The following is a 72,089-nucleotide window of genomic DNA, read 5'->3' on the forward strand; positions in this document are numbered from 1 at the left end:
AGTTTTCAATTAAAAACTTAATTAAGTATTACTAAAGTTTGAGTCTTTGAATTTAATCGTCACCATCATTGACAACCATACAATATCTAAATTCATAATTCAAGTCATAAGAATAAGACCTATCAACTTCAATATAGATAATCTACAATCTCATTAAAAGAATTATATCAAATAAATCTCTATTACATAACTTAATTATTAATTAAATCTAATTAACTCTCATTAATTGATTTAATTAATAATTGTATAACCATAGGAATGTTCTAATTAACATCAGTTGACTAATAACTAACTAGAATTCTGTAAGTTAAAAGTCAACTATAATTCAATACTCAAATGATCATATTAATAATTCAATAATAATAACTTGTTAATATTTAATGACAAGCTATATTGGGAATCTTATTATTAAATCTTTAATGATCACATACATCACTCTGCAACAATGTTCTCATTTATATTTTAATAATAACAAGTTATAATAAATCCTCAATACCAGGTATTATTATCTCAAACAAGTTTTCCCTATGTACGTTGATTCGGTCAACTAATAATCCTCCAAATTATTAACCAATTCAATTTGATTAATATCCTTTACAGTACTTTGATCATTAACTAATCTCCTTTAGGGTAACTCTGTTCATATTAGTTGATAACTATTTAAACTATTTATTCTATTATTTATTAATAGTTTGTTAGACTCAACAAACATTAATAAATAATAAACTTATCACAACTATAAATAATCAATCTAGAGAACTTTTACATAGAACTTCATTAGCTAACTTTTAATACCATTAAGGTATTCAAACGTATTAACCAATAACATAATAACTCAATCTTAATCCAATATCATTTAGAATTTCTAAATTTAAATCAACATAATATAACTTATCATCATACAATTATTTAATCAAAATTAAAATCAACCATTAGACTCCATTTTCTAATTGTTCTAATAATATTTTGTCTATACAAAAGTTGTTTGAAAAGGATCCCTATCACAAACCAATAAAACTCATTGTAGATTTTAACATGAATAATTTTCAAATTCTTAGCATTATCATCTTCATTAAACAACTCTAAAATTGTTTAATAGTATTCAATATACATTATAAAAAGTCCACTATATAAACTATATTAAAATCTTTTTTCTTTTAATCCATTTACTTAGATTGACTAATAATTAACTACACTTCTTCTACTATTAACTAATCTTAATTAAATTTTATTTAATTAGATTAGATAATAAACCATATAAAACTAATGCATATTAATAAGATTCTAATAAGGGATAATTAAATAATCTCCAATAGATTATCTCTAATCAAATTTGTTGATAACTATTTAAACCATTATTTATTAATAGTTTGTTAGACTTAACAAACATTAATAAATAATAAACTTATCAAACTTTATTTCCATAAGCCCCATTAGTTATTATTTAACTAACCTTTAAGACATATCAATAATTCAAATCGTAGCTATGTTATAACAATGTTATAATGCAACTATGACTCCTTGTAAATATAATAATTCTTATTTAAATCTAAATCCAATATCATTAAAATTTGAGTCTCTTAATAATCATCATTAAACACTTTTACCGCCCCTTAACTATATATTAAATAGTATTTAATATACATTAAATAATTAATAATATAAGTCATCCATTCTCTATTGAATTCAATATCTCTATCGATCAACTCCATCCACAAACTTTCTATTAAAAATCTTCATTAATTAATTTAGAACATTCTTATTAGTCTTTAGACCAATTAAATAATTATTAAATTCTAATTATATTACTTTGATATATTATTTTTGTAAAGTTTAAGCATAAAGAACTCTTGGTTATGGGAAATGAAGAGACATCCGTTCTTGAATAAAACAGTCTCAATACGACGGCCATATCTCCCTAATGAACTATTGGATCGAGCTGAAATTTAAATATGTTGGAGAGGGCCAAGTTGCATCAATTCTAACCAAAGAGATCGAATAAATTCAATCCCAATAAAAAGTTATGAATGACTGAATTTGGGTCTATCCAAGAGGCAGCAATAGGACAATTTGTGATGAATTAAGAATTTCCTCTTAAAATAATTTTTCTCTATATTTAACCATAAAAGGGTTTGTTCATATGCATATAAAAATATAATTGATAGAAATATTACATCTAATCATTCGAATTTTCATCATAAAATTTCTATTTTAATTCCAAATCTTGTCTATCTAATTTCACAATATAAATTCGAACCAAAACCCAATTAAGATCTAATTATTTCTCCTTAATTGGATCTAAGATTTTTCTATTGTTTTCTTCTCAACCAAATAAAATATCTTGATTCCAATTTCAAATAGTAGATCCAATCATAGAGAGCATTCAGACACATAAAACAGATATGATGAAGACAGGAAGAGAAAGAGTGCAAAGGAAATATGAGAATATCATGAGTGCACCTAGACACTGATGCTAATTTGCCATGCCTCAGAAGTCCATATAAAATCTCTTCCTTCTCCATCATTCACAATTCTTCCAAGAATCCAAGCCGATCGAATCTTCCAAGTGATTAGAAGTGCTAGAAAGAGCATAGAAGCAAGTAGAAAATATATGAGCATATGAATCTTTACCCCTGCATGTAAGCTTTGAAGCTTATATTTTTGCTTGTAGCCTGTGGCTTCCATTCAGCTTGTAGCTTCCATTAAACTTTTTTTTTAAGCTTCTATGAATGCCTGAATATCAAGAGCTCTCAAGAAACCTTTGGAATGCTTCTTGAAACCGCTGAAAGGTGTCACCAACTAAGCATGGGTCTTTTTCAATTCTTTTTTGATGAGTCATAGAATTGTAGACACCTTGTGCTTAATTGATGCATTAACCCCAATGTTGTTGACACATGTTAATTCTCATGCAAGCTTATAACTCCAATTTACTTTACTCTTTCCAATTTTATTTATTAAGTCTCATGCACTAACTTTAATATTTCCACTTTTCAATCTTAATATATTTATATTTTAATCATATGAGATCTAGAATCTTTTAATAATTTAAAATATATTTTTCACTTTTAAATTTCATTTTCCAAAACTTTATTGCTAAAATATTTATTAGCTTTAATAATAATATTATTTAGTCATCTATTTAAAAATGAGCTCCAAATAAATTATTATTAAAATAAATATTGTCATATTCTAAATTTAATATTATAACTTTTATCTTCCAATTTCATTATTTTATTTAATTAATTTCTCAATTAATTAAATAAAATAAATATCAAAGTAAAATATTAATTTTTTGTTAAATTAAATCATTAACTAAATCTTTTAATTAGGCTTAATTAATAGAAAATACTTCAAAGACTCACAAAGGTAAAAATACGAAAAACCCATCATAGCCAATATACATACAAATCAAACCAAGGAGTTTATATCATGAATTACATCATCTGACACATTCAGAGGGTACTCAACTCAGATACTTGTCTTAATTTTTCAATTAGAACAAATGGCTTAAAGGGTTGGAATTTGGACTTGAGAATTTATCTCCTCACTCTTATCATTGAGATAATGTGATAGGGTACGCTCATCCTGGCAATTCAGGGAAGTCGATACCCGGTACCTACAACCTGCATAAAAATCATGCATGTACAAGCACAATATATACTAAATTAAACAGGCAATGGGAGGAAGTGGTGTATTGTGTAGATCCCGACTAGTAGGTGACTACGACTCCCTTCCTTAACCACATCAGACACACCATACTAAAGAAAACACACAAAGCAAACACGCACACCATACACATGCAAGTATGGGATAAGTATCCATAAGAAAACACATATGATAATAAATCATCTTACTAATCATCATTAATAATTGCAAACACTGAAAATAATCATCATACATACATGAAATGTAGAGTCTAAGTAATCTCATCACATATCAACTGAATCCATAGCACAATATCTGATAATCTCATAATAATGTTACTAACCATCAACATGGAACTAGCTCTAAAAGAGTTCAGCAATGATAACAAAATGCAAACCAGGGGCAGGCACTACACCCTCCTTGAAATTGATTGTCCTCAAGCAACTTCAATTCCAAATGCTACAAAATCTCCTCATTCTCACATGTCACATTCTCTACTAGTAGGTCCTTCCATTTCACCAAATACTCCCTTATAGTGTGTTGCCTCAAGTTCCTTTCCTTGAAATCAATGATAGCCTCTGGCACCAATATCAATTTTTTCTCATCATCCAATGGGGGGAGCACTATAGAAGGAACAATATGATGTCCTAGTGCCTTTATAAGGTGTGACACATGAAAAGCATTGTGCACCTTACTCTTTGCTGGAAAATATAACTCATACGCCACCTCACCCATTTTTCTAATAATCCTAAATGGACCATAGTATTGTGGCTTAAGTTTCTCGGCACCACTCTTCTTGAGAGTGGATTGACAATAAGGCTGCAACATAAGGTACACCATATCTCCAACCTCAAAAGTCTACTCTATCCTCTACTAGTCTCTATACTGCTTTTCCTAATTCTATGCCTTGATTATATTATCCTTGAGAGTCTTAACAATTTCTTGACTCTCTTGTAACAAATCACCTACACTAGGCACTCTATTGTCAATCAAAAGTAGATCTGTACAATTGGGTGCCTCATACGCATATAGGGCCATAAAGGGTGACATATGGATAGACATGTGATAAGTGGTATTGTTGCAATACTCAGAGAGATAAATTCACTTTACCAATGCCTTCTATTGTCCTGCTATATGATTTATGAGATATCCCTCTACCCATTTATTCACTATCTCTGTCTGACCATTTGTCTGAGGGTGGTAGCTAGTACTTGGAGTAAGCTATGTCATACACAACCTGAATAGCTCCTACCAAAAATGACTCATAAACCTGCTATCTCTATCACTCACAATGCTTTGAGGTAAGCCATATAGTCTGAATATCTCCTTAAAGGACAACTCTGCCACCTGTGTAGCAGTGTATGTAGCAGTAATTGGAAAGAAGTGTGCAAACTTCATAAGGCAATCCACAACCACATATATGTAGTCCCTACCATATGTTCTAGGAATCCTTGTGATGAAGTCCATAGATAAACACTCCCACTTCCTATCAAGAATCCTAAGTGTCTAAAGAAAACCACCTAGATAGGAGTGTTTCTTCTTATTCTATTGGCAAGTGGGACACTCCCTAAAACATTGAAGTAATTCTACTTTGAGCCCTTTCCATGTGAAGCACTCTCTAATATGATGGTATGTCTTGTAGAAACCAAGATGTCCTACCATACATGAATCATGAAAGGATTTTAGAACCATCCTCCTCACTATTGAACCAAGGACCAAAAATATTTTCCCTTTGTAAATGATGAGCTCATTCACAAGGATGTATCTACTGTCCTGAATAGTTCCATCTATGAACCCAACTGTCCACACATTCTTTGCACACTCTACAAGGATCAAGTGTCTCCAATCCTCCAATATATCTATCAATAAGCTCAAATGAGGCCTACATTATAAAGCATCAACAACTACATTATGTCTCCCCTTAAAATATGTAATATCAAAGTCATAGGACTGTAACTTGCTCACCCACTTCTATTGCCTATCATTGAGATCTTGCTGCCCCAAAAAGTGTTTTAGGCTATTATGGTCAGTTTTGATACAAAATTTACTACCTACCAAATATTGCTTGAATTTAGCTAAAGCGTGCATAATGGCTAACATCTCATGCCTCTTAATTTCCTACTTTCATATGTAATATGGTGCTTCTCCTACATAAGCATTGCTCCAATGCCCTCTCTAGAAGCATCACAATGTAGCTCAAAAGGTTTGTTGAATTCTGGTAATGTAACACTAGACAAGAAGTCATCAACTCCTTAAATTTCTTAAAACACTCTTGTACCTCAAGAGTCCACAAGAAATCTCCCTTTCTCATCAAATCTATCAAGGGTGTTGTAGGCCTGGAATATCCATTCAGAAACCTCTTGCAGAAACTACATAATCCAAGAAATCCCCTCAATTGTGTAACATTCAACAGTGAATGCCACTCAGCAATGACACAAATCTATTTAGGCTCCATGTATATGTCTTCTACACTAATGATATGACACAAACACAATAATTTGGTCATACCCAAATCACATTTTGACTCGTTTGCATACAAGGACTCTCTGCCCAATATATCCAACACCATGTCAAGGTGAACCAAGTGCTCCTCCCAAGATCTACTATACACCAAGATATCATCGAAGAAGACAAGTAAAATTTTTTGCAACTGGGGATGGAAAACCATATTCATTGTTGCCTAAAAAGTAGTAGGTGTGTTAGTTAGCCCAAATGGCATAACTACGAACTCAAAATAGTCACAATGACATCTAAAGATTGTCTTCATGATGTCCTACTCTCTAACTCTGATATGGTGATAAATTGACCTCAAATCTATTTTTGAGAAGAAGCAAGCTCCATGAAGCTCATCTATATACTCATTGATCCTTGGAATGGGTACTTATTTTTAATTATCTTCCTATTAAGCACCCTATAATCAATAGACATCCTTAATGTCTTATATTTCTTCTTCACAAAAACCACTAAAGAAGTGAAAGGAGACTTACATGGTCTAATGTGGCCCATAGCAAGTAACTCCTTTATGGTTTTGTCAATTTCATCCTTCAACCTCTTTGGATGCTTGTAAGGTGTAATCATGATGAGCTTAGCCTACTCCTCTAACTCAATGATGTGCTCAATACCCCTATTTGGTGGTCTACCTAGTGGAATGTCACTCAACACCTTAGAGTGCTTAACTCTAAGCTTCTAAATAATAGGAGGATATTCAAGCTTCTGCTAGCCCTCCTATGATGGTATTAACATGCACTATACTGCCACCTCTACTTGATCATGTTGAATCAATATAGCCATCCTCTAGAAAGAGATCATTCTGAAATCATTGTTCCTGATTCCCTTAAGAATTTGTGTCTTCCCATTTACTGTAAACCTCATTTCCATGTCCTTGAGATTAAGAGTAAACTCACCAATATTGTGCAACCAACTCATCCCAAAGACTATATCTATATCTCCCATAGGTACAACATAGAAATCTGCCTTAGAGGCATAATGGTTAACTTCCAATGGGAGTCCAGTGATCATCACAATTGAGGACATAGCAATTAGCTACCCTCACTCTAATTCCCCCAAACACCTTTGTTTGTATGCCACGCCTCTCTACAAACCTAGCATCAATGAAAGTATGAGTAGTATAGGTATCAACCAAAGTTATAACTCACTTTCGAGCAAGTACTCCTCTCATTTGAAATGATCCTTCTTGCTTAATATTACTGAGACAAGATTCCCTAAGTTTCCCATCTCCTTCCCCATACTTGAACTCCATTTTAGACAAGTTTTCAGCCTTGTCTTCCTTTTTTTCACCATCTATTTCCTCTATATTAGATTGCTGGTCTGAATTATCTGATTTTGATTCCTCATAGTATGCCCACATAACTCTATTAGCTTGGCCCTTTGGTCTAAGAGGATATTCATGGTTTGCATCATAGGGTCCATTACAATAGAAACATAATTTTTTCTTTTTCAAATAATTTAATCTTTCCCTATCCAAAAGTCCTGGAGTTTTATCTTTAGGATCATTTTAAAAATCAATCCTCTCTAGTTTTTTATAAAATGGTTTGTTATCCTTACTAGAAGATGTTCCTTTGGACTGAAATTTGTTTGTTGGGATTGCATGTTCCATAATTCTTTCCTTTTTCATAGGTTCTTGTAAAGAAATGGAATCAAATTCTTTTATCCAGCCTCTTAGTAGTTTGGATAGGCCTTCAATGAAAATAACTATCAATCTATGCTCTAAAATGTTTGGTACCATGACTGTCAACTATTAAAATTCACCAATAAAATACTCCAAGTTTCCTATTTGTTTCAACTATGCTAATTCCTAGAAGTAAATCTCTAGATATTTCTAATGAAATCTTTCAACCAACCTATCCACAATGTCCAAGTACTTTTTCACCTAATTATGTTGAAGTGTTACCAAAGCATGGTACCACTAATCTTGCGCTACTCCCTCCAAATGCAATGTGATGTATTTGATAGCTTCAATCTCTATCATTGGCCTTAGTGTGAAGAATGTGTCAATCGTATGAATCCAAGCTTGAGTTGTTATCTTACCACTTCCATCAAATGTAGGCATAGTAAGCTTGCTTGTAGCATCTTCAACTCACTATTTTGACCCCTGGGCCTCCTATCATGTTTGAGAGACCTATAATGTTCCCTTCTCTAATTTACAAAGTGTTCAAAGGTCATCCTCTCCCAAACCTATGGTGCCAATAATTCTCACTCATCATTTGCAGCCATAAGGATATCTACAAATGTCTCATTCTCAACTTCCTCTGTTGGTTCATGTATTGGTTCTTCTCTAACAAATGTAGGATGTTTGGGCTTTTTTTCTATTCTTGAAAGAGTTCTATGAGCTCTAGGTAATCCCACTAAACTCTTGTTGTCTCCTTGTTCCTAATTTTGTTTGTCATATGGGTTCATGTGCTCAACCATGGCAGTGAGTGTCTATAAAGCCTGAGCCATTTGCTCTTGTCTTGTAACCATTTCTCTAAAAAATTCTCTTATTTCTAGATCCTCATTCCTATTGTCTCTTGGTGGGCTATGCTTTTGCCTATCATCCATGGTGTCTAGCTACCTGATAAAACCTTATTCCTGGTCAACAAAGCTCACCTAGTAGCGAAAAATCTGTGAGAGCCTAACTCAAGTGGCTTGTGATTGCTAAACCCTCAGGACAATAGGATTTCACTCTGATACCAATGTAATAACCCCAACCAGTTATCACTTCTTCAAACACCAAAATCTTTTATATTTCAATTGTTTGACATTTTGTGAAACACTTTGCAAACATGCTCTGATACCAATGTAATATCCTCTTACAATGAATTAATATCCAAGTGCAATTCCTTTTGTACTTTCAATGCATATGCATGAGAAATAGATATAAAATGCATACCTACTGCTAACTAACATTTTAACAAATAATTGATATACAATAATGACTACAGTAATGCCAAAATCTGATTCTAAATTATCACAATAAAATCATATGCTTATAAAGTACAATGATAACTACTCATAGTTGCAAGAGAAATCTAATAATAGTGATGCCCAAGAATGGAAATGAATCAAACATAAATATTGTAGCATGAGATCATGGATGCATAATGTAGCAGCCAAAATCTATTGTCCAATTTAAGCACAAATAGAACTCCTAAATTGAAGCTCTCATGAATATCAAATTTAGTAGATATTTCACTACCTCAAATGGCTGCAACACTAAAGAGTTGAAATTCTCCAATGGCTGACTAAAATTAGAAACCTTAGTTTATTCTCCCAACTTAATATCAAATATAATTCACAATAATCAAATACAATAATCATATGATAAACAATGAAGCTCTCACCTCTATTTATACTTTTCCTTCACCCTTCTAGAAGGAAATAAAATATTTAATAATTGCATTCTCTAGAAGTTTCTCCCTTTCCAATAATTAATGTACTTTTAGGAAATTAAATTACTAGAAGTTTCCCCCTTCCAATAATTAATGGAGGGTGAACCCACAATACTGGGTACCACTTTTGGGGGACGAAAGAAATCATGAAATGATGAAAAATTTGCATATTGAATTTTATGTATGTTCGCCTGAACGTGTTAACCATGTTCATGCAAACATATAATTATTTTATGCTCATACAAACTTATTGAGTCTAAATAAGGTATGTTCACATGAACATACCTTGTTAATATGTTCGTGCAAAAATATTTGTAACAACAATTTTGCGATTAAAATTCCATTTTTTTGTTTGAGATCTTGATAAATTTGCCTTTTCTCTATGTTCATGTGAACACAAATTATTTTACATGTTCGCGCGAACATGTTAAATTAAATTTTTGGCTGCCAGATTATTTTTCTCATATGTTCGTGTGAACATTTGTTCACACGAACATATTAGACATGTTCAAGCGAACATGGCGTTCATGCGAACATCTCAAATTAAAAATTTTTGGGTGTTGTTTTCTGGAGAAAAAATGAAATTGGCCCTTTTGACCCCTAAAATTAAGATTGAATGATCTCCTACTGTAAAATAAAAAATTCCAATTTGTGCTACTCGCAGCAAGCTTTCCAATGACTATAATTATAATATATATTATATTCATTAAGACTTTCAAATATGAATTTAATTCGTTATAGGTTCATTACCAATTGAGCATCAACCGACTTCGACACCTCGAGAAAATTAGTAAACTAGGTCAAATTTTTTTAGAAAAATATGTAGGAACTAGCTTATTGAGATACCTTTCTGTTAAAATAAAAAAAAAAGGTTTCTGATAAATTGACTTCAAATTATCTGTGTCAAATGGAAGGTATGTCTAAATTATGATTTGTGAAACTTAAAAACTTCATGAACTATACAATATTCAACCAAAATGAATCAAACCAAATGTATCCTCTAGATATTGATGATATAAATCTAACACCAAAAGAATTATGACATTATCATTTGTAGAAAGAAAGTTATGTTTGTCAAACAGGCTGTCACGTTTTAAAAATATTGAATTTTATTATGTACCACTTTTCGAAGGAGATGAAAAAATTGACCTAAATTTTTTTGTTTTTCAGATTAAGAAATATGGTTACAAAGTAGGAATAGAGTACTCAAATTCATTAGCTTATGCCATTTTGAAATTATTTATAGTTTTTGAGATATAGTTAGTTGAACGTGACATGTGTTGCAAAAATATTGATTTCAATGTCAAGATTGGTCAAAAAGTGGAACCCATTATTGTGGGATCACCCTGGACTCTCAATTAATTAAATTAATTAAATTTAAAGTCACCTTTTTATTTTAATTTATTTAATGAATTTATAAGAAATTTATTTAATCAATTTCTCCTTATTTCTCCACTTAACCTTCAGAGAATGTCAAGGCTAAGAACTCCACTAAGATGCTAAAAAGATGGGGGCATTGCATGACACTTTTTGGTTTTTTGGGAGGAACTGATGCATTCTCTTTTCTAGTTATATTTATGCTTCTACACAAATTAGAAAAGTGCAACAAAAATTTGCATGGAAAATATTCAAAATTGAAGATGATAGAGATAACTTTTGTTTACAAGTTTCCTTCTCTCCTTCGATTGATGGGAAGAATGGTTAAATCCCAAAACCACTTAAAACCCATCTTGTAATGAAAAAGGTTTTCATATTCAAAGGTAGATGTAAAATTGCAATAGCTTCAAGAACAATAATTGGATAGATAATGGTTGCATCAACCACCTTGACTAAAAACCAGATCACATTTTGCTTGTGAAAGATTTGGTGGTTATGGTAAGATCATGATTGAATTTTGTGACCTCTATTGTTCTCATCTATGCATTTTTCGACTCAACATTATCTAAGTTTTTTTATGTCAAATATGATCGATGAATATGTGTTCTTGTTAAAGCACTTTAGCATCTACAACTTATTAACTTATTCTTGAATCTTTGTTTGTACCAATTACTAAATCTTGAGTTTTTGTTGTGCAAGAAGATTCTTCTTCATTGGCATGCTAAGAACAGACAGCTAAAACATCAAAAAGTAGGACTATAGACTCTATCTTGCATATCAATAGTCCATGTGTTATTATTTATTTTATTTACTGTTGGGCAAGGTCCAATCTTCTATAACTTAAGTTTTTCAGATTACCCCTTTTGTAGATATGCCAATAATTCTTATTTTTTAAAAATTATTTGTTACCCTAAAACAATTTCACTTTCTTTCCTATGGTTTTTATGCCATTAATTATTTGAGATTCTACCTCTTTCACATTCTTTCCATATTCATCCTCATCCAATATGATAAGCGATCTATTCAGGACCTCTACTATACACAATAATGGATGGTGACATGTTCAGACTATAACTCTATACCTGCTCAAACTTAAGCAAGTGTGTGGTGGGACCAAATCCCATTGTTTAGGATATCTTTAACCTTTTCTTCATATAAAATTACCATTCATTGCCCTTATGCACATTATAAATGATGACGAATTTCACTTGTTTGTTAATCTTCTTTTGCAATGTTATCCAAAAATTACCATGAAGCTCATTGCCCCTATTGTTAATTAATCTTTGGGACCCAAGGAAATTAATAATTTGATAAAAAACTAAATTAGCCACACCATAAATTAGCCTTTTTAAATGATCCAACAATCACTATACAAACATACTTTTTATCATCCCAAGATTCTTGCATAATTGGATGTGGCATATGTGGCATATGAAAGCTGGTGTTTTTTGAGCTCCTCTGTGGCATGAAAATAGAATCTCTTGACATCCCAAATATACTTTATAAATAATGAATTGTGAAGTCAACCACACCCACTTGAACTTTATGTAAATGCAACCTTCAGTAGGGTTGTATCCCATTGTAAATGATAGTAAATTAATATTCTAATATTTAGCTTATAATGGGCATTTAAGTCATTTAGTTAGTTTTTAAAAGTACTCCCCTTTATTATTTAAATCTTCATTTATGCTTTCACATAAAAATCTATTGGTGTACCCTTTGAACCTATTAAATTGTTAAAATATCATTAAATTATGCTACTATTATTCTACTTTAATTGAGTAATTAACGATCATGTTATTCACAATATTTGTAATAAATAGTGTTTAGGTTCTAGTATTAATGATCAACCAATTCCTATTAAAAATGTTAAACCTATCAATATAAATGATATCTTTATTCATTGTGTTATCCACTTCAACTATTCTTTCAATCATGTGAATGATCTAATTTAATTGATGCCTCCAAAAAAGGTGCAAGGGGTACATCGTTAGGTTTGATCTATAACTATGGAGATGACTTCATTGAATTTTACATGTACTAGCTACAAAAAGTAAGTGCTCCATGTCTAGATCATTATCCTCATTTTGTTTTTTTCTCTAGTTTCAATCTTTACAATTGTAGCTTTTTTAGTAATCTACTACTAGATTAATAGACACATTTTATCAATGATCAAAATGTGGTTAGTCATATTTGACTTGAAATACATACCAAACATATGTTCCTACAAGTGAAACTTTTAATTTATGATGTCTCAATTCTAATCAAATCCATGGACAGGTCCTACATCTTAAACACTAACTCTGCTCATTGACTAACATGAATCAAAACTTAATTGGTATTTAAGTGTATTCATCATACCCCACTCAATACAACTAAACTTTTTAATTTAAGTTCAAAAGAGAGTAGAGTATATTCTTTCTAGACCACTATGACATATTTTGAAAGAGTCTACATAAGAAATGCGTTCACATTAAGAATGAATGATTACATAATATGAGACTTAAAATGCTTTTGTTAAATTTTTTGGAGTCTATAATATTAAGTTCTTAATAAAAAAAAAAGATTTGAAGTATGCTTGATAGGCACTACATGAAAGACCAACTCTTCTCTTATTCTATTGATGTTAGAAATATGTATATTCAATGAGAATGATTATTAGTGATACTTGTTTTTATTATGTATTAGTGTATCCATTGCACCTCCTTTGGATGCAAGTGTTAGTATAGCACAATTATGAATGATGATCCCAAATATGAGCATCATCAGTCTTAAAATATAGTGTATTACTTTAAGACCCCATGTATCATGCATCTTGAAGAAGGAAAAGGAACTAAGGTGATTTGTTAACATGGTTATGAGATAACTTATCAGTTAGTAATGTAATTACTAAATGAATGAAAAAGCACATCTTTTACTGACTCAAAACATATGTTATAAAAGGTGATGAGAAATAGAGAGTAAAGGACATAAAAAGGAGGAATAACCATAGATAAGAAGAAGTAAGCAGCCAATAATGATGAAAGGATTAAATAAAACAAAGGGTAGCTGCCCAAGCTTATAATATATTGTACATGAGACCAAAGAAGTATGCAGTATGAAGGCAATGAAAAATTTATAAAATTAGGTGGATAAGGGTGGAAAATAAGAGGTAGCAACAAAATAGATAGAGGGTAGATTAATTTTAATATAAGGGCAGCCAGTAACTATTTAAGATTAATGATTTGATCATCTTTTTTTTTGTTATCCTTGGCTCTTGTTTCTCTCCTCCCTTATTGTAATCAAATGCCTTGGAAAAAATATATTGTTAGCATACATAATTGTAGGTGAGGTAATGATGGAATATTTTCATATTGTCATTTTATTTTTAAACTTGATTAATTAAAAAAAAAAAGATATCCATACAAAATATTAGGTCTTTTCACATAAGAGAGTAGGAATAGAACTAAAACCATCAAACTATGGTCAACACTTTATGTGTAGGAACATCCAAAGCACATATAAAATATATGAAACTTTTCTAGCGCTAGAAATGGCACTACCACAACATGATGCTTTTCCAACTCACTCATCTTCGCATTCCAAAAGAAATTGCAAAAATGAAATTATAGTTGTAAAAGAAAATTATGCTGTAAAATTATTGATATTTTGCTATGGAAGATGATATGATTTCATCATGCATGATGAATTTGACATTAGTAATGAGAGCATAATTTAAAAATTTGGACTAATGATGACTCCCAACATGCAAGTAGTGATGGTTGAGGAAGTCATGATATTCCAAGACCACATTGGATCTAGTTAGAACTTTTCAAATGTTGTTTCAAGAGTTGCAACTTTGAAGTAGCAAATGAAAACAAATTGAATCTTAAGTCAAAACTTTTAAATCTTTTGATACTTATTTTCCCTATATGAATATTATGTTAAATACCTTTTCCTATGAATTTAATTTTATGGTTTGTTTCATAAATTGACTTTTTCTGGTGGGTTTACATTTACTACTAGTTGTCCCAAGCTCTTGTTGACTGGGCTTGTTCTAGGCCATGAGAGGCTAGAAGAAAATCAATACAAGAGAGGGTCTGACTATATATGCCACACATTTTTTTGGTGTGGATTTGCATTCATAAGTAAATGAACCATGTTCCTTAGATTTCTCAGCTTGTTCCAAACTTTGAAAGACTACCAAAGGAGTGTTTATCTTTTAAAAAGAAAATGCTTCAAAAAATGCCTAAGCAAAGACCTCAGATTGGTCTTTTGAGGAAAATCATAATTTAATGTAACCCAAGCTGATTTCATTCTAGACCTCCATTAGAAGAAAATTGTAATTGATCCAAGTTAAAGACTATTCAATTTTGTATTGCACTTCAATGTACTTCATTTCAGTCTAGGTTCAGTCTTATTCCGTTTTGTAATTCAATATAATTCATTTTATTTTGTTCAATTCGATTTCAAGAAAATCATTTTTCCATGTATGTCACCTAAGTCTATTTGAACAAAAATGTAATTCAATGTTTTATTCTTTTTATGGAAAGTTGCAATTACATATATGTGATTCATGTTCATGTTCATTTCATTCATATGTATCATTTTATTTTATTTTAGACCTATTCTATTCCATTTAAGGAAAATTATAATCTAATGAAAATTGTTATTTAATATATGTGATCTAAATCCATTTCATTCTAGGCCTCTTCTATTCATTTGAAGAATAATCTATTTTTAGTTATTTATGTTCAAATTTCAAATTTCGCAAGAGAAACTACAAGTTTGATAATTCATCATCATTTGGCATGCAAAATCCAAACACAAAGCAAGGAAATATAAAATTTAAATGTTACAGTGATAGTGCTTTAGAGTTTTCTTGTTGAGATCCCTTTTTAGACTAAAGTTCTAAAAGGAGCCACTCCTTGTTTAATTTTCACATTAGAAATGAAGATAAGAAACAAAATAAAAATGAAAAATAAGACACCAATATTTATCCAACAAAAACCATCAAACTTGAGAGAGATAAACCCAACACCCTAAGAAGGATTTGTAAACACTAAATTTTTATGGAGCATCTAGAGCAAGCTCAGGGGTCTCTAGTATTGGAGATATTATTCATTATTGGGAAGGAAGAATTGTAGCTAAATTTGCAAAATTATTGAATGAATCTAATAACAATAAAACTGAAATCACAACATTAATAGAAAACTTGAAAATCCCGCAAAGACCTTGATATTAAATGCCTAGAAATAAGATATTCTCATATTCTCATAAATATTTTGCAAGAACTAGTAGAAATCCCTAATAGAAACTTTCATCTACCATAGAATGTAGCATCAATCTTCTTCATTCCTTCTTATATCTAGAATATAGACATATATATAGAGAAGGAAACAGAATTGCGAGCAAACTAGCCAATAAAGGAGAAGATGGTCTAAACTTTATAATTAACGTAATACATATAATAATATTAATTCAACTAAAATTAATCAAATAAGATTGGACATTAAGTTTCCTCAACCAAATATAAAATAAACATATAAATAAAACATATATATCTAATCATCTATGAATACATAATTACGCAAAACAATCACAAAATGCTTATACACGCACCTCTTGGGACCCAAAATGAATTGATTCTTCCTTAAAGCACAAATTTTAAAGTAGTACTACTTATAAACATATGATCTTCTTAAATAGTTGTCATGCATTATGAAAACAACAAAATTCTAAAATTATATGAATAAGGGCAAGAACAAACAATATAGTTCTAACATACAATCTCAACCAAAAACTTTAACTATACATATATACAATTAATTATTTTTTATTTATCACTTCATAATTACTAACAATCTTAATAATCATCTACTAAATAATCAATATATCAATTAACATTGGCATAGAAATATATATTTAGATGTTACTTTAAGCAGTGACTTCAAGAGCTACCACCTTTCCATCTAATTATAATTAATTTCCTAAACCCAATACTTTCAATCCAACCAATTATTTCATGGTTGTATGTCTCCATGCCATGCCATCATATGTTATGCGCATCCTGTACATTCTTTGTGTTAATGTCAAATCACAACCTGCATCAAATTAAATAGTCAATAAAATAAGAAAAATATAAAATGATTGTTTAAACTTTAAAGTAATTTGAATATATTTAGTAGTAAATAGTCATATGATATATATATATATAATAAAATATACTTATGATTATAAATTTAAAAAATAATTTATATTATAATATTTTTTATTTTATCTAATAAAATTTTAAATCAAATGGTGGATTATATAATATAGTTAAATATTTAATTGAAATTTTAAATTAAATTACTGTAATATTTTTAAATCTTAAATTAAAATTTATTTATTTTAGAATATGAACAAAATAAATTTGAATGTTTAGTTTAAATTTTTTTTGCCAAAATTAATAGGTTAAACTAGAAGTTATTGACTATTAGATGAGAATATATGTTAGTTTTGGTATTCATCTTAATCAAAGAATAAAAATACAAAATGGAAATAAGAAAAATTATAAAATGAAATTAGTGATTTTCTATATTTAATTTTGCAAATAATTTTATATTTAACTCAATATATTTGTTGATATGTTCAAATAGAAGGATGGGTTTTTTTTCTCTGCTGAGGTTTCATGTGATCTTTGAGTTTCCTTACATATGATCTTTGTTTGAGCTTTCCTTCTATATCCTCCACTTGTCGAATTACATTTATTACAGGATTTTTTAGGCTATTTTATAATGGCTCTAGTTGGTGGTGAACAAGTTGTTGATACTAGTGTTCATGTTGCTGCTTCAGAAACCCATGGCACCTCCATTGAACAAATGTCCTTGAAAGTTTGTCCTAAAGGTTTTTCAGAAGGTAATCATGGTATTATCCTTTGCAAGAATTTGATGCTGCTTGTGATTGGTTAGAATAGCATACCTTAATAGGATATTTTTGTGGGTAGGACACCTCCTTAAGATATGAGCTGAGAATGGGTTAACAAGAGTTGGACTCCTCATGAAGTTCGCTTTGATGTTATGCAAAACCTTACCAAAGATTTTTTTTTTAAATTTCAGTTTCCTAACTTGTTGTAGGAAGATGTGGTTTTTAATAATGGCCCTTGGTCTATGTGTTCTTCCCTACTTATTTTTTCAAAGATGGTTGAGAGATTCACTATCTCTGATGATGAAAAAGCTTAGGGTTCTTGTGTGGGTAGAGCTCTCGAGTTTAACCTTGCCATGACAGCCTCTTATTGAGTCCATTGTCAATACTCTTGGCAAAGTTATTACAAAGGAACGTGAAAAAAATTTCAATGCTCATGCTCAAAAATATGTTTGTGTTGAGGTTGATCTTTCCAAGGATCTTAAGGATTCTATGGAAATATACATTATTTCCCAAACCTTCTCTCAGAAGGTGCTTTATTTGAACCTTCCTAACACCTACAATAGGTGCTAGTCAACAAACACAAGATTAGGGACTACCCTTTGCCTATGCCTAGGATTAAATCCCCTCCTGAAAAGGCTCTTGAGAAACCAATAGAAGGGAAAAAGGAAGAATGGAATAGTATTGGGCATAAGGACAAGGTTCCCTTGGCTCCTATATAGTTATATGTGGCTGTGGTTTTGGTTCCTCCTATCTCAATTGGAGCACAAACCCCAGCCACTGTAGGGATGCAAGAAATTTTTTTAGTACCAAACCCTGGTGTTTCTTATGTTTCAAACCCTTGTTTATAGGGGATTAAGGTGGTCACCAGGGCCAACACCTCAGTTGTGATTCACACCCCTCTTATTGCTTCTTCTATAGAAACTCAGAATGTGCAATGTTCTCGTAGTCCTCCTAGTCATGCTAAGAAACTAGAGGAGAAACATTGGGCCATCAGTCTAGAGGATCTTTCTTTTGGAAGAATTTTTATGAATATTTTTATCATGGAATGTGTGAGGTCTTACAAACCTCTCTAGAAAGTACTATATCAAGGATACTTGTCATAGAATTGGAAATTTAGATTTTCTCTGTATGCAAGAAGTTAAGATATTTGGTTTCATACTTTCATTTTCATGTCGTGTCATTTGGATAGATGGCATTATGTTTTCCTCTCAACATGATTCTAGGAGGGGTGGTGTAATTACTCTCTTGTCACCTCATCTTCATTCTAGTATTATTTTGCATGGTTCTGACCCCATGCATAGAATCATTTTTGTTTTTCTTTCCATTAACAATCATTCTCTCAGAGTCGTTAATGTTTATGCTCCCAATGATGTTGTGGAAAGATCTCAATTGTGGGGCTGAATGGCTAACAACTTGCCTCCAACTACTTGGGTTATGTGTGGTGACTTCAATATGGTTAAGTTGGCCTCTAACAAAGATGGCATTTTTAATTTTTGCTAGATAGTTGGGGAAAGGGAAGCCAGGTAGTACATGCACAATAATTTGGGCCTTTTTCCTCCCAATAGTAACTGCTGCCAACATAATGGGGTTTGGCACAGTTGGTCCAACTTTTGAGCTAGCTCAGACCGCATATTAAAGCATCTCGATCATGCTATGATTACTGCACAATATTTTTTCTCCTTTTTTAAGAATCAAGATTTACCTATCATTCCCTTCCCAGATGTGACATTATCTAACCGCTATCACATTTATTTTGCTATTTTGTGGCACACAAAGATCTAGAGAGTTATTAGATCTCAAGTTTTCCTCAACATGTTAGTGTTGATGCATGCCTCCGCTATTGTTCATATCCTATCTATATGGAATTTGGAGCCATGTCTACATTCCTAGATAGGGTGGATTCAGTGTTGGAATGATGCCATTACTAGAACCACTTGCTTTCTACGCATCTATGGGCAGCAGTTGGCAATTTTTATAAGGTGATCTTATGAATCCACTACTACTACTCTCAAAAGCTTCTGAGGTTTTCACCCTTAACCCTTTTGATGTTGATTTACATATTCAACTTGTCAAATTTTTCCATGAAAAAAAGGCTGTAGATAATTATGGTTCTCAAGGGACCCAAATCAAAGCTCACCTCCATTGGTTGGAGGTTGGTGATAAAGCTTTGAAAGAGTTTTTTTAGGCTCTTCAAGCTTGTCATACCAATTTTGGGATTAAAACAATCAAAAAAGGCACTTTTGTTCTCTCTATTCTCCCTAACATCCTACAAGAATTTGTTCATCACTATGACAATGTGTTTGCTTCACAGGGAAATTTAGTTGCTCAGGACAAAGCTCTCACAAAAGTGTATATTTGTTACTCCAAACTACCTAGTAGTTGAGCAATGTGCTTTCTATGAGAAACTTCTTACCCTCTAAGACCTTAAAGAGAAGGTTTTTTCCATGGAAAATGGTAAATCATCTAGGTGTGATGGGTTTCCTTATGAATTTCCCAAACACCTCTGGGAGTATAATTGTCCTAATCTAGACAAAGTTTATCTTGAAGCATATCATTCTAAGAGCCTAGGAGCTATCATCAACAAAGGAAACATTAAATTCATATCTAAAGTAGGATATCCTAAGAATATTTACAATTGGCAGCCCATTACCCTTCTTAATGTGTCATATAAGATTATTTCTAAGGAAATTTCTCTCAAAATTTTCCATCTCCTTCGTTTAATTATGCAGCCCAATCAGACTAGCTTTATCAAGTCCCGATATATTCTTGACAACATCATTGCTATCTAGGAAGGTATGAAGTGGGCTCGCAAGTCCAAGAAACTGACTATCTATTTTCAAATTGATTTTGCTAAAGATTAAGACCAGATTGAATGGCCTTTCATTTTGGCCATGCTCTAGGCTCTTGGTTTTGGGCTTAATTTCTTGCAGTCTATGGAGATGCTCATTGGAGATGCTAATTCTTGCATTACCATCAAAAGCTCCCAATCTGATTCCTTTGGGATTTTCCATTCCATTAAGAGAGGTTTCCCTCTAGTTTCAACACTTTATGTTCTTGCTACTAAAGGGTTTGGTTACTTGCTAGCCCACTTTGTGACCTCTAGTTTGGTTTGAGGCATCTCTTTACCAGAATCCTCTTCCTAGTTGGTCAATGGTCATTTTGCTGATGATTCTTTTCTCACTCTTTTGAAGGATGAAGAAAACATCAACAATGCCTTGAATTTCCTTGATACTTTTTGTTAAGCCTTTGGCTTTGCTATTCAATGGCATAAAAAAGCTCTGTTATCAACAATCTTTTTTTCTAGCCCATCCTTGGCTTAACCAGTTTGAATAGAAATGGGTAACTCACAGGGATATTTTTTTCTTTTTAGGCATTCCTTTTTCCTATCAAGCATCACCAGTGGATTAGTGGAAAACTATGCTTGAGAAGATTACTAAGAAGCTAGATTATTGGCTTACGAAATCACTTTCTCTTATGGGAAAATTCCAGATTCTCTCTAAAGTTCTTGCTGCTATGCATGCTCTATTATTCTTCTTGTTGGGCTCCTTCAAAAGCCTCTTATCAAGAATTATAGTGATTTCTCCATAATTTTCTTTGGGCTTCTAGTTCCAATCATCATGGCTTTCATAGAGTTTCTTGGTACATTTACTATCTCCCTAAAGAATCTAGAGGCCTTGGCCTTGCTCTATGTGCCAAATGGATTATTCATGCCATCACTGGAGATGAAACTTGAAGGATTCTGGTTTGGCATTGCATTTCCTCTAGGTTTCCTATTAACATGCCTACATGGGAGGGCATTAGCTTTCAAAATCTTCTCATCATGCGAGAACTTGTGCACATACAGGGCTCTTTTATTATAAAGAGCATATGGAAAGCTTGGGAAGTTGTTAAGTCTTGGCTTCACTAGTCTGGTGATGAGTTCTATGATGGGCTCTCTTTGAACCAACAGAACATTTGGTGATCTCCTCTATTTTCTATCCAGGGTATTCTCTAGCCAAAACTCAAGGTGTTAATGCTCTGTGTTTTTTCAAATGAGGCATCAAGACTCGTAGAGATATTTTCTATAGGGTTTCTATGAGTCTTAGATATTGGGAAGATATGCAAGTCTAGTATCTTCTTACTCATTCAAATTGACAAATTTTTGACTTATTTCTTTCTACAATTCTAGGTCACTTAATTCATAAAGTGGGTATCCAATCTATTCAACCTTGGTGGATTGATTAGAAGTGGTATCCTCCCACTCCTTTCACTAGCTACAAACCAAGATTAGGTTATAGATGGATTTCTCCCTATTTTCCGATGGTGGATATGCTCAATCAAAGATGGAATTTACAATATTCCCTTTCTCAATGGAGAAAATGCTTTGACACTATTTGGAGTGCCATTACAGAGCCCAAGATTGCCCATTTTTCTTGGTGCTTGGCTTTTCAAGGTCTTCCCCATGGGCTTTGAATCAAGTATATTTGGGGTTCTAGATCCTAGGTGTTCTTTTTGTGGCCAAATAGATTCTTTCCTACATATTTTCTAATTTTGTAGACATGCTCAAACTTATTTGCATTGGATTCATGATTTTTTTAATCCATTTCAACCTGAACACTTTTATTGGAACATGTTTGTTTTAGGGGATTCTTCTAGGATCCCTAGAAAATTTACCTAGATCTGGCATACCTTCAGGATGGAGATTTTGTTCACTCTGTGGAAAGATAGAAATGTTTTTCTTTTCACTCTCAATTTTCTTGATATTAGTATTGCTATATACACTAAGGTGTGCATTTGTAATAATGTAATGATGCAGATTCAAGTACAAGCAAACAAGGTGGCCCTAGAGGTGGCCCACTTTCAAGAGCTTCTTAATCACTAGGGCAATGCCCCTTGTACTATTTCCAGGGTACCTCTAAATGCCTCAACTGATACCCTAATGCCTAGAGGCTACCAATAGAGGTGCACTTCTTTAGACCATCGCTTGTACATGTTGCATTCCCAAAATTCCTGCCACCTCTCTCCTAGTGGTGGCAATGGTGAGTAGAGGCTAGCTAGTCCCTTGCTCCTCCACCTAGTCCTCAACAGGTGGTTTCTAGCAAGTGGCCTTTTCGATTGGAATTGGCCATCTCTCCTTTGTAGCCTGATACCAAGGATGCTAACCATGCCCCTTATGATGCTACTGACAGCTAGACTATTCCTAGCCTACTTGCCAACCCAAAGGATGACTAATGATTTCATGATCGAGATGAACTACCCTCCTCAACTGGCACTACTTTGGCTACCTGAGGGATTGGTTCTTATATTTTTTCTTGAAGAATAGTTTCTGATTTTGGCTTTGGTAGTGTGAACTCTTGTAGGGTGATCTTGTATCCTGTGACCCCTTTTTTGTGAATTGTAATCCTAGTATATTTTTATTAATAGGAAAGGAATATTCAACAAAAAAATCTATTTTTTGATATAATCATTATAGTTTATTAAATTTATAATAATATTTTACAGTTAGAAGTAAATTTCTTACAATTATTTTGAAAGTTAAACATAAATTTATTTTATTACTAATCTATAACATATTATTTTATATAAATATTTTGTGGTCTACATTCCTTAAATTTTATATTTACACCCCTTTTCTAATTGACATGTTTATGATTGAATTAATTATTAGTATATAACATATTATTTTTAGACAAATATCAAATCAATTTTATTTCCTCGATTCTCATTTTGAGGATATATGTGATCTAAAATTTTGATCCTAAAAATACTACAGAAGGAAAATGCATTGATATGGTTTGTGGAAATGAAATCAATTTTCATTATTTTATAAAATAATAAAAACTTAGAAAGATTAACACTTTCAAAATTTAATAATATTTAAATTTAATAAAAATATTTATATTTATGTAATATTTTATAAGAAATGAAAATCCTTAACAACAAGTAATTTTGATCGTATGAATATACAAAAAAAATATTTTAAATAAAATTTACATTGAAAAAGTTATATTTAATTATAACACTAAATAGTTAACATTATAAAATTTTCATAATCTATTTGTAAAATTAATTGTTTTTTGCATTCAATTTTGTAGATTATCAAATTTACACAATCAAATCTAGAAAATAATTTATTTTACTAAATAGTTGTTAACATCAATCACTTACAAAAATTATAATTTAAATTATTAGCTAAAATTAGAATGATTATATATATATATATATATAATGAATTGCTTTTTGATTTTCACAATCTATTTGTAAAATGAATTATTTTCCACATTCGATTTTGTACATTATCAAATTTACACAATCGAATCGAGAAAATAATTTATTTTACTAAATAGTTGTTAACATCAATCACTTACAAAAATTATAATTCAAATTATTAGTTAAAAATAGAATGATTATATATACATACATATACATGTATATATATATATATATATATGTATGTATGTATGTATATATGTATGTATGTATATGTATGTATATATACATATGTATATGTATGTATATATACATATGTATATGTATGTATATATACATATGTATATATATGTATATATATATATGTATGTATACATATATATATGTGTGTGTGTGTATATATATAACATACATATATACATATGTATCTATACATCTGTATAAATATATATATACATATATATCTATATATATATATGTATACATATGTATATATATGTATATATATGTATATGTATATAGATATATATATATGTATATATATATATATATGTATATATATGTATACATATACATACATACATACATACATACATGCATACATACATACATACATACATACATACATACATACATACATACATACATACATACATACATACATACATACATACATACATACATACATACATACATACATACATACATACATACATACATACATACATACATACATACATACATACATACATATATATATATATATATATATATATATATATATATATATATATATATATATATATATATATATATATATATATATAAGACAATTTAAGTGCGTACTCATTGTAAAATAAATTTTACACAATCTATTTATATTGCATTATAAAGTAAATTAAATTGATTGCAATCTTTTTAACTTCATAATAGTAAACAAAATTTTAATGGTTTTGTTTCTTTATGTGATTTGACATTAACATAATGACAAAGAAGGTATAGAATATGCATGCCATATGATTTCACACGGACGACTCAAACAACACACATTAAGGCTTGAATCCAAAGATAAAAGTGTTAAATAGTCAAAGTTGACTTATTTTTCAAGCTTAATTTTTACCTTAGTGTGCGATGTTTAAGGCGATGAAGACATCCAGCCATGAAATTTGTGACTAGATAGCCCCTGCCTCTAGGTGATGTGAGTGCCATAAATTTAAATTTTTCAATTTCATTTTGCCACCCACTAACACATAGTTCAAGGTTATCATGCTGCACACATAAACTTCTGTGGCCAAAAATTACATGGGTATTCTCATAATATTTTCTAATAGCAAAAGAAATATGTCTCAAACCAGAGTAGTCCTATTCTATGTAAGGAGAAGCACAAAAAATGTAATAATTTTATTACATTTTAAAGTTTGAAATAAATAATATATTAATTTTATTAGATTTAATAGTTTCAAATAGTCTAATAAACATATGTGCAAACTATAGATGCAAAGACAAGGTGTGTGAAGTATTTCATCAAATACCCTGAAGAAATCAAGAAAGCAACCACCCTGGTAGAATGTTTGCATAACATGGAAGCCAATACAAGGACATGAACTATTTGCCAAAATTCCTCCATTATAACTGTACTCATGGATGATAAGATTTTTTGCCAGCATTTCTGGGATGAGCATGATGCTACTACAATGGCTTTAAAACCTACAATATAAAATTTGATCTCGTAGAATGCCTTTTTGTAGGACATGGGCAATGAATCTTTCAAACTTATAAGATTTCTACTGTCGGTGTCAAAATGGAAGAAGCTTTGATGGTAATGAGCATAGACCCATTAGGCTATGAAACATGTCTTACTTTCAATCTCAGCGATTTTTCTTCTTGGTAACCTCTCTAGACTTAATTATCAAATGTTCCTTTAATTTTTATTTCATTTTCACTTTCAAGATTTCTACGTAGCATTTTTTTTAATTTATATTTTCAGTTTATATTATTATTTTTTAATTAGGAATTTGTTATTTTACATTTGTCTTCTATATTTAATTTCTTGCATATTTTAGTATTTTTTCTTTTCTTTAAAAAAAATTCTTTAACATGGTAGACTATATTTAGCTAGACAATTATTAACTTTCTGGTCATGGAATCAAAATATTCTTAAGAACTATTAAATTTAGGATAACTGAATATCATATAATTTATTGCCCAAAAAATCATGTAGACTTTACTTTGTTATATTCTCATTAGAATATTGAACTAGTCTACATAGTTATTACATTTTATCATTTTAATCATTCTTCTTACTTCATACCTCTATTATTATTATGGTAACCCATAAAGAGTTCTACATCTTATATTTTTGGTATGTCATAATGTATATTGTTAAACTTGGTCTTATATATTCTCTCAATTGAACTTCAATTGTAGGATGAATAAATATTCAAGTCTCTTAAAGCATAAATATATGCTTTATCCATACTCACAACAAGGATATTTTTCCCTAGTCCATCCACAAACCATGTTTGTTCCACTAATATTTTATAGTGTATATAATTATTATCTTTCTAGGAATTTTCTCTAGTTCCTTATCAGTGTGCTAGGTCTCTCAATATGTTTGATTATTAAACATTTACTCATTAGATGTTCTTCTTTACTATAACTTTTAAACCTAATTTAACTTCTTCTAACTGGAGAAAATATGAACCATCTCATAATTTATTAGAATTTATTATTTCAAAATTATTTCTTTCCACTCTAATATGAAACTATCTACCTTCTTTACTACCAAGTCTTTCTTCCATAAGATTCTATTTTTTAGATCAAATCAACTACATCTAGGTTAAAATGAATAGGAAATCATCCCATCTACTTTTATTTATACTGTTATGGGTTAATTATACTCAATTCATTACTTTTATGTCAAGGTTCCTTCTAATTTCTAAGCACTATTTTAAATCATTATTCACAATTTTTTACTAATTCTTCTTTATTTTTGTTATCTTTTATATTTTATCTATATGAGTTTAAATTTATACATTAGTTATATGGAAATTTATGAAATATAAGTCAATCAATCATTTCCACAATTTAAATGATTAGTATCTTCTATTGGGACATACTTTAATTTTTGCTAAAATTCAAGTCTTAGGGTTTGATATTATTTTCTAAAAATTAGAGTTATCTATTTAATATGCTAACATAAGTCTTATAACCAAATTAATAGATCACAAGATAAATAAGAAAATAAGACAACATTCAACAAATAAAATTCTATTTAATTATTGTAATATTCAATATATGAGATTCCATTGATATTTCATGTATGTAACTTATCATCATGATGGAGCACCCACTAGGACGTCATACAAGGCACTTCAATCCATTCTACCTATCCCAAGATTACAAAATTAAAACCTTAATTTGGCCTCCTTGCCCTTCTTTGGGTGTCTCAATCAACATGGCTTCCTAGCTCATCATAAATCTTTTTATTTATCACGTCTCTCCTCCAAAATGAGATAGTCCAATGGATTAGAATCATAAAGAGAATTTTTATATATGTCATTTTTTCATTGGTAGATGTAAATCCCATTGAATTAATATTATTCACTCATAAGCAACAAGGTGGATTATTCTACATTAGACACAAGTTAATACTTATCATATAAATCATTATAATATCCATCATGCCACTATTAAATATAGAAATTATAGATAATATAGATATAGTGATTGAAACTATATCTTGATTAATTTTCTAAGTGATTTAATATTTTGAAATTTTGAAATTCCATTTTACCTTCCTCCTTAAGGGAGATTTGTATCCCTTAATAGATGCAATACTTGGAGAAAATTTGTTCTTTATGACTTAGTGTTATAGCTAATAACACATGTTGTGTCTCTATATATATCCCTCTCTAATGTAATATATCATTAATCATCATTCTTAAAATATATTCACCATATCTAAAAAAACATATCCATGATAATTGTCTTTTTTTAATGATAGCTAATTCTTGAACATGTACAAAGGGTAACTATTAGTGTTGTTCATTGGGTCATGATTGACTTCCTTTTTCAAGATCTCTTTCCCTCAAGAAATTTCAAGTTCCACATAACACCCTCTTTGGGTGGGTTTTGCTGGGAATTATTGCTTATATTTTGAATGACTTGGAGGATAAGTTTGGTAGTTATTTTATTTTTCTCATTTTATTCCAATATTGCTTGATAAATGTTTTCTGTGAAGATCCTCACTCCATTTCTCCTTTATTTAGTCATGGCATTTTTTGTATGATTGGGTGAATAGATGTGATTCTCTCTCTCTCTCTCTCTCTCTCTCTCTCTCTCTCTCTCTCTCTCTCTCTCTCTCTCTCTCTCTCTCTCTCAACCATTTTGACTACTTTAATTATATTACATTGACTATTTCTCATAGCGTAGAAGAATTATGCTAGATACTACCAATTGTAATGTCCCCTACTAGAGCTTAACTCATATTTTCAAAAAAATTATGTTTTAAGATTTGAACAATGCTTGAAGGTGAGAGTGGTCTCTTTAATAGGTAATATGAGTCTTGTAACCAAGTTAGTATTATGAAATACTTGTAAGAGATCAAGTTGACATTTCAAAAATAAAATTTTAATTCATTATTGTAGCATTCAATATGTGGGGTTCCCTTGATGTTTCATCAATCTGACTTATTAGCATCATTGTACACTAGTTAGGAGGCCATATAAGGTTCCTCAAGCTATTTATGCTCATCCTATGAGCATGGGATTACAACCTTCATCTAGCTTGCTAGCCTACTTGGGGTATCTCTACTAGTATGACATTTTACTTACTTGCAATCCTTAATATGTATTATGTCTTGCTTCCAAAATGAGATAGTAAAATAGATCAAAATCATGATGTATCATATTGTTACTTGGAACATATATAGGCAATTAAAAGTATATGATGTGTATGTTAACAACAAGGTGTAATATCCTACATCATACCCAAGTTAATAATTATCACTATAGTTCATAATAATATCCATCATACCACTATTAAACATAGAAATGAATGACAATATAACTAAAGTAACTAAAATCCTATCTTGATCTATTTTCTTATTGACTTGATACTTTCCCCTTCTATAATGTCTTTTTGCCTTTGTCCCTTATTGGATTTATGTCTTTTGGTCTCTCTAAAGACGTCCAATCCTTGGAAAAATACTTTCATTGTCTCCATCATTATAGGTGATCATACCTAATAGGTCTTAATATAATCTAATTATTGTGTGTTGATCCTTTTAAAACCATAATATATAATTAATAATTATTGATGAAGTTTAATTATCAACTCTAACAAATTATATTCTAAATCATCAACTTTTAAATAAAATTCTTGTCTTATATTAATGATAGTCAATCCTTTCATTGGTATGAATGTTGACAATTGGTATTGGTATCAAATTCATCATTCACAAGGTCATTATATTTATTGCTTACATATTACCCCTCTTAAATTATACACATTTTTGTGGAATAAGTTGTCAACTTTTTAACTTAGTTTAATATTGTTGAAGCTTAGGACATTCCCCCCTCAACCACCATCCTACAAAGAAAAAACTAAAATAAATATGATATTTTGAAAACATATAAAAGTTGTAGAAAAAATAATAACAAAAATGAATTATAATTTATTCAAGTATTTCTTGCATGCATACTTAAATTGATAATAATTAAACCCTACAAAAAAGGGTGTTGACATCCCTTAGTATAAATATACAAAAAATAGAAAAAATACTATTAATTCTAACCCTTGAAAGCTTGAATACAATACTATATTACTACAAAGGTAATACACAAACTTATAGCCAAATGAATAAGAATAAGATTACACTTGTAGAGTAGCACTAGTGGATGAAGTGAGAGCTAAATAGGTTAGTTACATATACAAAGGCACATTTTCATTTTGAATGTAGGATTAATATGATCTAGATTGATAGGTTACTAAATCAAGACAAAAACTAAAACCAAAATGTGTGTTATGTCACACTAACCTTGTAGATGTTTTGAAATTTCAAAATTATTTTAGTTTTTTGGTATAAAGTTATATTTTTATCTTTAAGTTAGAATACATCAAAATCATCAATTTGACACAAGAAATTAATTTCACAACCACCATAGAATTTTGAAAAATACTTTGGTGCCTATGAAATCACTATAATGACTTAATAATCATATTATCAATTGTGAGATTATTGAGAATGGTTCTAAGATTATTGGATTTCAAAAAATAATTCACAAAATGAGTGAAAATTTGTAAACATGTTGGCACTAAGATTATTGGATTTCAAAAATTAGTTCACAGAATGAGTGAAACATGATAAGTTTTAGTGAAAAATTGTAAACTTGTTGACAGTTATAGATGATTGAACTAATCATATCCTTTTAATTGTGAGAGAGTTGAGAATGGTTTTGAAATTATGACCTTTCCGAAAAATAATTCAAGGAAATGAGAACTAAAAGGATAAGTATTTTGATGAGAACTTATTGGCATTAAGAGATTGTGAATATTCATGTTAACTTAATATAGGGGAGATATATTTAATTTTTAAAAATGAAGTAAAGGTAAAATCTAATAATTTGTATAGGATTACATATGTAGCATGGTTAGTCTTATCAATGATAATGTTGGAATGGTTTGTGAGGATACCATTAGTGTTATCCTTAAGTATAGTGTTAATATCACTTTTAGTTATTGGGTTCCTCAGTAAGTCACATTATATATTCCCTATGTACAAGGAGAGTAAATATCCCTATTCCCTAGTAAGCCAAGAGGTAGTTAAATTTTGATAAGTGGATTTCTTACTTTAAGGATTAGCTCAAATATGATCTCACTTTGGGATTTTGGGAAGTGAAGGAGCAATCTCAATGAAATGGTTTTAGTAAATGGGGGAACAATCTCATAGAAATCAAGGATATGACCATTTTGAAATTCATCTCGAGTATCCTCCTTGCTTACCTCATAGGCACTAAGGAGTCAAGATAATTATTGTATAAGTGAGATCTCACAGTCAATAAAGACATATAGGAACACCCATAGTTGGAAAGCCAACATGCTAGCTCATGCATACAAAGGTTAAACCATTATTTTGTAGCTAGGAATAGGCTCCCTCAAATTTCCTATGGTTATCATGGGGTGCTTACTTCATAATGTGTATCAAGGGACCAAGGAAAAAGATGCCCTATGACAATAATATGGAAAGATCTACTTTATTTTTTGTACTTTAATATTTGTTCTTAACTTATACTTATATACACACAATTATTGATCTATAGGCACAAGATAAAATTTAAGGAAGGTGATAAAATCACTCACTTTACATGAATCAATGTGATCTTGTGTTTTCATAAGTAAGAAACATTACTTCTTTATAAATAAGCAATAAGAGAGTTCCGTCTAATAATATAATCCTAGAATAGTTAAAAGAAAAATTATGTCCTTATATATCTTGATAATATAATCCAATTTTCTAAATAATTATTAAAATTTATAGAAATTGAAACTACTATATATATAATTTAAATCTTTATACAATAAAATTTTTAATGAAAAATGTTATGGATTTGCTTCTCTAATAACAATGAACCTACTTATCAAACTAAACTAAACATTTGAAGAAATTGTCATTAAGTGCTGATTGGTTCTATCAAACTTGATAGTACAAATCCTATGTTGTAAATTATTCCTTATGATATGCTACCTATTGTAATTATAAATACAGAGTTCCATGGTAATTTCTATAATTGATAAGACCATTGGAAAGAACACTTTGTTGATTTCTACAAGTTGGTTTCATTACTTTTGAATAATAAAAGAGTCCAAAAAAATAATGTACAAAGAACTATGCAATTCCTATTACTATAGGAAAATGATTCATTAATTGTCTCGATAAGAATTTGATTTTCATAGGGATGAAAAAATTGTAGCTCATCCATAAGAATAGATTTGTTGGTAGAAATCTAGAAAAAAATATGTGCTTCTTATTTTCTTTCACATTTTATAGAGATGTCTATTATGATGGTTGCAACTACAAAATCTTACAATGGGAATGACCTCAACTTTTGTGTTACAGTGGAGTATAGATCACATGACTTGAATCTAAAGACAAATCTCTTGAAAGTAGCAATATTTTCAATCTTGGCTAAGCCCCAAAGAAATTTATACATTTGGGAAGTGAAGGTGGAGATTGGCTTACCATTTCCTCTCAGCTATTTGGTAGTATTCTCTTTCATTTGTGGATTTGGGCCTCATGTACCTTTCATATATCGAGGACATCCCCTATTGTAGCTTGTGCATCCTGATAGAAACTTGAATAGGTTGTTGGTGTTTTTGATGTGCTTGAATGTTTAGAACCTTCCCCACTTTTAACAAAAGGGGACACATCCATAAAATTGAGCCTTAAGGATTCTTTCCTTTTATATGCTTTCAAAACTACTATGGGCTTCAAACTAGATGCTACCAAAACTCAATCAAGTTTAGATGATTATGAGTTCTCCTCTACCATTAAAAAATATCTAGACTTACCTACTAGTTTCTCTTTTTCAAGGTGTACATCTTCTACTCCAAGACATCAATTGTCTTCATGTTATAGATCCAAAGATCTCTTGAGAGAGAATAAGTCCTTTGAGAATATGTCAATATTTCATGATGAGCGTATCTTTGATCAAGATAAGAATTAAAAAAATGGTCCTAGACATACTTTTGAGATAAATTTTACTCCTTTGGGATTTTCTTATGACATGGTGCTTGAGATCTTAGTTGCAGAAAAGATCATTACTTTACCATTAAAATTTTCTACACCTTATGAACTTGAGGAAAAACCTTATAGGTGGAGAGATGATCATTATTGTGGCTGCCATACATGCAAAAGTCATAAAACTATAGATTTGTATTTCATTCAAGCATGTAATTCAAGATCTTATTGATTACATAATCATTGATGTTCAAATTCCTAAAGACCTATGTAATGAAGATACTTCTCTTGAGAAAGATCATGTTGATGAACCTATGTCTAGTGATGGTTTCCTTGATACCTCCATTTCTTCCAATACTTATTCATCTACCAAAACTTCCAAGTTATCCAACATTCTTCCATAAAAAAAGGGTCCTAATTCTTATCATGTTGTCCCCTATAGTTATCCTCAAGGGCTACCTCTTAAAGAAACTCAAGTTAATCTAAACTTTCCTATAAACCCTTTTCATGCTTCTAAGACTAAACATCCTCAACCTTTATGCGATGCTATGTCTACTATGCCCACTTCAGCTAGTCCTTCATTACCCCTTAATATCCTATCATGAAAATCTCATATGCTCCCTTATCCTTAGAAGTGGATCCATGTCAAGAGGGCTCTCAAAAAGATAAAAATATAAATGTCAAGAAAGATCAAGATGTCACGTCTCCATATCCTATGTCTTATCCACCTCATAAGTATGATGATGACACTACTTCCACTATTTCTCTTTAGCTTACTGAAAATTGTGAACAATGTTCTATGCTTATTTTATGCAAAGAAACTTGTCAAGATCAAAGAATCCCTTCTTGTTCTACTTCTCCATATTCACTTCAAAACTATGCTCAAGCTTCAAATACTCCTATCAAAGGTGTTTCTCTTATTAAAGATACTCATGAGTCTATTGATGGCCTTGGTCACATTACTCACTCTAAAGATGCTAATATCCCTATTCACTATCCCTTTGCATCTCCTAAATCTATCCTTGGTCCTTATCCATCAAAGATAAAGCTTGCAAACCTTCCATCAATATTGTGACCTTATGTTCCTCCATATACTACTTTCACTCCTATATCATCTCCTAGCTTTCCTATCATACATCAAGATCAATGAAGATACTCATCCTTGATGAATTGTCATTCATATATCTATATGAACCAGCCATATAATCCTTATTCATCCATAAATCCCAAGTCTTTTGGAAAAAATTTGGATGATCAATTTAAAAACAAACATAAGAATCCATTTACAAATGAATATCACTTTGTCCCCTCTAATCGTGATGTGAATGAAAAGAAAAGAAAAATTTATTCAAGAGACCACACAAGTCTACTACCCAAAGAGCTAAATCAAAGCAATTATGGGTTCCTAAATCCATCATTGAAGAAATGTGTTTTAAAGCCTCCAAAGGAAAACCAAAATCTAAAGCTATATGGATTCCCAAGTCTCTTTTGAAAGACTTGAATACTGAAAATACTTGAAAGTTGGCATTCGATCTTTCAAAGCTTTCTACTCCATCTTCTTCCAAAAATCTTCCTAAGAAGCTTCTAGAGGCTTCCATTCCATCTCCTTCCAAAATTCTCTTACTTCCTCATACATCTAAACCTAAAACTATTTCCCCAATGATTACTCCATCATTTCACAACCCTTCAAGTTGTGTGTCGATGTTGATCTTGCCTACTTTCTCCCTTACCCTTATGCAATATTTTCAAGACTGCACTTACTTGCTATCCATATTCCTTCTATCTTTCCAAAGCATAAAACTTTTTCCTCCATATACATTATCTATCATCTCCTTTCCATCACCCTATTAGCATCTTTGAGTATATTTGTGTATGGTGTTGGCTTAGCATGACTCATCTTACCTATAGGAGCAATATTTAAATTGAAAAAAGATTGAATTCTTCCAAAAAATTCAAAAAATAATAATAATAAATAAAAATAAAACAAAAAAATAAAAATAAAAATGTACTTTGGTGAAAACCTAGTAATTAGGCACCTTAGTAGCAAATGTAAAGAGAAATAAATTTATCATACGGTGAAAACCACACCCTTGTGGTGCCTTGGATAAGTACCATGATAAAAAGCTACCAAATAGGCATCATGTGTAGGCATTCCCTAATCCATTTATCCCATATTTCCTTTTTGATCTTGACAATGTTGAGCTATCCTTGTGTATTGGCTATATTATTTGTCAGCTTACCTATTATGCATTTTCATTCACTCATAGCCTACATGGTTATCTTTATTCTTATTACTTTATCCTACCACTATTCTATCCATTTGACCCCTTGGTCTTGATCACAAATGAGAAACATGGTTCTTAGGCCTCTTGACATGCCTACATTTATTGGACTACATGCTTTCATGATATCTTAGTTATTAGTTTCCACTACTTATCACACATGTTATCTCCTTTCATGGCTTTCTTTTCTTTTCCAACACATGTTTTATATGGTTATCATTCCCTAGCTTGGGTACTCTTGAGGAGTCCGTCCTTGAGGATCACTTTCACTTACTTCATACACTCCTTGGTTATCTGTCATTTCCACCAACTTGTTGCTCCATCATGTCCTCTACCTTGCTAGACATTGGGACTAAACGATGTTCTCTTGCTTGGAAGTTATTCTCATTCTATATAGGGAATCTTTATACATATTTATTGATATTGAAAAAATCCAAAAAATGATATATGTGAAAATTCTAAAAATTTGAAAATGTCCTGAAAAAGGTGATCATCTTAGTGAAAACCTAGCAATAGGCGTTTTGATGTATCTCCAAATTTTTTAAATAAAAAGTCTTGAAAAAAATCCAAATGGTGGAAACCTAGAAACAAGTGCTACTTGAGTCCTTTGCACCCGTTTTTCTTAGTGTGTGTCCTCGACGCTTAGCCTTTCTTGATCTTGAATTGTCTGTGTTGCCTTGGTTTGGAATTGGTCTTTGTCTAGGGCCATAACTGTGTTAGCTTTGGTCTCTTGGATGCATTAGTATTTAGGAGACCTCACAAATGGTGTTTTTCAACACCACCCCAACTATATTTTTCAATACAACCCTTGACATCAAATGTTTTTCAACACTTATTGGTTTGGTCTTACCCAATTTTGTCATGTAATCTTACCTATTTGCAAGCATTTGATCCTTATCCTTGAAACTCGATATCAGTTAACACACTTAAATTTTTATCCATAAACACTTAATGTTTGAGCTATGTCATGATCTTTTCTTTGTGTGCTAACTATTATTAATTTTCGTTGAGTGTCATTGTTCCTAAGTCTCTCAAGGATGCATAGCTAGAGGACTTGGGGCATGAGGCATATGTTTTATTTGCTACATTGAATTGGGTAAGCTAACATCAAAGTCATCTTGAACTTTATGTCTTTGATGCTTATTTTAGAATCTTTCCACATTCCAATCTAATATAAATCACATTCAAATCTTCATACTTGTGCTTGTGACTAGTGATGATTGTGTGATTTTCTGATGTTCGTTAATAATGGCCCAATGATAAAAATAAGTTCCTTAACATTCTCTAATTAATTATGAACATAAAATCATATGTTACAATTGCTCTATTGTAATTACATCACTATATTTTCATTTAGCTTGCATTATTAGAATTCATGTTAGTATGCATTTTTAGGCTGCATTATGAGTTTGAGAGGGCTTTCCCTTCATCTTTATTGTGGACTTTTAATCAACTATGGTCATGTTTTAATCTTCATTCCCTTAGCTTCTTTTGTGAGCTCAATCAAAATTTTCTATCTTAAATAGTTGATTGATTTTGGAGCATTCTATTTCTTATGAAAAAAATTCTTTTCTTCTTTCTATTTCTTTCCATATCTTCCAAATTTCTACATCCCATATCTTTTCTTCTACTTCAACTTTGGGGCATAATATTTCATGCTTGATGATCTACCTTGGTTCTATGATTGTTATATCTTTCATCTTACATCAAGAACTTTATCTTTTGTTCAATTTATCAAATATATCACTTTGTTGTTTCTCCTCTGTCTCATTTCAATTTCAATCATGAGAGGGAAGTATCTATCAACTTTCAATCCTTGATTCAATTTTATCAATTTTATCTTTGACTTTTTTAAGTAAATATTTATTTGTATTCTTTGTCCTGATGTATTCCCAATTTGATCACACATCTAGGTTGTTTTGTGATCTCAAATCAATCTCACACTTCAATTTCTTTCTTTGACTACATGTGTTCCCAAATCAACCACACATTAATAAAAGAGGATCAAATATATGCACCCTAAAATGGTTGCCTAGACTATGAGCCCCCATTATTCAATTTATCAATTTACTAAATCAATGGTTTCCAATATTTTATTAAATCAATTCAAATCAATTTCCTTGATCAAATTTGATTATTTATTTTTATAATGTTGATCATTTTATCCTAATTCTTATTTAATTAAAAGAAAATCTCCCTTTTAATTAAATAAAATAAGTCCCCATTTAATTAAAATAAAACCTCTCTTTTAATTAAATAATTCATCCATATTTAATTAATTAAGAGAAAAACCCATCTTTTAATTTAATTAACTATTTTATATTTAATTAAAAGAACTTTATCCCTTTTAATTAAATAAATCCCCACTTAAAGAGGAAATACAATAAATTTAAACTTAAAAATTCTTCTACACTTAAATGCACATATTTCTAAATGGGATTCTATTTAATTATTTTTCTATTTTCTCATTGGTGTATCTTTATTTCACATAGATCATTCTTTCTCCACCCTTAATTAAATCTTTTTGCCTCTTAATCTTGATTGCCCAATATTATTTATAAGGCAGAGCCCTCTCCTCATTTTACATACACACACTCTAGGCTATTGTTATGCTGCAGGTTTGGAGAGAAATTTTTGGAGGAGTTTGAGAAATAAAGGTTTTTGTGGAGAACTTCTATCTTCTTGTCTTCTTCTCTCATGCATCCATGGCTTCCATCATCATGATCCATCCTTGCATTAAATATTAGCTTAGATCTTGCTTTCATAGATTAGATCTTGCATTGTGTTGCATTATTATCATATAGATTAGTTTTCATCTCCATTTGCATGCATATTGAATCTTTGAATCTCTCATTTTATAGTGTACTTGCATGGACACAAACTAGGTCAAAACTGAGGGACTCCATTACAAACCCTTGCACTCCAAAAATAGAGAGCTATGAGCCACCATTTGAGACCTCATTCTTAAGCAGTCCTAGATATAATTACTCATAGAAGTGTGCTCACATTTTAGGCATACACCTGTAACTTTGATTTAAAATAAATAAAACCCAATCGTTGTTTTATGTTGCATTTTTTTTGTTGTTTGAAGCTTCTCTTTTCGATATCTGATCTCAGAACGGGTATACGATATTAGTGAGTTTTTTTTTTTGTAAATGTTTTGAAAATTTTTTATTACAAATTTAGGTTATTTTTATTAGAAATTATGTTTTGCAAATTAATAGGTATGACTAATAGAAATGATGATATTGAGGCAAGAAATAATGTTCCTCATAACCCTCCACCAAACAATCTAGTGCCCCCTCAAAACCATCCACCAAACGATCCCCTACCCACTCAAAGCCCTCCTCAAATCAAAGATTTGATATTTGAAAATCTCACTAAATTGAGGGCTTTGTGAACCACATATAATATTGTATCCACATTGGCTCTTATGTTATCCATGTTAAACACCATAGTTGATAATATTGAAACTCTTACCAATGAATAAAATGTCGCTCTTCATTAGTGTGACAAAATGCATGCCACATTTGATGATGGGTTGGACTATTATGAGGTTGCAGCCCTCAATATAAGTAAATATGATTTGGTTTCCCTTTTTGCGAACCCAAAAATTGATAAACAAGTTGATCGCAAAAAGCTCAAACTATCAATTAAATGGTGCACAAATGAGGCTATGCATGCAAACTTTTGAGATTATTGGTGGATGGTTTTTGACATCCCTCCACATAGAAATTTAGAGGTGCCCTTTTATTTCCTTAGAAAATTGTATGCAGAATTTGTGTTGGGCCTGAAGGTGAACTATTGGAGCATGAAGCCCAACATGGGTGTAAGAGGAGGAGCTCCTCAAGATAGACCCTTTTCCTACTAGAAGAAAGTTAGCACTTTTGTCCCCCATAGTGATGTCTCCCCCTTCTCGAGTGCAACATCCTAATATCATTGCAGAAGCTAGCTATTAGACTATTAAAGCCATCTATAGATTGAGTAGCCTATTGATATCCTAGGCTAGGTTAGTGTTTCCTCCCTATGTTGATGATGCTGGTACAAGTTCATCATTGGTGAGCTCATCACATGTTTGTGTGCCCCGTACTTTCATAACATTCAAGAATATTTTTTTAGGTCCCATAGGTGATCTTTCTAAGTATCTATTTGCATTTGATAAGGATACACCAGATGCATGTACAAAGGCTAAACACCCTAACATGAGAGAGGAGGGGCATGCAAAGGCATGGACTCCTTCTGTGTCGATGCATGTATACATTTTTTGTTATGACATATGTGATATAGAGTTAATCTTTATAATAGAGTAATTTTAATTTTTAACCCATACTAACTTATACATGTATGTGATCTTCATTCATGTTTAGTTGATGACTGAGGAGGAGCTCAAACAAGTTGATAATGTCACACTCTTAGGTATTTCATTTTTTCTTGAGACATCTACAGTACATTATGTTGTGTTCTCATTGTTTTTCCTATTTGATATTGTAGCATATATGGTTTCTAATCTTTCTTTTTTCTTGCAACTATCACCTGTCAGTGGGGGACAAAGTGTGATGGATGAGGCAGGACCCATTGATAAGGGAAAGGTAATTAATTGCTTTCTAATTGATTAAATATTGATGTATTCTTGTAAAATGTTTGTGGTAATGAAATTTAATTACGTTCTTTATTGTATAGGGCATGGCTATTGGTGATGAGCCCATGTAGATTCCATCTTGTAAACGCTATGGAATTTCCATTTGCACTGAGAGCCCCATTGTATGTATAACTATCATTCATTTTTTATTTTCCTTATTTTCATAAATAAATTCAAAACTAATATCTTTGATATTACGAACTAGTATTTTGTATCTCATAGGAAACACCTAGTGCAAATGAGGATGGATGGAAGAGTTTTGTATCTTTGTTGACACAACCATTATATCCTGAGGAGGAGTTGACATAGGTAAGTTTTAGTTTGAATTCTTGATTATATGTTATAAATTTAGCATGCTATGAATTATAATGTTATAGTTTAACTTGTAGATTCATCTGACAAATATATTTAAACATACACAAGCCACAATCAATGAGGTGCAAGCATTCATGAGGACATATTAGAGGACTCCTAACTAGCACAGGAGGTTGACGAGAGAGGTATTTATGATAAAAATTTAATACTATAAATCTTCATTAAAAAAAAGATCATTATGCATTTGAGTAACTCAATGCTAGGTACAAAGAATCATATAAATTTAGTAGTCTAACTGTGGGTTTTCCTTTTTTGTTTATGTACAAGGCATCCAATTAACCTAATGTAGCAAAGAGGCTGCATTTTGATCATCCACCAATAGCCTAGGATAATATAGTTTTCATAGGATGCGTCATGAGATATTTCGAGATGGAATATGCCACATTGTTTACAAAAACATTGATATTATACACATTCTAATGGCATGATCGGCCACATTTTGTATATGGATCTATGTATTTTGATATATATTTGTGTAATTTGTCTATGGATACATGTATTTTGATGTATTTTTATCATTTATGTGCACAATGATATACATATTTATTTACTATAGTATTGTTCAATTTATCATGGATCGCGTGTATTATTCATGTTTATGGAATATCATTCATTTTGATCATGTTTATTATATTTGATTCAAATGCAATAATTTTTTAATAATATTTTAAGAACCCTTATTATCAAATTTTGATGCAATGTTTAATTTAAAATGCTATCATATATGTTAAATTTGAAATAATCTCTACAATCCACCTCCTTCATCTTGGTACATCAACTTTACAAAGAAAAATGAGAACAAGTGCTATTATGAGACTTTACTACACATTCATCTTACCAAGTCGACATGACATTTTGGCAATGCAAGAAAAATTCTAGACTTCCATCAGCATCATGACATTGATATGTATGAGTTTGGATCAAAAAAAAACTCTAAAATAACTAAAAATCAATATCTCAAACAAATTTCAACTAGATGTTGTTGTTAGCACATTAAAATCACAATCATAGCAAGATCATTTCACACCTTATATAGGTGTTTCCAAGCTTGTATGGTTGTGCTCAAACCCATAACTAACTCTTTGCACTAATTTTCAACTTTACAAGAAAAAGTTGCAAAAGTTGCAAAATTGCAATTTTGAGCAATTTTTGCTATAACTTAAATTTCTTAATTAGAAGAGTTCACCAAACTTGTTAAGGGGTCCTATGAGGCATAACAACAACCCCTATTGAGAAACTTATAGGCATAACAAAAACTTATGACCAAAACCCACTTAGCGACTAAGCCAAGCTTACCTAAGGACCTAATAGGTCTTATTAAACCACTAGTGATGTGGCTAGCATAACTAAAAGCCAAAATGACAAGAAAGAAGCACTAGGTACAAACTAGACTACCTAGGTGCTCCTGCACTAGGGTGGTCGTGGATGATGGAGGTTCTCTATGACCGAAACAAGGGTGTCAGTAGAGTTCACCTACCAATCTAGTGCTAATGGTGTTGACCATTCAATGTAAAGATCAATGGTTTCAAAGTTATGCTATGATGCACCTATGAACTAAGGCACACTACGAGTTTTGGAATTGAGCAAGATCATTCTACCGAATCTTAAAAAAATATGATCTCTCAAAAATGAGATAGGTTATTTTAGGCCTTGACATGATTTTCATGTAGCATTTGACATTTCATCAATAGCACTCATGAGCTCAAAGTTATGACCCTCAAAAGATTGACATCAATACGCACTTAGAGCACCTTGGAGACTCTTCAGTATTGGGTAGAAATAGATGATGGAGGCTCTCTACATCCAGAACAAGGGTGTAACTAGGGTTCACCCACCCATCCAAAGCTAATGGAATTTACAATTTGATGCCAACATTAGTAGTTTCAAAGTTACACTGTGATGCACCTATGAACTGAGGCACACTGCGAGTTTTGGCATCGAGCGAGATTGCTGTGTTGAATCCAAATAGAATATGATCTCTCAAAAATGAGATAGGTTATTTTAGGCCTTGGCATGACCATCATATAAAATTTTATGTTTCATCAATAGCCCTCATGAGCTCCAAGTTATGACCCTCAAAAGATCATCCTTGACATGCACTTAGAGCACCTTGGAGACTCTTTCATACAAGGTAGCTGCGGACAATGGAGGCTCTCTACATCTAGAAAAAGGGTGTCACTAGGCTTTACCCTCTCATATAAAGCTAATGGTCCTGACTATTCGATGCCAAGATTAGTGGTTTTAAAGTTATGTTGTGATGCACCTATGAACTAAGGCACATTGCAAGTTTTGACATTGAGAGAGATCGCTATGTCGAATCCAAACAGAATGTGATCTCTCAAAAATGAGATAGATTATTTTAGGCCTCACCATGAGTATCATGTAGCATTTGACATTGCATTGATAGCCCTCATAAACTTTGAGTTATGACCCTCAGAAGGTTGACCTCGATATGCACTAAGAGCACCTTGGAGACTCTTTGGTACAAGGTGCTTGCAGATGATGGAGAGTCTTTGTGGCTAGAACAAGGGTGTTTAGGGTTTTTCCTACCCATCCACATCTAATGGCACTAATGGTTTGATGCCAAGATTAGGGGTTTCAAACTTATGCTATGATGCAACTGCAAATTGAGGCACACTACAAGTTTTGGCATTGAGCAAGATTGCTATTTTGAATCCAAATGGAATGTGATCTCTCAAAAATGAGATAGGTTATTTTATGCCTCAGCATGAATATCATGTAGCATTCAATGTTTCATCAATATCCTTCATGAGCTCTGAGTTACAACCGTTGAAAGATCAACCTCGATATGCATGTAGAGCACCTTAGAGACTCCTCGGTATGGGGTAGCCATGGACAATGGAGGCTCTATGTGGCTAGAAAAAGGGTATCACTATGGTTCACCTACCCATCTAGAACTAATGGTACTAAAAATTTGATGCCAAGATTAGTGATTTCAAAGGTACGCTGTGATGACCTATGAACTTATGCACATCGCAAGTTTTGGCATAAACTCGAGTGAGATTGTTGTGTTGAATCCAAACAGAATGTGATCTCTCAAAAATGAGATAGTTTATTTTAAGCCTCAATATAACTATCATGTATCACTTGAAATTTCATTGATAGCTCTCATGAGCTCCGAGTTACGACCCTCAGAAGATCGACCTCGATAATAATTTTGATCACCTTAGAGACTCTTCGATATAGGATAGCCATGGATGATGGAGGCTCTTCATAGCTATAAAAAGGGTTTCAATAGGGTTCACTTGACCATTTATAGCTAATGGAATTGACAATTTGGTGCCAAGATTAGTGGTTTCAAAGTTACGCTATGATGCACCTAGGAACTAAGGCACACTACGAGTTTTGGCATTTAGCAAGATCATTGTGTTGAATCCAAGAAGAATGTGATCTCTCAAAAATGATATATTTTATTTTAATCCTCACCATGAATATCATATAGAATTTGACATTTCATCAATAGCCCTCACAAGCTTTGAGTTAAGACCCTCAGATGATCGATCTTAACATGCACTTAGAGCACCTTGAAGACTCTTCAGTACGAGGTGGGTACGGACAATCGAGGCTCTTAAAAGTTGGAACAAGGGTGTCACTAGGGTTATTATTAAGCAAAAACATTATTTTTTACCTCTCTCAAGTTTTTGTCATTGGGAACAGTGCAAGTTTTTTGTTAGTATCTATTAAAATCATCATTTTTTAAGTCCCTCCACATAAATTACATTAAGTAAAATCATCTTTGTTTCTTAAATTATTTCAAGAAGGTTACATTTACAATATTTCAAGTGTTTCATCATTATTACATCAATACACAACTACCAAAAATTATAGTTTCAAAAATAGCAGTGTAAAAAATTGTAGTGTCAATAAAAGTATTGTTAAAAATCGTAGTGTCAAAAGTAGAATAGATTTTTCTTCATTCTATTCCTTATTTAGTTTTTTATCTTCATGCATGGCTACTCTTCATGATGTACCTAAATTCCAATATCATAAAAAATATATTAGTAACTTATTGTATTAAACAAGATAATCATTGGTTCACCAAATAATTATGAACAAAATAACATAAGAAGTAAAATATACCTAGTCAAGTGTTCCAGTAGGGTCCTCTCTCTATTCTAGGATCTCCAATAGGCCTTCATGACAACCATTAGTAATACTAAAAAGTTCTTTTACATTTGGTCTTCCTTGATGCTTCAACAACTTTACATTTTTTGCTATAATAAGATGTGAATATATGAGAATTATATTGTGCTTCTAATAGTCTTTCAATGTAGGAATTCCATTCATTCTAAGCATGTATGTCTGCATTCATGTTCCAACAAAAACCACTAAACTAGTAGCATATGTGAATCCATAATAATCTGTGAGTATTTGTGAAAGATTTTGTTTACCTCTTACATAATGTGCTAGCCAATAATCTAATTTCTCATCATTCCCCTATGGTGTAATCAATGCAAAGACATGTCTTGGCTGAAGAAGATCTAATAGATGGTTATGCTCAAGTGAACTCTTCATGTCATCATTTTTCATAGAGGGTATGATAGATAGTGGAGTAAGATAATGTGGAGCCCATGTGTCCACCCACTCACTAGACTCAAAGTGATCCCAATTGTACCGAAAATAGCTAGGACAAAAGAAAGCTAGATGTCATGTCCAAATAGTCCATGTACTAGAATTAGAGCTCCAAAATGAATGCATGTTTTATGAGTCTCTCATTGTATAACAATCTGATCTATCACCTATGGACCCTTCCTAAACCAACCAAAAGAACCTACATACTACTAAATCAAGAGTCTCCTTCAAGATAATGCTGAACTACACCAATCAATAATGCTATGAGTATCAAGAAGCTCTACTCTTGAAATCTTCAATTGCTCCTTAACTAGAGCTCTCTTCACACATGCCTCTACTACATTATGTTCCCCTTTCCCATGGTTGGACTCAAAAAAAATCCAAATATGAGGCACCCCCTCTCTACGTGCATCCTACACAACCAATAAAATATGTGAACATTCTTGAATTGACTTGTACAATTATCTAACCAAATTATATTTCCATCCATAGAAATTTCATGCTCCTATAAGAAATCAAAATAATTCTCAAAACAATGTTGCACAAACTCGTGAGAGTGAGATCTATCATCACTCATATAAAAATGGTACTCTCTAATAATCTTTTGATTATCCTTCGCACTATCAGGGGCATGTCTATATGTTATGTTGACAAAAATAGAAATCTCAATTGAGTTGTAATATTTAGACTGCATCTCATTTTGAGGCTATAATGTGTAGTTCTCAACAAAGTCAACAACTGATATAATAGTGCTAATGGGAAAAGTCTCCTTACGCATTATAAATTGTTGATCCAACTATTAAGATATGTGACTATGTCTTGCATACTTGTAGAAAATATTTGTCTTGAAATCTGAAATAAAACTAGCCACACTAATATCTTTTGCAACCATTTCACATCTAGAGCCCTCACACCCACTCTTCAATGTGTACTTCACCATTTCATATACAATTTTTTTACTATTGTCTTCCCAAGATCTTGTTCACACCCCTCATGGAAACATGTGTCAAAATTGGATAAGCCACCACATTTTGAATGCTTCTCATTCAAGCAAGCATTTCTGTGAAAGAAAAAAACCATCAACTCTATGACGTAAAAATTGATCTAGCAAGTCTCTTGATGGTTTTGGAAGACCAATAGCACCACAATTCTCCAATGTTTCTTTACTATGCAAAGTAGAAAGGATGGAGCATAATAGTTCATGGTGCATAGAAAACTCAACATGATATTTGCAAAAATGTGTATTTCAAATTTTAAGTGGCACAAAATAAAATGGCTTCAAAGATTCAAAAAACCTTTGTGATATATGAAATCTTGGATGACTCTCTCTAAATTTTTTGAACAAGATAGTTTGACTTATTTCCAAATAATTTTTAGGATGTGGCATGTGGTCTCTAATGCCAATTCTCAACTTTAACATGACTTTAGCATTGGGTGATACTCTTGAGCTAGAGTGCCAAAATTGTGTGATTTCTTCCTTCACATCATTACATAGCTTCTTATCAAAATGTGGAAGTCTCCCACCAAAAGGCCATGTTTCATTTTGAAGAGGATCATTAATTCTCTCTCGTCTACTAAGTGCTCTTCTCAAAGTAGTACAATTTAGGTTCAAGCCTAAAAAAGTCTCATATATCTAACCTTTCTCAAATGATGACTTACCAAAGAGGTTGTAATAACCCTTCGAGCAGCTCTCTTATCCTTCCCCCTGCTATTTTTCCCATCTTGTTGTCGAAAAACATCTTATATAGTCTTCAGGCCCATAAGTGAATGGTTCTTTTTGATTTTTTCTCTTCTAAATTGGTAATAATCATTTCATCAATTTCAATTATCCATTTCTGTGTTCTAGAACCTTCATGTCGATTATAATTAGGAGATATGTAAGGTTCTTGTACATTGTCATTTTTGACATAGTTAATCATGCAATTTACATTATGACCTGGTAGCATTTCATACTCCAAATTTTCAATCCTGGCATTATCATTATCAATTGGTACATTTTCATTCGCCAACTACACATATTCATTATCCAACTCTATGATTTCACTTTCAATCAATACATCGTCAACTTGACTCACATTTAACATACCTTGTCTCTTCCTTTGGTGATTTAGCTTGTCCCTTTCCCTATATGCTGCAATGTCTTCATTCAATACCTTCCTTTTGCATTTAACCTTTTGACAACTTTTTCTTCTCATTCAAAAAACAAATATCAAACACCTAATCATATATTACTGAACCTTTTTTGATTCTATGGGCCCCAAAAAGTCAGCCTTCTCTTAATTCGTGAAAATGGCATGCAAAAAGTGTGATTGTCAGGTCTGTAGTGATAGGGAATATGTTTGAAAAATCATGCTAGTATATCATGTACCTAATCTCATATTGGGTATCCAATATCAAATCAAATACCTGATATGAGATTGGGTACCCGAAATTGATTCCTTAATTTTGGAGGGAGGTAAACAAATTTTATGGGCAATATTAAATTTTTTTATTATTATCTATAATTAATATATTATATTATTATTATTATACCCTATATAATATATATATTAATATATATGATTATTATATTATATTATTATGATTTTTACTATAATTATTAAATATAGTATAGTAATATATATATTATTATTGTTGTTACTATTATTATTATGACCTATGATCTATTTGGTTGGTTCGAATGTGTTGAAAGGGGTCATAGGTTAACATATATCCCCTCTGAATGCATTTCATGACAACATATGTCCCTAGGGGACCTAGGGCCCTTGGGGATACATTTAGTTGGTTTGAATGAGTCAAAAGTGGTCATAGGTTAACCTATGACCCCTCACAACAAATTTCATGGCAACGTATGTCCCTACAGGCCCTAGGGCCACTAGGGACCCTTTTCGTTGGTTCAAATGTGTCAAGAGGGGTCATAGGTTAACCTATTGCCCCTCTTGATGCATTTAATTGCAACAAATGTCACTATGGGCCCTAGGGCCCCTAGGGATGAATTTGGTTGGTTCGAATGGGTCAAGAGGGGTTACAGGTTAACTTATGACCCCTCTTGACACATTTCATTAAAACATATGTCTCTAGGGGCCATAGGGGTCCTATGGAGCCATTTTGTTGGCTTGAATGCATCGAGAGGGGTCATAGGTTAACCTATGACCCCTCTCAACACAAATCATGACAACATATGCCACATAGGGACACATTTTGTTTGTTCTAATGTGTTGAACAGTTTCATAGATTCACCTATGACCTCTTTTAATGCATTTCATCACAATGTATGTCCCCAAGGGCCCTAGGAACCCTAGGGATGCATTTGGTTGGCTTAAATCCGTTGAGAGGGGTTATAGATTAACCTATGACCCCTCTCAATGCATTTCATGACAATGTATGTCCCTAGGGGTCCTAGGGCCTCTAAGAGCCTGTTTGTTTGATTTGAATGCATCAAGAGGGGTCATAGGTTAACCTATGCTCCCTCTCAATGCATTTCGTGAAAGCATATGTCCCTATGGGCTCTTTTTCCCCTAGGGATGCATTTGGTTGGTTTAAATGCATCGAGAGGGGTGATAGATTAACCTATGACCTTTCTCAATGCATTTCATGACAATGTATGTCCCTATGTGCTCTAGGGCCGCTAGGGAACCATTTGGTTGGCGTGAATGCTTTGAGAGGGGTTATAGATTAACCTATGACCCCTCTTGACACATTTCATGACAACATATCTCCCTTGGGGCCCTAGGAACTCTAGGGACTAATTTTGTTGGTTTGAATGCATTGAGAGGGGTCATAGGTTAACCTATGACCCCTCTCGATGTATTTCATGACAAAATATGTCCCTAGGTTCCCTAGGTCCACTAGGGACCCATTTGGCTAGTTCAAATGCATCGAGAGGGGTCATAGGCTCAATGCATTTCATTACAAAATATGTCCCAAGGGGCCTAGGGCCCCTAGGGATTGATTTGGTTGGTTCCAATGTGTAGAAAGTGGTCATAGGTTAACCTATGACCCCTCTCAATGCATATCATGACAACATATGTCCCTAGGGGCCCTAGGTTCCCTAAGGATGCTTTTGTTTGTTTCAAATGCATCAAAAGGGGTCATAGGTTAACTTATGACCCCTCTCGATACATTTCATGACAACATATGTCTCGAGGGGCCCTGGGCCCCCTAGGGACTGCTTTCATTTGTTTGAATGCATCACGAGGGGTCATAGGTCAACCTATCACCCCTCTCGATACATTTCATGGAAATGTATGTCCCTAAGGGCCCTAGGAGCCCTAGGGACACATTTGGTTTGTTCCAATGCCTTGAGAAGGTTCATAGATTAACCTATGAACCCTCTTAATGCATTTCATTACAACGTATGTCTGTAGGGGCCCTAGGACCCCTAGGCATGCATTTGGTTGGTTCGAATGCATCGAGAGGGGTCATAGGTTAACATATGACCCCTATCAATGCAACTTGATGACAACGTATGCCCCTAGGGGCCCTAGGACCCCTAGGGATGCATTTGGTTGGTTTGAATGCTTCAAGAGGTGTCTTAGATTAACCTATGACCCCTCTCAATGCATTTCATGATAACGTATGTCCCTATGGGCCCTAGGGACCCTAGGGACCTATTTGGTTGGTTTGAATGCATTGAGAGGGGTCATAGGTTAACTTATGACCTCTCTTGATGCATTTCATGACATCATATGTCATTAGGGGCCCTAGGGCCCCTAGGGACCAATTTGGTTGGTTACAATGCATCAAAAGGGGTTGGTCATATGTTAACCTATGACCCCTCTCAACCTATTTCATTATAACATATGTCCCTAGGGGCCCTACCTAGGGACACATTTGGTTTGTTTGAATGCATTGAATGGGGTCATAGGAGGGCCCCTAGGGACAAATTTTGTTTGTTTGAATGCATCAAAAGGGGTTATAGGTTAACCTATGACCCCTCTTGATGCATTTCATGACAACATACCCATTTAGTTGTTTCAAATGTGTTAAGAGGGTTCATATGTTAACCTATGACCCCTCTTGACCTATTTCATGACAACATATGTCCCTAGGGGCCCTAGGCCCCTATGGACCCATTCGGATTGCATCGAAATTGGTCACTAGGTGCTCTAGGGACATATGCTGTCATGAAATACATTGAGCTTTAGATACATTTCATGACAATATTTTATTTAATAATAATAATATATTACTAGATATTATACTTAATAATAATAATAACCATATATTACTATATATAATAATCATCATATTATTTTACTCTATATATTTAATAATAAAAATATTTATCATATATATATTACTATACTATATTTAGTTATAATAATAATTATATATAACTATATTATATTTAATAATAATCATAACAATCATAAATATTACTATATATAATAATAGTTATAATCATATATAATAATAGTAGTTAATATTAATAATTATAATCATATGTAAAAATAATAATACCCACACTTCCCAAATTTTTATTTCCCTCTAATATGGGTTGTTTCACTCCAAAATTTCCAATGTGTGTGGGTTTCCACCAAATTTTTGTGAATTGGAAAATTGGGATTTTTTAGGTACCTAATTTCATATTGGGTATCTGACCTGTAATCAGATACCCAATTTAAAATTGAGTACTTGATTAGGCTTGGTATTTACCAAACCTATTTGGTGAACTCAAAAAATGTGTTTGAGAAGGGTTTCACTAACATTCATACTTCAAGTAGCCATTTGACAATATTACTTTCATCGAAATTCAATGAAATGGAAAGTGTTTTTTTATAACACTCAAGATTTCATTGATATAATTACTATCAAATTTTGAGTTCGATAAGTATTTATTAGTTAATTTTCAATGAAGATGATTGTATAGTGTTGATTGACATACTGGTTGAAAAATAGCTATAACTCTCCAATGGTATAACATTTTTGAAATCCAAAAGTTGTGCCACATTCTATGCTTTTCCTAGTATAAGAAAAAAAAGAAAAAAATTGGTAAAGTTTTCAATTAGTTAAGGTGGTCAGACACTAGAGTTTTTGATTTTGGAAAATTATAGTAAAAAATTCATATTTAATTATTTATTTGGAACAAAAATACTCAAAAATATGTGTCACATCAAAGCATGAGTCTACTTTTTATATGTGTAATAATTTTTAAAAATATCATCACTTGATTTTGATTAAGGTAGTTAGACATACACCTACTTTTTATTTTTGCCCTGAAATTTTTGTAGTACTACATTAAAATCCAAACTTTTGACCAATCAAACTTTTTATTCTCTAGATAAGGCCTAGTAGTTTAGAAACTACATTCAATTTACTATAGATTATCTTCTTACAACTTTTTGATATAAAGTGTTGAACCACTTTAAAATTATGTGTCAAGTTGACATAAACTTGATTTACTAGTTTTTCACTACTAATTAAGGCCAAATTTTGGTTGACCATGATCTTGCACATACCCATTAAATACTCTTAATTTGATTTAATTATAATAGAAAATCATCACAGACCCACAAGACTAATATGAAAACCCATTATAAAATATGAAATACTAGATCAAACTCAAGGGTCAAAATCATGAATTTAGATCACTTGGCAAATTTGGAATGGTAGACAACTCATATACTTGTCCTACTTTCTAGATAAATTGGCTTAAGGTTAGGATTTGGACTCAAGAATTATCTCCCCTCTTTTACCATTGAGATATTGTGATAGGGTATACACATCCTAGCAATTTAGGGAAGTCGATACCTAGTACCTGCAATCTACATAAAATCCACACATGTACATACACATATAATCTTAAGTAAACATGCAATGGTAGGGATTGGTGCATCATGTAGATCTCAACTAGTAGGTGACTACGACTCCCTCCCTCAACCATATCAGAAAAATCATACATAAAGTAAAACATATAGGTACACCATACACATACAAGTATAGGGTAATTATCTATAGAAAATGTATATAAATAACCCATCTAACTATCATCATGAGATAACTAAAAACAATGTACACTAGCATCATCATCAAAAGAATAATCATGCATACATGAGATAATTAGTACCAAGGTAAAGTATCATATAATCAATCGACTATGAAATAATATCCAACAATCTGAAAAATAAATGCCACTAATCATCAAGCATAATCATAAAGCTAGCCTAAAAGAGTTCGACAATAATAACTGAAAAGTAAACTAGGGGTAAGCACTACATCCACCCCAGACTTAGGTTTACTCTTGGAAGCCTATAAAAAAGTAGGAGTATAAATCCTATAAACCAAATGCATCCTCCCATGTAGCTAATGACTCATTAGTAGGGTCTTATTAGACCCGTACTTGCTTAATGGTTCAAACTCTAAGGGTCAAATATCATTGTTGCAAAATGCAAATCGGCTCCAAAGCTATATGCTTGTCCTCTACCTGTAACACATTCCAATCAATAACATGCAACACATTAGGAATATACTATCTAAGTATAGAAAAATGGAAAACATCATGAACTCGAGCTAGGTTGGCCAATAGTGTGAGATGATATATACGCAACTAGACCTATCCTCTCAAGAATCTCAAATGGTCCCACAAAATGAGGTGCTAACTTCAAACCATTTCCATAGCAGATCAGACTCTTTCTTGAATGCACTCTCAAGAAAAATTTCTCACCCATTGCAAATTACTTATCCATCTTATGAGCATTAGTATACTTCTTCTATCTACCCTATGTTGTAGACATGTGCTCATGGATGCACACTACTTATTGCTCTATTTCTTGCAGTATCTTAGGACCTAATAGGATGTGATCCTCTAAAATGATTAACTCTCTTGGTCTGACCATCTTTCTTTGGGTGATAAGATGAGCTAAAGTTCAACTATGCTCCAAGATCATGTTGCAAGGATGTCCAAAATGTGGATGTGAATATAGGATCCCTATCTAAAATGATCTTCTAGGAAATACCATGCAATCTCATGATATCATGCATGAAAACATTAGCTACTAAAGTTGTTGTATAGGATGACCTCATCGATGAAAAGTGTGCCACCTTAGTCATCGATCAATGGTGATCATGATAACATTATGTCGATGAGTAATCATAGGAAATCCTACAATAAAGTCCATAGAGATAATATCCCACTTCTATGAAGAAATGATATTATACTATAAAATCCTTACTGGATGTTGGTGCTCTTCCTTGACATGCTGGCACTCAAGACACCCATCCACGAAATTAGCAATATCACACTTCATCGTTGTCCTACAGTATAGATGTTCCAAATTTGCATGCATCTTTTGGACACCTGGGTGTGCCAAGTAAGCTGCACGATGAGCCTCTAATAAGACAAATGTATGAAGCTCATCTAGTAGTGGTACATAGATTCTTCTAAAATAGCACAAAAGCTCATCAGACTCCAAAATATAACCTAAAAACCTTCCCTCTACTAGTCTGCATAAATATATCTCGTTTCTCACCTCCTAATACCAAGTATCTTTAGGAAGTTATTGAAGTATACGATTCCTCAAATCCATACTAAGAGTCAAAGATAGTGTCTCATGTCTCCTATGAATCAAACTGTTAGCTACCACATTTTCCTTTCCTTGAATATACTTCACCTCAAAGTCATACTCACAAAGAAGATCCATCCAATACCTATGCCTAGCATTCAAATTAGACTACATAAATATATACTATAGGCTGAAATTATTTCTATGAAGCTCAAAATGGTGTCACCCAACAAGAAATGTCTCCATCACACTAGATCATGAAATGTCGTAGCTAACTGAGATCATGTGTAGGGTAATTCAACTCGTGAACCTTGAGTATGCATGATTCATAAGAAATCAACCATCAATCCTACATTAATAATACTCCAATTCCCTCTAGGGAAGCATCAATACACACCATAAAGTCACCTACTAGATAAAGTGTTGGGACTGAAAATTGCATCATCAATTTTCAGTCACATATTGAAAATTTTGAAGAATCAATGCGCTATGGATGCTTTTTATGCATTTATAGTTGGTGGTCAGTTTGAGGCCTAGATGGTGTTTGAGTGGCTTGACACCTTTTTTTTAACATATGCATGTCATCCACAATGTTATTTTGCAATCTTGAATCATTTGGTGAAATATCGTTTTGAACAATGTCTAATTCTGCATTTTTGCTTGTGTCAAATAATGATAGGAGGCTATCTTTGCAATTGAATATCTTGCACCCAATAATGTTTCATGATTCACCACTTTTGGAGTGTTTATTTTCCATACCTAAGATCCTATATTTCAAATTTTGAGTCATTTCAAATCTGTTTGACTAGGTTTTGGATCCCTCAAAGTTGGTCTTTTAAATTTTTCATGCCGATGCAATTAGTTTTGAATTTTGGAAGGCCCTATTTGACTTGTTATACCTTTTATCCAATTGACCAAAATGAGAAAATTCCTTTTTCATTGCATTTTAGAGGCCAATGACTTGCTACATTTCAATTTTGAGCTTATGACAAATCTGTTTGATCAATTTTCAAACATGATTCCAAATGCAACTTGTAACTTTTTACTACTGTCAAAAGATATAGATTTGTTAGTACCCTTGTTCATGATGTCATATCTCAAAATATATGAAAGGTGAGATCAAATGGATTGTACCAATATGTTTTACTCTAAAAATATTTTAAGTGTGCCAATTTTCAAGTCTTGATGAATCCGTCTGTACAATATCCCAGGTCAATTCCATTTGCAAAAAATGTTTTTCTACTAGTGCTTTTAGTCTGCAAATTTGAGTAGCCTACTTTGACCATTCACCAAATGATTCTTGTTATTTTTCATGAGCCCTAATCATACATTCATGTTTTCCTCCTAATAGTGAACAAATGCCCCAGTTTTTGTGCCCCCAAATGTCAGTTTACCTAGTTTTTGAAGCCGAATACGAATGTGTTTTATACTTTTATGACATGTTTTCTTACAGGCAATTTTGAGAGGGTAACTTTGATAGTCAATACCTTATGACTAAGAAGTTTTCATGAGACAATTTCTGGCAAGGTAAAAGTATGTGGAGCAGAGAATCAGGGTATGTGATTTCAGAACCCGGTTAGGCATTTTGGTCAATTTTTTAAAACCAGTCAAAGGACCTCCTAGCATCATGTTGACAAGTTGAAATAAAGTGATAAAATGAGATTTAATGACAGAGCAATGGTCAAATTTGTTTTGAACAAGTATCAAGAAATTAATGGATCACTCTAAATGTTAGTTGTTTAAAAATGAATTTTTTTTTACCCAAACCCACTTTATGGCCCGACTAATTCCATCTAATTGATAAGGCATCATGGAATTTTTAGAATGACTAAAATGGGTTAGAATGATTTTGATTTATTTTAATGTCACAATTCAAGGGCAATATAGATGATCTTGAGTATTCATTATTGTTTTTATTTTGGTGCTCAAATGCAATCTTTCTTTGTCAAGAGCCTGTTGGGTGAGTGACTGCCTACTTGCATGGAATTTGAATGTAGAAAAAGTTCAAACCCAACTTTTTTCAAGCAAAAATGCCAAATTGAATACTAATTTTGAAAAGGATCCTCTGAGAATTAGGTCACAACCTTTTTGTGGAAGGCAAAAGCCAACTAACCACATCTGATGAAGTTCTATATTGAGCATGGCAATGCATATCTCAGATTTTAAACCAGGTGTAGAAGAAAGACATTGATACCAGAGGATAAGCATCACTCTGAGGCACTCATAATCAGCATTATGAGGCCAAGCTAATCAAAAGGAAGCCTTTCGAATGAAGCTATAGGCACATGGATCTTATGACAAAATATGAATATCTAGCAAAAATAAGAGCTATATTGGGTACTTGTTTGCGCCATTTCACCCAAGCCTAATTGAAACTAATGAAACACTCATTTGATTTCTTGGGCATCAATTATTATATTAGAATGTATGTCATAGATGACAATGTTCAAAATTCATTGAATAATGATTTTACATAGGATGCCGAAGTCACATTATCCTATGAACATGATGTTGTTCTAATTGGACCCTAAGGAGGAGTAGATTGACTGCATTTTATCCAAGAAGGATATTCAATGTAGGTAAGTAAGGAAGACATATGCAAGGAAAGTAGAGCAAGGAGGACCACGTTGTGATAGAAGGGGGCTAGCTTGAAGACCAACAAGAGATCCAAAAATTAAAGAAGCCTCTAGCTAAAATATAGAAGTAGCAACATTAAAAAAAAGCAAGCCAAAGAAGAAGCCACTCTTTATAAGGGAAATCCCATGCAAATGAGAAGGTACTGAAGAACCCCATGCCTAAGGAGAAAATAGTTAAAGGAGCTATATCAGAGCATTCACGCCAAGGAAAAGGGTTGGATTAAGGTGTTTGAACCATCGAATGGGTAGCACTCAATGCAAAGAAGGAAGGTTGCTGCATGAAACAAAATAACCCATGCATGAAATGAAAGAGACTCCATAGCATGAAGAGTGGAGACATTTGAAGACACAAAACCAAAGAAATCGCCACAACAGATGAAGCCCATGATAGGGACAACTTATGCATTGGAAGGAGTAACCACTACCTAAAAACTCATGACTAAAGAACTCACTATTAAAAATTGAAGATGTTTTCCTTAAAATAGCAATGAGAAGGGGTATCGTCAGAGAAATCTGCACTAAAAAAGCTCCTGCAGGTAGTAGAAAATTGGAGAGGATTCTCTACATGTGATGCCTCGAAGCAAAATGAAGATTTGACTTAGAGAATACCCATGCTAGACTCCACGCATAGACCCTATAGCTCGATAGGAGGTCAATTGAAGTGTGTCTCATGGGTCCATTATCTTGCCTGTCAACAATTTTATCTCAAAGAGAGGAGCATTTTCAAATTTTTAATCCCACATAATGGCCATGAAAGGTTTTTACAATTCTTAAATAAAAGAACCTGTGTTTTATATATGTCTAAAGCCTTACACTTTATGACAAAGACTAAGTTCATGGTGGAGCCCACCCATGGCTGGCTGGAGGGAATTTTGCACAGTCAACACCGTGACAAATGATGACACCAATCAATGACTGAACCCAAGGACCAATTGTGAGGAGGCGTGTGGAAACTATTAGATCAAAAAGATCATGACACTTGGCACAAATTTTAGGAAGTGATGTGGTAGGACCCAAAATGGAGCCATCAAATTTTGCCACGTGTCGAGATCCAACAGTTGGTGCTTGCTCGCTTTATGGAGATGCTCAATTGTTAAGTGAAGAGGGCAAGTGCTAAGCTGCCACATGGTAGTGGGTTCTAGATGATGATGACATGGCAGTGATGAGGTTGGTGCTAACTAACTGGTGATGTGGCTGGTGATAGGTTAGAGGACCAATAAGATGCTTCCACATGGTGATGCCTAGCGAACCAATTCGAGGCCATCACATGGTACCTAGTGGATGATGACTATGTAGGGGTCCATAAATCAAAGGTGGACACCTGGCATGCCTTGTCAAAAGGCATTTGACCCAAAATGCAAGGTGAGGGAAAAAGTAAAATGTTTTTAAAATATCAAATTTTAAATATTTTCTCATAAAATGGTCACGTAAAAGAATTTAAATGCAAAAATGGTTTATTCTAAAGTTTGAACTTTAGAAGTTTTTAAATTTTGAAATATTTAAAGTTCAGTCATAGAGCCATAGCAGAGGGGTAGATTTTTCAAAGAGAGATTCAAGGGGTTTTCTATAGGAAAATATAGGCATGTTAAATATTGCTAGAATCGAGAGAAGACAAACTTTTTGATTATGAGGTTAGTTAAAAATGTAGTTGGGGTCCAATTGGTTTGCTTTCAAATTAGTTAAACCTCCATTCCTTTAACATTTCATGAGGCTTTTCAAATATTTTTGTTGTATAAAGGTTTTCATCATTCAACATAGATATTTGCAAATTTATTACAAAAAAATGATGAAAATCATATCAAATTAGAATGGTAGAAAGAAAAAGAGGTTTTGTAGCTACAAGCGATGGAATTTCAAGTGGACACATGTCATCTTCAGATTAGATTTAGGAATTCACTCTCTTCTATATCTTGCTTTCTTTCATCTATTGTGAAGGTTCTAGTTTTTCACTATGAGACCATTGGTTCCAACATTTGATATGTCCTCATTGTTGTGATACTATTTCCTTTAGAAATTTCTCTTCTATTGAGCAACATTTAAGTTTTATGCAAATAGTTCTCATTTGTTAGGTGATTTGTGAAGTATTTTTGTACATCTTTCATGTATTTGTTTTCAAGGAAAATGAATAAAAACATAGCAAGGGGTTTTTAATTTTAGTCTGAATCTTGTCTCCTATTCATGGATTTGTAATCCTTTCTAGTTTGTGAACAAAGAGCATAAACAAGGTTGCATTTTGTTTTAAGAATGTATGCGATTGAAGTATCTTGTTGATGGAACAAAGAGCCATGTATTTGCTTGATGTTTATCATAGGGTTTGCAAATTTCATGATGGGATAGTCTGAGTATGAGATTCATTTTGATGCAGATGTCTATTCAAAAGTTGAAAGATAGATCATGGATCTTGATTTAGGAGCTATTTCAAATATTTTGAGGAGATGTATGGTTGTAATTCATGTAATTGCCTAATAGATAAGGCACTGATCAGTTGCATGATCATTCAGTTTGATTGCTCATACCTAGGTCTTGTTGATATCAACATATTAAATTATTTTCCCTTTATGTTGAAAGTTATTCAAAGTCTAACCCTCACTTAGCTTACCAATTTCATGAGTCATGCTATTAGCTATTTCATGCTTGTGATTTCTTGGTTAAGTATAGAAGATTTAGGGGTTTCATCTATTATTCTAGATCCTAATTATGCTCATTGCACTGGTCACATAATTAGATCTTAAGAGGTTCAACCACCTAGGTTTTGCAGAGCCTAAAGTGAAGAAGGAGTGTAGCCAAATAGTTGGCCCAAGTTCTTGGTGAATTGTGTCCATTATTGGAGATAGTTTCGTATAGATGCATTCTTACCTTGCATACTTTGGTTATTCAAGCTCTATTAAATTAGGAGCCAACAAAATGGAAACTTTGTTGGGGAGATAAGAGGAAAAGGATCTCTAGTGTTAATTGAATATTCTAGTCCTTAGCCAATAAATTGCATTTTTTGAATCTGTGTGATAGACAATGCTTGAGAATTTGAAAATGATTCAATACAAAAGGAAGAATTTGCTACAACAGTGAGGAATTATAGTGTTCTTTCCATTTCCTTAAAAAAAATTTATGTTCCCCAGTAAGCTTTATTCTTTTACAGAAGAATTTTTTTAATTGGATGCAAATTGTGTTGAGAAATGCATATGCCTTCAATCAGTTCAATTTATGTGAGTTGTTGTTGTAATTTAAAAGTCAAGAGAGTTATGTTTTAGCTTTGTGTAGAGGTTTCAAATTCAAGATAAATCTGAAGAGGTGTCTTCTATCTATTATTGTTTCAAATCATTTTGCAGTATCTTCAAGACTAATGCAATTCATGTCTCAATTAATGTGAGTAGCAACTCGAAGTTAATCTCTTTACGAGTGCAGTTCTATACATGAATTGTGATTAGTTGTTGTAGGAGAAGATCAGATTCAAAGAGCTTGAAACATTCAAATGGTTGGTAAGATTTTTGATGTGCTGGTTCAAATAGTTCAATAAAGAATTGATGAGATTTTGGGTCTGTTGTTGTAAATAGTGGATAGAGAACTTTTATCCATCTGAATCTTGAGGTACTTTTATTTTCATGTGTTATCTTTCCATGAAAATTGATTGTTAAAAGGTAGTGTTCTCTATCAAGTGAGTTTCAACACTAAGAAGAGGAGAATAGTTTGACAAGTTCCATACAATTCACTGGATTGAGTTTCAACTTGTTATATAAAGTTTGTGAAGTGTATTTGAAGAGATTTATTTGGTAGAAGGTTGTATAGATCCGCTGCAAGTTGTGAATCTAAGATTTATTATTGGTGAATGAGTTTCAAATCTTTGAAGAATGTCAAGTTTCCTTTCTTCTAGTATGTAGTATGTTAGTGAAATTTCTAGATCTATTTCTACCAAATAGTATATGTCATTATGTTTTGATGGTATTCATGGTTTCCTGAATGTTAGTCCTAATGATGTTAGAAATAAATTGCCTAAGTTTAGTGGGAACCATCTTGTTTCAGCTAGTCATCATGTTGAGTTGTTCAGTGATTTGGTGGGTGACTATGAGATTGTTCATGAGGATTCGCACATGAAGTTATTTGTTCAAACTTTGGAAGGTGATGCTAGAGACTAGTTTTCTTTTCTACTACCATGTTCTATTTCATCTTGGGGTGAGTTGCATTCTGCCTTCATGGAGCAATTTGGAGGAAGAGTAAGCATATCTAATTCTTATGATAAGTTCATGAAGATTCATGTTAAGTGTGAAAAATTTGTACCTCAATTCAATATCAAATTTGCAAAAGTTTTGAATGATATCCCTAAGAATTATAGACTGGATGATCAAATGTGCCAAGTTGTCTATTTTGATGCATTTGACAAGAAAATGAGTTATTTATTGAAGGATAAAGAACCTAGGACATTAAATCAGGCCTTTATGACTACTATAGAGATTGAAAACAATCCAAAATATGGATTGACTAGAAGTCATTTTACTAGAAATGTGTGTCTGTATAATGTGTCTAAAAGAAATGATGAATGTGGTGTTGATGCTTCAATTTCAAATCATCTTATCAATACCCCTATTGTAAGTTTTAATAAAGTGGAAAATTCAAATCAGCAAGTAGGTACCCCTACTATGGTAGATGATTTTGTTAAAAATTCAAAATTAAAGACATGTGCAAATAAAGTTTATTGGTTTCAAGGAAGGGATGAGTTTGTTCTTACAGAATGTAATGGACATGTTTCTAGTATTACAATAGTAGATGCTAGAGTTGATTCATTTGAAAAAGTATACATGCAAGATATAAATTTAGTTATTCATTCTTCTATTGATTATTTGCTTTATGTTGAAAACATAATGAATCAAGAAGAGGAAAGGTGTTCACCATAGTGTGAGGATGAAGATGCTAGAAGTGATGTGTCAAGTGATGAAGGTGAAGTTTCTGATCTAGTGTATTATGAAGAAGCATCATAAGGAGATAATGATGAGAGTGGTTGCTCAAGTCAAGAAGAGGATAGTGATAGTATATTTTCATCTTCATATGAATCAAATGCAAATTGGGAAGAAGAAAGCAATGATGGAAGTGAACATTCATATGAAAGTGAATGTATGAATTCTTTTTCTAAATTTGGAAAAGAAAGTGCATCTCAGTTTTTGCATTATACGAATCAAGTAATCAATGAAGAATTTGAGAGTGATTTCTTCTCAAGGTATGAAGATAAAGAAATGGTGAAGTCAATTGATGCTAATGAATTTGAATATGAAGATTGAAAGAAAATATTCTCAAGTGTTCTTACATTAGACAGTAAATTTGTAGCATGTAGTGAGGGATTTAAGAATGAATCATGGTTTATCCATAATGGTTATCCTAAACAAGATAATGAAGAGAATGTAATTATGGATACTATATGTTTGGTAGCAGAAATAGAAAGTGAGTCTTCATATAGTTCTAGTTTTTCTTCACATGCTGAGAGTCTCCATAAAGATGAAGGGGGTAGTGAGTTTAAATTGTATACTAATGCTTTATATGATGAAGATTGTGATGATGATCAGCCCACCTTTTGTCCAATTGTTCAAAGAGGATCCTTGTATAGAGTTATCAATCCTTTGTTTGAAGAGCACATGGAAGTTTTAGATTTAGTTGATAATAAGTTTAATGATGATACCTTCTCTTACTACTATAAGATATTAGCTTGTTCTTCTTCTGAGTATGACAGTGAAAATGATAATGATGTTGCATCTCATGAAATTGAGAATAAGGTGTTTGATAAGGTTTTTATTGAATATCAATGCAAACATTATACTGAGTTTTATGATGAACATTCTAATGAGGTGACTAATTCATTTGCTGATTTCAAAAATCCATTTGAAGATTTTGGATTAGTTTACGATGCTGACATTGATGACATGTGTGAGTATGAATCTGATTGCTCATTTGAGTACCATCCAGTTATGCACAAGGATATACAATTTCAAGGTATGTGTGATCCCTTTCCCTATGTTGAGGATGAAGCTTTCATATTCAAGACTAATAGCATGCAATATTCATTTGATGAAGAGGATTTTTAGTTTGAAATTGATAGTTGTGAGCATGCTGATTAGAACTTTCATAATGAGCAAGTGGTTAAAAGTGAAGCTAATTTTTATATGCATTATGAAAGTGAAGATGTAGATTTAGTTTGGCTAAGTTGTGTGTTTCAAGATGTTAATTTGATTGGCAAGACTAATATGAATAATATTTCTAGTTTACCTCATACATATTCAGATGAAAATCAGATTTATGATAGAGGTAAGAAGTTTTGTTTAAGTTCGGTGGTCCGGGGTCATTATTTGTACATAGTAGGAGTAGTTGCTTCTTGCTTTCAATAAAGTTGTTCAAGAGAAGTTTTTGATGTCAAGAGTGTCGTCTGCTTCTTCCAAAGATCTGAATCATTTTGATGTCTAAAAGGGACATGCATCCCCAACTAGAGCCACTATTGGGGCTGAAAATTGCATGGTCAATTTTTAGTCACATAATGAAAATTGTGAAGAATCAATGTCCTATGGATGCATTTTATGCATATGTAGCCAATTTTTAGTTTGAGGCCTAGATGGTGTTTGAGTGGCTTGAAACCTTTCATGTGACATATGCATGTGATCCACAATGTTATTTTTCCATCTTGAATCATTCGGTGAAGTCTTGTTTTGAGCAATGTCCAATTATGCATTTTTGCTTAAGTGTCAAATAGTGATAGGAGGCTATGTTTGCAATTGAATATCTCGCACCCAGTAGTGTTTCATGATTCACCACTTTGGGAGTGTCTAGTGTCCAAAATTGAGAGTCTATGTTTCATATTTTGAGTCATTTCAACTCTGTTAGGCTAGGTTATGAATCCCTCAAAGTTGGTCTTTTAATGTTGTCATGCTAATGCAATTAGTTCTGAATTCTAGAAGGCCTTGTTTGACTTTTTATAACTTCGACACAGTTGACTAAAATAAGAAAATTCCTTTTGTGTTGTATTTTAGAGGTCAAAGACTTGCTATGTGTCAATTTTGAGCTTATGACATATCTGTTTGATCATATTTCAAATGTGATTCCAAAAGCAACTTGTAACTTTTTACTGGTGTCAAAAGATGTAGATTTGTTAATACCCCTATTCGTGATTTCATATCTTAGAATCCATGATAGGTGAGATTGAATGGATTCTACCATTGTGTTGTACTCTAAAACTAGTTTATGGGTGCCAATTTCCAAGTCTTGACAAATCCGTCTGCACACATTTCCAAATCAATTATGTTTGTAAAAAATGTTTTTCTGCCAGTGCTTTTAGTCTACAAATTTGAGTAGCGTACTTTGAACATTCACCAAATGCATCCTATTATTCATCATTAATCATGATCATAGATTCATGTTTTCCTCATGACAGTGAACAAACACCCTAGTTTATGTGCCCCCAAATGTTAGTTTACATAGTTTTTGAAGCCAAATGAGAACGTGTTTTATACTTTTTTGACATGTTTTCTTCCAGGCAATTCTAAGAGGGTAAATTTGACAATCAATATCTTTTGATTGAGAATTCATCACGAGATGAGATTTGGCAGGGTAAGATTACATGGAGCAGAGAATCAGGGTGTGTGATTTCAAAACCCAGTCAGGTATTTTAGTTGGTTTTTCAAAGCCAGTCAAAGGACCTCCTGGCATCATGTCAACAAGTTGAAATAAAGTGATAAAATGAGTTTTAATGACAAAGTAGCTATCAAATTTGTTTTGAACTAGTATTAGGCAATTAGTGGATTAGTTTGACATCTTAGTTGTCCGAAAATAAAATAAAATTAGCTGGACCCACTTTGGGACCTGACTAATTCCATCTGATTGATAAGGCATCATGGAGTTTTCCAAATGACTAAAATGGGTTAGAATGATTTTGATTTATTTAAATGTCACAATGCAAAGGTAATATAGATGATCTTGAGTATTCATCAATGTTTTCACTTCAGTGCTCAAAGGCAATCTTTCTTCATCAAGAGCATGTTGGGTGAGTGAGTGCCTACTTGCATGGAATCTAAATGTAGAACAAGTTCAAAGCCAACTTTTTGCAAGAAAAAATGCCAAATTGAATACTATTTCTAAAGGGGATCCTTTGAGGATTAGGTCCAAAGCTTTTTGTGGAAGTTAGAAACCAATTAACCACATCTGGTTAAGTGCTATATTGAGCATGGCAATGCATATCTCAAATTTTAGACCATGTGTAGAAGAAAGACATTGATACTAGAGGATAAGCATTACCCTGAGGCACTCCTAATCAGAATTTTGAGGCCAAGTTACTTAAAAGGAAGCCTTTTGAATGATGTTACAAGAGCATTGATCCTATGAGAAAAGATGAATATCCAGCAAAAATAAGAGCTATATTGGGTGCCCATTCACCCCATTTCACCCAAGCCCAATCAAAACTAATGAAAGACTCATTTGATTTCTTGGGCATCAATTATTAAATTGGAATGTATCTCATATATGAAAATGTTCAAAATCCATTGAATAATGATTTTACATAGGATGGCTGAGCCACATTAGACTATGAATGTGATGGTGTTCTAATTGGACCCCAAGGAGGAGCAAATTGACTGCATTTTATCCACGAAGGATATTTAATGTAGGTGAGCAAGGAAGACTTATGGTAAGAAAAAAAAGCAAGGAGGACCACATTGTGATACAAGGGAGCTGGCTTGAAGAGTAGTAAGAAACCCACAAATTAAAGAAGCTGCTAGCTAAAATATAGAGGCAACGACTTTAAAAAAAAGCAAGCCAAAGAAGAAGTAGCTTTTTACAATGGAAATCCCATGCAAATGAGAAGGAACCAAATAATAGAAGAACCCCACACTTAAGGAGAAAATGGTTAAAGGAGCTGAAGTAGAGCATTGACACCAAAGAATAGGATTGGATTAAGGTGTTTGAACTGGCGAATGGGGAGCACTCCATGCAAAGAAGGAAGGTCTTTGCATGAAACAAAATAGCCCATGCATGAAATGAAAGAGACTCCACGGCATGAAGAGAGGAGCCATTTGAAGACACAAAACCAAAGAAATAGCTGCAATAGAAGAAGCCCACGATAGGGACGACTTATGCATTGGAAGTAGGGGCCACTGCCTAAAAACTCATGACTAAAGAACCCGCTGTTAAAAATTGAAGACATTTTCCTTAAAACAACAATGAGAAGGGGTATGGTCAAACAAATCTACACTAAAAAAAATCCTATGACTAGTAGCAAATTGGAGAGGATGCTCTACATGTGACACCTCCAAGAAAAATGAATATTCAACTTAGATAATACCCACGCCAGACTCTAGGCATAGACCCTATAGCTCGATAGGAGGTCAATTGAAGTTTGTTTCCAAAGTCCCTTGTCTTCCCTCTCAAAAATATGATCTCAGAGAGATGAGCATTTTCAAATTTTTAATCCCATATATGGGCCACAAGAAGTTTTTACAATTTTTGAATAACAAACCATACATTTTACATATGTCTAAAGCCTTAGACTTTATGAAAAAGACTAAGCTCATGGTGGAGCTTGCCTATGGTTGATTGGAGGGAATTTTTCATAGTGAATGCCATGGTAGATGATGACATCAGACATTGACTAGACCTAAGGACCACTTGTGAGGATGCATGTGGCATCCATTGATCAATCAGATCATGACACTTGGCACAAATTTCAAGAAGGAAGTGATGTGGTAGGGCCCAAGATGGCAAGAACTAAGCTACCACATGGCAGCGGGTCCTAGATGATGATGACGTGGTAGTGATGAGGTAGGTGCTAACTGAGCAGTGATGTGGTTGCTGGCAAGTTGAAGGACCAATAAGATGCTACCACATGGTGATGCCTGGCGAACCAATTTGAGGCCACCATGTGGTGCCCAATGGATGATGACTATGTAGGGCCCCATAAATTAGAGGTGGACATGTGGCATGCCTGGTCAAAGGGGGTTTGACCCAAAATGTAGAGTGTGGAAAAAAGTAAAATGTCTTTAAAATGTCAAATTTTAAATATTGTCTCATAAAAGGGTCACGTACAAGAATTTAAATGCAAAAATGGTTTATTCTAAAGTTTGAACTTTAAAAGTTTTGAAATTTTTGAAATTTTTTAAGTTCAATCATAGAGCCATAGTAGAGGGGTAGATTTTTTAAAGTGAGATTTAGGGGGGTTCCTATAGGAAGATATAGGCATATTATATATCATTGGAATTGGGAGAAGACAACAATTTTGATTATGAGGTTAGTTTTTGCACAAGAATTCACTTGTTCAAGTTATAGGTAGAAATGTAAAATTTGGATTCTTCTTAGTGAAATGGGAAAAAATTGAAGATGTAGTTGCGGTCGAATTGGGTAACTTTCAAATTAGTTAAACCTTAATTCCTTCAACATTTCATGAGGCTTTTCAGATATTTTGGTTGCATAAAGGTTTTCATCATTCAGTAGAGATATTTGCAAATTTGTTATAGATTAATGATGAAAACCGTATTAGATTAGAATGGTAGAAAGAAAAAGAGGTTTTGCAACTTTAAGGGATGGAATTTCAAGTGGATACATGTTGTCCTCAGATTAGATCCAGGAATTCACTCTCTCCTATATCTTTCTTTCTTTCATCCATTATGAAGGTTCTAGTTTTTCACTATGAGACCATTACATCTAGCATTTGATATGTCCTCATTACTGTGATACCAATTCCTTCAGTAATTTCTCTTGTATTGAGAAACATTTAAGTTTTCTACAAATAGTTCTCATTTGTTAGGTGATTTGTGAAGTATTTCTGTACATCTTTCATGTATTCATTTTCAAGGAAAATGAATAAAAAGAAAGAAAGGGGTTTTTTATTTCAATCTGATTCTTGTCTCCTATTCATGTATCTATGATCTTTTCTAGTTTGTGAACAAAGAGCATAAACTATGTTGCATTTTGTTTAAGAATGTATGTGATTGAATTATCTTGTTGATAGAACAGAGGGCCATGTAATTGCTTGATTTTTATCATAGGGTTTGTAGATTTCATGATGGGATAGTCTGAGCATGAGATTCATTTTTATGTAGATGTCTATTCAAAAGTTGAAAGATAGATCAAGGATCTTGATGTAGGAGTTATGTTAAATATTTCTAGGAGATGTATGGTTTTAATTAATGTAATTTCCTAATAGATAAGGTACTAATCAGTTGCATGATCATTCATTTTCATTTCTCATACCTAGGTCTTGTTGATATCAACATATTAAATCATTTTCTCTTTATGTTGAAGGTTATTCAAAGTCTAACCCTCACTTATTACCAGTTTCATGAGTCATGCTTGTGATTTCTTCATTAAGTATAGAAGATTTAGTGGTTTCATCTATTATTCTAGATCCTAATTATGTTCATTACATTGATCACATAATTAGATCTTAAGAGGTTCACCCGCCTAGGTTTTGTAGAGCCTAAAGTGAAGAAGGAGTGTAGCCTTATAGTTGGCCTAGGTTCTTAGTGAATTGTGTCCATTATTGGAGATAGCTACCCCTAGATGCATTCTTTCCTTGCATATTTTGGTTATTCAAACTCTGTTAAATCAGGAGCCAACATTAGGTACTGATAAGATTGGTACACTCGTCAGAAGCTCCTTGAGTTTCTAAAAAAAAAATTGTCTTTCTCTATCCAAATAAACTTATTTCCTTTCCTCTAAAGGGAAGTGATAGGATATGCAACTCTGGAAAAGTTCTAGATGAACCTTCAATAATAACTAGCTAGACCCATAAAGCCACAAATGTTTGACAGAATAGTGGGTGAAGGCCAATCTACCATTTTCTAGATCTTCATAGCATCTATTGAGATACCATCCCCTGATATGATATGCCTTTATTATTTTATCTTTGATTGGAATAAATCACACTTCACTGAGTTGGCATAAAGTTGATTATCTCTCAAGCACTCCAAAACCAATCATAGATGTTCCTCATGCTCCATTTGGGATCTAGAATATATCAAAATATCATCCACAAACACAAGAAAAAATCCATCAAGATATGAATAGAACACCCCATTCATCACACAAATGAAAAATAATCGAACATTCATCAACCCAAATGGGACCATTGTAAACTCATAGTGCCCATAGCGAGTGCATAAGGTTGTCTTGTGAATGCCAGCATCTTGAATGCAAAGCTGATGGTATCCTAAATTTAGACCAATCTTGGTGAATATTTTGGCTCCCTTGATCTAATCAAATAAATCATCAATCCTTGGTAAAGGATACTTGTTTTTAATCTTCACCTTGTTCAACTACCTATAGTTAATACACAAGCGTAATGAACGATCCTTCTTCTTCACAAAGAGCATTGGTACTCCCCATGGAGAAAAACTTGGCCGAATACAACCCTTGGCCAGAAGGTCCTCAATTTGTAGGTTCAACTCACTCAACTCCTGACTGGTCATCCAATAAGGAGCTCTATAGGCTCCTCTCCTGGAACAAGATCAATGTCAAAATCAATATCCCTCTTCAGAGAATTTCACTAGGAAAGAAATCCACATATTCCTGTAAGATAGGATGATATAGAGTCTTCCCTACAGGGTCCTCTTCCTTTAGAATGCTCACCATAATGGAAAATAGTTGACATACCCTATGAAGCTTTGCTTCAATTACATAGTAGAGATCATTGAGAGAGATATAGATCTCTAGATGCCCATAATCTCTGAGTCCTTCCCCTAATCATTCTTACACATAATGGTCTTGTTTTTGTAATCAATACTAGCCCTATGAGAGCCAAGCCAATCCATACCCAAAACCATGTCATAAGAAGCAAGAGGGATCACCCAAAGGTCTACTGACATAAGAAAACCTCATAGGTTTAGTTCACAATAGTGCAATAAGGAATGAGTGGGAACCCTAGCTAAAATATCACAACTAGATGCTATAATAATCATAAGAACATACTACTGTAATGCATACACATAGGAAACATGTTTTGAATACAATACAAGATTCCAATTCAGTTTTACCTATTTTTAAGTTTAAGTACATTTCAATTTGAAGTTCAAGTTTTTCAAGTTTTTTATAAACACACATCATAGTTCAAGTTCATTACAGTCCAACTAGTTATCAACTAGTGGCACTCCAATATACCTAGAGCTACCAATGTAGAAAATTGAGCTCTAATACTAGATGTAATGCCCTGCCATGAAACCCAAAAGAAAATAACCTAAAATTTTACTAAGTTTTCCAAAAAAAATAATTGAAAGATAATAATTTAACAACAACATATATAAAATAGATAAAGAAATAATATTCGCACATACATAAGAAACAGATAAGAAAATTATATCTCCTAAGGGTTCCATGACATTGAATCACATTTAATTTTAATTAATACTAGAACCAATATATATAAATTCCACATTAAGAAATAACTATAAGTACAAATTCATTTAAATAATATACAATTATAGGATGCCACTTGACAATAATCAAAATGCACAATTATCCACTGTACAAGTCACAGGGTATGAAAGGATGAAAGAATATACATCATAAAATAGATTACATCATCTCATTAGATCTATGAAATAAAATACAATACAATAGATTATAGTCATCGATCATAATACACAAGAATAGAATGAAATGTAATACAAAACAAGGAACTCCAACAATGACATCAAATTTTTGGATCTCAATGGTAAAAGTAAAAAGAACTACCATCCGACCTCATGAAACCTAAATGGGACACTCCCACCACACTAAGGAGATAGTCTCAAGTCTCAAATAGGATAACAATCCCAAAAGTCAAATCCAACATCTAGGTCAAGGAGAACCTAAAAGGAATCTAAGGGTACCAAGATAGAAATGACATATAAACCAAGAGGCAACAATGACATGTAGGAAATATACTATGTAAGTGGGAAAGTGCCAGCACATGAGTCAACTCTAATGTTATCCTAGTAGGTTCTTTGGACTATGGCCCCCTAGTGAGTTTATGCAACACTAATATCCTTTTGTACTGACAAGGCATACTAATGAAGAAAGGTCACAACCAAGCATCCTCTCTACTCTCATCCTAGCCATACTAGCACTTGAGGCCTAGGAAAGGAAAAAAAATTACTCTTATTAATACATTTTACTCTCATTTAATGAAATTTTATCACTTATTAAAATAACCTACAACAGATTACCTAGGCAACCTCTTTAGGGCTCCAGCCTCCATTGCAAGCCACTTCCCAACATGACATAAAGATAACCTACACTAATCTTAGTAAAACAAGAAGATCTAACAAGATCATAAAATACACATTAGTTCTTAAACAAGACATTACAAAGTACTAAAATATAATTGATCAAAATCACATATTTCACCACTACAATCATCCTAATAGAACTGATCCAAAATCAAGTACACATATACAAAACCATGATATCACCATAAACAATAACTCCTAGCTTCTAATAGACATCCAAAAATTGGTCAACACTCTAAGTCAACCCTAAATCCAACACACAAGAAAATATACAGCTGACTATATAATTTCATATTTTTGTTTGGTTTTGAAAACATACAGTTTGATATTTACTTGCACTTGGTGCACTCTTGAGAGATAATAGGTGTGATAGAAATTTGTTACTACAGTGCATCCCATGTTTAGTTACTAATACAAACAATGACAAACTTACAAAGCCTTTTAGTGTTGAAGAAATTTGTTTTGTTGTCTTCTCTATGGCTCCAGAGAAAGCCCCTGGTCCTGATGGTTTTACCATTATTTTCTATCAAAATTGTTTAGATGTGGTTAGTTTTAATCTTCTAATAGATGTAGAGGAATCTCGTAAGAGAGGATATATTTTCAAAAGCTTTAACAAAATGAATCTCTCTTTGATCCGTAAGTTGAAATATCCTCAAACAATTGTAGATTTTAGGCCCATTTCATTATGCAATTTCATTTATAAGATCATAACTAAAGCTATATATCTCAGGCTCAAATATTTAATTCCTAGATTAGACTCCCACTAGCAAGGAGGTTTTGTTCTAGGTAGGGATATATCTGATGGGGCTCTTGTTTCTCTAGAAGTTCTACACACTATCAAAACTTATCAGACATATTTTTTTGTGGCTAAGTTAGATATGATGAAAGCCTCTGATAAAGTGGATTAGGATTTTCTTTTGGAATTCCTTGCCAAGTTTAGTTTTTCTACTACTTGGTGTAAATGGATTAAGAAACTCCTTTCTAGGGCTTCTTTTGCAGTCATAATCAATGGCATTCCTTCTCCCTATTTCCAAGCTACTCAAAGAGTTTGACAAGGGGATCCACTTTCTCATATCTTATTTATTATTATGGCTAAAACTCTCAGTACATCTACACTTAGACATAATTTGTTAGCCAATTGGAGAGGTATAACTATACTAGATTTAGAGGTCTTTGTCACCCATAATTATTTTCTAATGATGCACTTCTTTTTGGTAGATCTTCTATTAGTGAGGCTAGATGTATTAAGTAGATTCTAGATACATATACCAATGGGTCTAGACAAGTCATAAATTTGAATAAGTCTAAAGTCTTTATGCTCTTCATGTCTGACTCAGTTAAATAAAGAATAATTGACATTCTTGGCTTTCTAGAGGATGAATTTTCATCAGTATACCCTAGGATTCCATTCTTCATGGGTCAAGGGAAACCTTCATTTTGAGAAAATGTTATTAACAAGACTAATGAGTAAAATCTTGGCCTTGAAAGCGAGATGGCTTTCTGTCTTAGGCAGAATTTTATTGATCAAAACAATTCTTCTAGCTATCCCTAATTATTATATTTTAGTTCTCCAAGCTCCATCACTTGTTATTGCTTAGATTGAAAAAATCATTCACCCTTTCCTTTGGTCATCTAATATGACTAATGCTAGAAAGATTCCTCTAGTATCCTTGTAGAAACTTTCCTCAAGTAAACTGTATGGAGGGGCTAGTGTGCAAAATCTATCTCTGCAGAATAAATCTTTTGGGGGGAATCTAGTTTGGAATATGCATTCCAAACCCCAGTTACTATGGTGCAAAATTATGCAAGAAAAATATTTAGATTCATCTTGTTCTCATAGAATATTTACTAGTTCGAATACCCCATCTGAGTCACCTACTTGGAACTTTATGATGTGTCTAGAGAAGAAGTCACCATGGTTTTGTCTTGGCAGGTTCACTCTAGCCTTGATGTATCCTTTTGGAAGGACTCTTGGATTGGATGTCCTCTATTGTGTCGAATTCTTTCTTTGGAGGAGGTTATGGAGGTTTTGTCTCTAGTCTAAGGGGATATTTTAGTGGATTATGTGGATTATGTTGACATTGTGTCTCATAAGGTATGTTGGAAAGATC

This window comes from Cupressus sempervirens, chromosome 10 (assembly GCF_028749045.1).
Source record: "Cupressus sempervirens isolate cs-2001-9-10 chromosome 10, ASM2874904v1, whole genome shotgun sequence".
Classification (NCBI taxonomy): Eukaryota; Viridiplantae; Streptophyta; class Pinopsida; order Cupressales; family Cupressaceae; genus Cupressus; species Cupressus sempervirens.